The sequence below is a fragment of the Gadus chalcogrammus genome, chromosome 13 (assembly GCF_026213295.1).
Source record: "Gadus chalcogrammus isolate NIFS_2021 chromosome 13, NIFS_Gcha_1.0, whole genome shotgun sequence".
Lineage (NCBI taxonomy): Eukaryota > Metazoa > Chordata > Actinopteri > Gadiformes > Gadidae > Gadus > Gadus chalcogrammus.
Window position 1 is genome coordinate 11,363,093 of NC_079424.1, and position 69,944 is coordinate 11,433,036.

Sequence of the window (69,944 nt, forward strand, 5' to 3'; positions counted from 1 at the left end):
ATCTGATGTATACAACAAACAAGAAATAACAAACAAAAAGAACTCAGTCGCAGAACTTCACGCGCCACAAAGAGAAAAAGCTGCCACATGCAAGCCTCGGGGTGCAGGATTGTGGTGTGGACCCCTGCCCAGACAGCTGCATGGCCCAGCCCTCAGAGGAGGTCATGTTGGAGTGCATGTCCTACTATAGAGCTGGGGATTGGTTAGGCAGAGCTCTGATCCTACACACCTGGGGTTCAGGGCTCTCCTGACAACCTAGTAGAGCCAGCGTAGGAGAAACCCTGCCATGGTATACGTTCATCACATGGGCTTTACGGAGCGCAGTAGGCCTTCTTCTTGTTGGCCTCTTTACTAACTTTGATGTGCCGCTACACATGTGAACTGTAAATGGGTAGTAGGTTTGATTAGTAGACCACTACATCTGTCCATGAATCATCCATCCAGCTATTCACATCACAATCCACGTGAATATAGACGGAATTGTTTTCAGAGATCCTTCGAGATTATCTAGGCAAATGTTTCGTATTCAAAGGTATTAACACGTTGTGTAGCCTATCTGTATAAATAGTTGAATGTTTTTCAATACATTTCTCAATCAAATCTTACTTGTAGCATTCTAAGCCTTGCGAAAAAACATATTTGCCCTTTGTTGATAAGCATATAACATTTTGTTTCTAAGCAACAAATAATCCTGACTATCAATAAATATGACTTATTCCATGTGTTATTGCCTGTAGCCCAAAATAGGTTATATATTTGAATGGCTTAATCTTAAAGTTAAATTGAATATTCTTAAATTGAATACCTATAGGAGTGTTAAAAGATGGATAGGAATCATAGCTAATCCAATGCAAACATTTGATGACTGGCAGTAAATACAAAAACTATCACAAATAACAATATATATTCATAAATTATGTAAAACACTCAAATCTAATGGGATGTTAGGCTCATGTAATGTATGGAGCCCAAGAGATCCAATATAGTCCTATAGGGTTGTGTTCTTTTAAAATTGCAATAATACCAAATGAAAAAAACATTCTGTAAAGAAAACTATATTGTGCCTTGTTCATTCATAGATGAAAAGTACAAATTAATGTGTTTGGTTATCCAGATTAATTGCCCATTCATATAGAGCCAACACAGTTTACACAACCATATCTAAAGCCATTTCTATCCACGGTATCAGAGCTCAGGTGGTAATTTTGCAATGCATTCATATGTTGTACAATATACTGTATAATTCCTAGTGCATCTACAATCTACTCCGTAGCCTGTGATCTATGTGTGGGCTGTGTTTCAAAAGGGTTCTGGGTGTATGCAGAGCCTATGGTAGTCCTAAACACGGAGGATGTGGGTACCGGTACAACCTGGCGGGGGTCGTGGATGCGAGCGCGAGGCGGAGAGAACCGCAGGATTCTTTGAAAACAGGAGCTTTGAGGGGCGGCTACAGAGGCATTCTCCACACAGCGCTGTGTGGGCCTTGCAGTGCTGTTCTTTACAGTACTCTATAGTGTGATATGGCTAGTAGTAGAGTTAGTGTTAGTAACATGGTTTAGGTTAGTAGGAGGGTTAGTGTTTGGAACAGGGTTAGGGTTATTAGTAGTAGTAGAAGAGGGTTACTGTTAGTACGGTTAGGGCTAGTAGTTGGGTTAGTTGTAGTAGTGTTTTAGTAACAGAGTTAGTGTTAGTTGTAGGGTTGGAGGAGGGTTAATAGTAGTACGATTAGGGTTAGTATTAGTGTTAGCACAAGGGTAAGTGGTGGAAGTAGGTTTAGGGCTAGGTAAGTAGAGTGGTAAGTTAGTAGTAGGGTTAATGTTAGTAGTAGGGTAAGAGTTTGTGATAGTAGTAGGGTTAGGGCTAGTAAAGGGGATATGTTTGTGTTAGAAATTGTATAGGCCTATATATAATCTTCCAAATCTCGTGATTCCAATACACCAACATGATTTGTATAATAACCAACATTGGCTCACATTTCACATATTGTGTGACTTAGTTGAACTTCTCAGAGTAAAAAATAATAATTGAATTTTCCTACCGGCAACCTCATTTTAGTTGCATTGTTGATCATTGTTAAAAGTTAATGTCAATGTATTCATCTGATCTTTCTCCAAAAAGTAATGAATTCATTTAAGTGCTTGGGCTCTTTATTGAGGGACTTAATTCCAAACAGCTCGATTCCTGCAATGCGGGTTGAGGACTGAAAACCTTGCAAAGATCTTACCTAGCGGCATGCCAATGCAATTGGTGTGATGCTTAGACAAGCTAAGGCTAATCAAACATAGGAGGCAGTGCCAGAAAGGAATGAGTGATTTGTCCCCATCAATCATTTTGACTGATAGTACAAAGACCGAGACCTACCCGTTTCCTCACCGTTTGGGATTCATTAAGTAATTGGCACAAAACATCAACGTGTACAATTAAATTGCACTGAAAAGAAACCCTGAAGCATCTGTTCATGTTAAGTACTGTGTCCTAGTTGTCACCTTTGCAGCTGTCTGACCCCAAACGAACTGCAAACTGTGCACACGTACATGAGCTAAATGTAAGTGAAGCCTACCATCGTCAGAACTTTCGTTTTTATCTTCGTCTTTGTTAACAATCTTCATGCTTATTCAAGTAGTATATTCTGACAGCGTTAGTTATGCTGCTCTGCATAAATCATGGGTGAACAGTGCCAACTACAGGCTGCTAAAGGAACTACAATTTAGATTTCACAAAGACCCTGAATAATTGCAAATACTTATATTTGACATGATATTAATTACATACAACCAATAATATATTAGAAAATGCAAACGGATGAGTAGTACAGTGCAATCAACTATACTTAAACTAATATGATAAAGAAAAATAGCTTTATTGTGACAAGAAAAGAGGTGTATTAAAAAAACAGCAAAGGTTTTCCATTAATTAATACAAATTATAGAAATAACTAGCCAGCCAACTAGGATGCTTGGACAACACAAGGCTTTCTGGATCTTCTTACACAGTAGTAAATTAATAACTTTTTCATGAAATTTGTCAAATTGTTATTGTTGGGAGGGCTTGATAAAAAGTTAGAGTTGGGCGTCTAAAACAGGCCCATAGACTCATCCCACAGCTTCTCTTCCTCCGTCCGCTTGTCCTCCATCCCTCGTTGTTTCTTCTTCTCCTTCCTGGGTTTGGGTTTAAGGGGCACGGCCATTTGTGTCTCTGCTTGCTCAGGGGTATTCTGAGCCTCTGGGTGCGTCGCCACCAGTTCCTTCTGCATTTCTGAAGGATTCCTGGCCTTCACGTCTTTCACAGCCACCGCTTTCTCTTCTGCTCCTTCAGCCTCCACAGACTCCTCGTGACTCCTCTCCGGCCTTCGCCTCCGAACGGGATCTCGACGTCCCCTTCTGCTGCTCTCTGTGTGAGAGATCCCGCCTTCCTCTCCTCCTCCTCCTCTTCTCTCCTGGGAGGGGTTGCGCCTCACCCTCTTCCGTCGCTGCGCCCTCCAAACCTCCTCCTCAGAGTCCCGTTCTCGTAACCGCTTTTCCCTCCCGCTCCTGTGTCTCCTCCCCTTCCTCTTCTCCTCCTCACTGTCACTGCTGGAGGATGACGAGGAGGAGGACGACGATGAGGAGTAGGACGAGGAGCTCGACTGCTCGCTGTGCCTCTTCCGTGCCCCCGGTCGGTTAGGGTTCGGGGGGTAACGGGCGCCTGTGCTTGGGAAGAGCGCTGGGTGAGGGAAGGAGGGACCGGGCTGATATGGAGGAGGACCCCAGCCAGCAGCCGGGTAGCCCGGACCCAAGAGGGGCTTGGACGATGGGGGCTCAATGACTGGGGGACAGTTCAGTTCATATATTCTGTGATGTACACTGTCCCTTGGATCCCTTTCGGCGCTGTCGCCGTCCTTCTGTTTGCCTCCCTGGGGTGTCAGCTGACTGGCTGCCGGGGTGTTGATCCCACGAGCCTTCTGGACCTGAATGTAGTCGGCCAGTTCATCCGCAAAGGAGCTGTAGTCCTTTGGTTGAGACTTGCACAGGTCAATCACCTTCTTCTCCCTGGTCAACATATCAGGACTGGTTAATGGTGCCTTTTCATTCTTATTCTTAGTCCACAATCTTGTAGGTTCTAAACCACTCCAGTTTTCAACTGGAAAGGTGATTGTTGATGAGACTTTGATGACTTGGATTTGATGGTATTGAATGGAACTCACTTGACCTGGTGCTTGTTCCCCTTCATGTGGGCCTGATACATTTCCATGGAGGTGAACCGTGCATTGCACACCTGACAGATAAGACCTCTTGCTGCAGACAAAAGGAGCCACACAAATACAAAAGGCTTGAGCTTTTCGGGGATGGATGAAGCAACTGAACGGGATTCATCCACTAACAAACTGTTAAAGACTAGAGTACGTTCCCTCCAAAATGTTATGCAAAGACAGATGCTCTGGGCAGTACCTTGCTGGGCATCCTCTCCGAGGCCTTGCATCACCTTCGCCCTGGCCTTGTTCCTTTGGTGCTTGCGGCCGTTGTAGTGCTGCAGTGCCATCATGGGGTTGTTGAAAGGGGCAGAGCATAGTGCGCAGTAATTGGGGTCCTTCAGATCCTGCCCGGGGTTTGCTGCGGTGCAGACTGCGGCCTTCACGTTGTATGAAGCCTGCGTCTGGCCAGAATGAGTTGGTAGGCCCGGCTGATTCAACTCTAAGAGGTTGAAACAAGACTGAGTGTCAACAGCACTTCCTTTGTGAAACCCTTACAGAGACTTAGTTACAGACACTGGCCAATTACACGCATACAGATCCCCTTCTCTAGCAACACGAAAGATTGAAAACATATATGAAGTGAAAGAAATCACATAGATTGGAGCTTGTCTGCCATCAGACTTTAGACATGAATCTAAGGTCTGATTTGTGATACTAGCTTTGCTTAAAATATGTACTTAGTACAAACATGGCAACACTTAGTTTAGGAAGGAGTTTAAAAGTTTTGGTCTTGACATTATAAAACTTGCCTTTGGATTGTTCGAAGGGTTGCCTACGCAGGTTTTGCGCATGGACCTTGCCTTTGAAATGGGACATTGCCACCACCGGGGAGCAGAACATCATGTTGCATAACTTACAGAAGAGTTCTAAGTGTGTCGGCACATCTTTCTGAGGAAAACAGAGGCATAGAACTATTTTACCTTTTATCCTTTTCTTTACTTAAGTAAATTCATGACAATGAACTCAAATTCCCAGAATGCCCAGCATGGTAAATACAGCTGCTTATGAATATTATTTTCACTGGCTAACAGTGAACTTAAGATCGACTGGCGCTGCTCTAGGCCACAGCCAGACGTGTCCTCCGATATTTAATTGCTGAACCAATCACAGGTTATTTCTGATCAAATGTTGACTGCATATTAAGGATCACTCAATGATTGTATCATTCATTCAGCTGCATCAATTACCTTGAGTTCTCCTGAGTCTTTGCTCATGGTCCCCACTGCCCTCTGGCTCTCCAGGTACATCTTCACTTTCTGGTTGTGCTTCTCTCCCTTAGGGTTAGGAGAACACAGATGTGACCAAAGACTATTTATCATTCAAGGGAGGATTCTCACTAAATTTCATGCGGCAATGCCCACCTCATAATGTCTGTGAGGCTCAAATAAGAGCACAGTGTCACACACATGGCAGTAGTCATCAGAAAGAAGACCCTTCATTAGGTCCTGGTCACTCGGGTTACCTAACAGGTCAAAAACGGTTAAAGGTTAGTTTAAATAGTTTCCCCCAAAAAACACAGCTGAACCATAAATCATCATTTCAAAGTACAGATAAAGCCCACAGTTTTTCTGTATATGGCTATTCTTATGGTCTTGTCTGATATTTTATAAGTTTTACATTTTAAATTGGCAACAATTACAATAGCCATCATGTGACTTTTTTGGGAAATGTTTGATTCCTTGTCCCTAATAGGGACCATGCACATTGCTACTAAGAAATAACTTATGCCGTGTCCAGGTAAACAAACAAACTACAAACTGTGCACATTGCACACGTACATGAGCTAAATGTAAGTGAAGCCTACCATCGTCAGAACCGTCGTTTTTATCGTTGTTTTTGTTAACAATCTTCATGCTTATTCAAGTAGTATATTCTGACAGCGTTAGTTATGCTGCTCTGCATAAATCATGGGTGAACAGTGCCAACTACAGGCTGCTAAAGGAACTACAATTTAGATTTCACAAAGACCCTGAATAATTGCAAATACTTATATTTTACATGATATTAATTACATACAATCAATAATATATTAAAAAATGTAAACATATGAGTAGTACAGTGCAATCAACTATAATTAAACTAATATGATAAAGAAAAATAGCTTTATTGTGACAAGAAAAGAGGTGTATTAAAAAAACAGCAAAGGTTTTCCATTAATTAATACAAATTATAGAAATAATTAGCCAGCCAACTAGGATGCTTGGACAACACAAGGCTTTCTGGATCTTCTTAGACGGCAGTCAATTAATAACTTTTTCATGAAATTTGTCAAATTGTTATTGTTGGGAGGGCTTGATGAAAAGTTAGAGTTGGGCGTCTAAAACAGGCCCATAGACTCATCCCACAGCTTCTCTTCCTCCGTCCGCTTGTCCTCCATCCCTCGTTGTTTCTTCTTCTCCTTCCTGGGTTTTGGTTTAAGGGGCACGGCCATTTGTGTCTCTGCTTGCTCAGGGGTAATCTGAGCCTCTGGGTGCGTCGCCACCAGTTCCTTCTGCATTTCTGAAGGATTCCTGGCCTTCACGTCTTTCACAGCCACCGCTTTCTCTTCTGCTCCTTCAGCCTCCACAGACTCCTCGTGACTCCTCTCCGGCCTTCGCCTCCGAACGGGATCTCGACGTCCCCTTCTGCTGCTCTCTGTGTGAGAGATCCCGCCTTCCTCTCCTCCTCCTCCTCTTCTCTCCTGGGAGGGGTTGCGCCTCACCCTCTTCCGTCGCTGCGCCCTCCAAACCTCCTCCTCAGAGTCCCGTTCTCGTAACCGCTTCTCCCTCCCGCTCCTGTGTCTCCTCCCCTTCCTCTTCTCCTCCTCACTGTCACTGCTGGAGGAAGACGAGGAGGAGGACGACGATGAGGAGTAGGACGAGGAGCTCGACTGCTCGCTGTGCCTCTTCCGTGCCCCCGGTCGGTTAGGGTTCGGGGGGTAACGGGCGCCTGTGCTTGGGAAGAGCGCTGGGTGAGGGAAGGAGGGACCGGGCTGATATGGAGGAGGACCCCAGCCAGCAGCCGGGTAGCCCGGACCCAAGAGGGGCTTGGACGATGGGGGCTCAATGACTGGGGGACAGTTCAGTTCATATATTCTGTGATGTACACTGTCCCTTGGATCCCTTTCGGCGCTGTCGCCGTCCTTCTGTTTGCCTCCCTGGGGTGTCAGGTGACTGGCTGCCGGGGTGTTGATCCCACGAGCCTTCTGGACCTGAATGTAGTCGGCCAGTTCATCCGCAAAGGAGCTGTAGTCCTTTGGTTGAGACTTGCACAGGTCAATCACCTTCTTCTCCCTGGTCAACATATCAGGACTGGTTAATGGTGCCTTTTCATTCTTATTCTTAGTCCACAATCTTGTAGGTTCTAAACCACTCCAGTTTTCAACTGGAAAGGTGATTGTTGATGAGACTTTGATGACTTGGATTTGATGGTATTGAATGGAACTCACTTGACCTGGTGCTTGTTCCCCTTCATGTGGGCCTGATACATTTCCACGGAGGTGAACCGTGCATTGCACACCTGACAGATAAGACCTTTTGCTGCAGACAAAAGGAGCCACACAAATACAAAAGGCTTGAGCTTTTGGGGGATGGATGAAGCAACTGAACGGGATTCATCCACTAACAAACTGTTAAAGACTAGAGTACGTTCCCTCCAAAATGTTATGTAAAAACAGATGCTCTGGGCAGTACCTTGCTGGGCATCCTCTCCGAGGCCTTGCATCACCTTCGCCCTGGCTTTGTTCCTTTGGTGCTTGCGGCCGTTGTAGTGCTGCAGTGCCATCTTGGGGTTGTTGAAAGGGGCAGAGCATAGTGCGCAGTAATTGGGGTCCTTCAGATCCTGCCCGGGGTTTGCTGCGGTGCAGACTGCGGCCTTCACGTTGTATGAAGCCTGCGTCTGGCCAGAATGAGTTGGTAGGCCCGGCTGATTCAACTCTAAGAGGTTGAAACAAGACTGAGTGTCAACAGCACTTCCTTTGTGAAACCCTTACAGAGACTTAGTTACAGACACTGGCCAATTACACGCATACAGATCCCCTTCTCTAGCAACACGAAAGATTGAAAACATATATGAAGTGAAAGAAATCACATAGATTGGAGCTTGTCTGCCATCAGACTTTAGACATTAATCTAAGGTCTGATTTGTGATACTAGCTATGCTTAAAATATGTACTTAGTACAAACATGGCAACACTTAGTTTAGGAAGGAGTTTAAAAGTTTTGGTCTTGACATTATAAAACTTGCCTTTGGATTGTTCGAAGGGTTGCCTACGCAGGTTTTGCGCATGGACCTTGCCTTTGAAATGGGACATTGCCACCACCGGGGAGCAGAACATCATGTTGCATAACTTACAGAAGAGTTCTATGTGTGTCGGCACATCTTTCTGAGAAAAACAGAGGCATAGAACTATTTTACCTTTTATCCTTTTCTTTACTTAAGTAAATTCATGACAATGAACTCAAATTCTCAGAATGCCCAGCATGGTAAATACAGCTGCTTATGAATATTATTTTCACTGGCTAACAGTGAACTTAAGATCGACTGGCGCTGCTCTAGGCCACAGCCAGACGTGTCCTCTGATATTTAATTGCTGAACCAATCACAGGTTATTTCTGATCAAATGTTGACTGCATATTAAGGATCACTCAATGATTGTATCATTCATTCAGCTGCATCATTTACCTTGAGTTCTCCTGAGTCTTTGCTCATGGTCCCCACTGCCCTCTGGCTCTCCAGGTACATCTTCACTTTCTGGTTGTGCTTCTCTCCCTTAGGGTTAGGAGAACACAGATGTGACCAAAGACTATTTATCATTCACGGGAGGATTCTCACTAAACTTCATGCGGCAATGCCCACCTCATAATGTCTGTGAGGCTCAAATAAGAGCACAGTGTCACACACATGGCAGTAGTCATCAGAAAGAAGACCCTTCATTAAGTCCTGGTCACTCGGGTTTCCTACCAGGTCAAAAACGATTAAAGGTTAGTTTAAATAGTTTCCCCCAAAAAACACAGCTGAACCATAAATCATCATTTCAAAGTACAGATAAAGCCCACAGCTTTTCTGTATATGGCTATTCTTATGGTCTGGTCTGATATTTTATAAGTTTTACATTTTAAATTGGCAACAATAACAATAGCCAACATGTGACTTTTATGGGAAATGTTTGATTCCTTGTCCCTAATAGGCATCATGCACATTTCTAGTACTAGGAAATAACTTATGCCGTGTCCATATAAACATGCTCATTAATAATTTACCCCACATATGGTCTTATCTTGAGCTAATTTTCTACTTTGAGGGGCCACCGACATAATGCAGGTATCATGTACTCTTAAAATGTACTTATCATAGCCCATCTGCTTAAAGCAGGTTCACTTGCAGCCTACTACAGATCATTGTACACATTGTACTGTAATGTTGAATGAATAAAAACCAAATTTAAAAACATGCCAGAACATACTGTATTTTATCAATAATACATTACAGATGCACTTCTTAATATTACTTCCGGGATCATTACTAGAGTTGATTGTACCCCATTATTCATTATCCTTAATGGTACATATTCTGAAGACACCACGCAGCGCCAGGCTAGGGAATTACTTGCAATAGCGCCAAATAAGTATAGTTTTTTGACTTGTTAATAAGTGGACCCTTTCCAAAACAGTTGCATTATGCCAACCATTTTTTTTTTTTAAATAACAGTAAAAAACATACATGGAGGGCAAGATTGGAATTTCTACTAAAGAGTCAGCCTATTTATTTATTAATTAGCAATATCGATCTTTAAAAGTCCTCCGAGGAAAAAAACTTGAAAAAGTGTCGGATGCATGAATGTACGTGAGAAATGTTATCCAGCAACACCGCCGTGGCTCTTTGACACTCGTAAATAGTAATGGGGAGGGGTCTAAAACTGACACCTTAGATTGCCATTTAAAGCCCCAAATAACCGAAATATATCGTCCAGCTTTTAGCCCTTTACAAGGTCCTTCTATAAAATCCCCCATCCATATTCTGACGTTGGGGGTCCGGCCTAAAGTATAACTTGTTGGTGTGTTAGATATAAAGGGAAGACGTTTGCAGTAAGCTTTGTTAGCTGTCAACTACCTAGTTAGCCACCAGAAGGAACCCTTACACGGGTCGTTTTGTTGCTATTCTACTTTCTAATGGGCCTAACTTATATTGGTTGAGTTTTATTGGGAGATTATACTACAAGCGAGTCTCATACGCAAGAAAGGCAATAAATAACAACTCGAGTTAGCTAAGAGGCTAGCTAACCCACGTAAGGACGTTGCTAGCAAGTTAGCCAAGAGGCTGACGTTAGCATTCCACTTAGGACACCATGACTGGATTTTCGCTTTCTAGACAAACTCACCTTTAGTCTGGGCACTTTTTATTTTAGTGTTTATTAATTTGTCACCATCGTTTAAAGAGGCCGCGAAAGGGGTACTACTCAAAGTGTTATCATCTGACTCTGCGAGTTGCGTAGCACAGACGCGCCCCTCCATTTTTCCCTATATTGTGAAAAATGCGCACATCCGCAATTTGGTTTATGTGCCACAGTAGGCGGAGGAGAGGGTCATGCATTGTAGCGTTATCCGGTCTACCGGTACGCTATTTCCGGTGTCAATAGGCTGGGTACGCCCATTCACCTACGCCAATAGCCGGAGTGCAAAGAAGATATCATGACAAGAATGACAACGAAACATTTTAATATAAATGTTTTATTTTATTTTATATTATTCGACACGATGGCACCTGATTAATGATTCAACCAAAAAGCAAAATATACATGTTGATATTTTTATTTTAACCATTGTAAATGCAAGACGTTTATGCATGTTTTTCACCTCTTCCAACACAAATCACTTTGAAAGAAAGAAAAACCCAACATTAACAAAATATATCCTTTATTATAGGATATAAGGGCACACATACAAGGAAAGGATGCTTGAAACCTTTAATTGGCAATGTATTATAGACCACAGAGAGCCAAGAAAAAAAATTGAAAAAGAAAATGTATTTTATGAAGCCCATTTAGTCAATTAACTAATTTCCCCTATTTAGAAAAGAAGCGCAAACTGATGTCACTTTCTCTTCTGTAACTCTCTGGCCAGGACATCCATCTGTGGACAAAAATATGAAGCCTGATAAATATCTTAATTAATAAAAATAATGAACAAAAAACCAGCTACAAACAACAAAGCATTTGTGTTGAATTTTCAGATGAGTTATACTTTAATATGATTTAATTTGAATGCTGTTATAATTTCAATCAATGCATCATGTCAGATACAGTTTGAACCCAATGGGTCCTTTTGCATTTACTTACAAAGATGTTTCTCAAGGTGCCCCTGTGCTGGGGCCTCAGGTAGCTACACTCCCCCGCCTCACACAGCTTGATCTCGTCTGAAACCTGGAGGGGAGAAAGGGAGGGAAGCCATATATTTACGTACGAAAATAATCTGTGAAGGGTGACATAGGAGAAAAAACAAGCTGTAAAATAATCTAGTGTTGAGGGTACATGACTCAAAGCTAAAAGGTTCCAAGTTTGAACGCCGACCTATCCAGTCAGCTGCCTCACCCATACCTGCTCATGAATGACATGCATAAATCACCTTTAATGTAGTAAAAACTGAACAATGCGGCAGTTTGGATAAAGGCGTCGGATACAGGACCAAATAGGTAATTTCAAGTAAAGCAGACTGGTTCACTCGTCCATTCCTACCTCAGAGGTGGTGAATGCCTCCAGCTCTCTCTTTCCTCCAGGGTACCAGCCATGAGACCAGTGCTGGGCGGTGGAGAGCTGGACCCCCAGACACAGCAGGAGGCCCAGAAGCAGAACCAGCCGAGACACGTACATCATGGTCCTGGCACAAGGAGAGGTCACAACGATGGAATTTACAGTCATTTATACAAGGCTTATGGGGAAATGGGATGTATGATCTGATGCACTTAAATATCATTTTATATTTGACTTGCTGCTTCACAAAATAGCTTTGATTGTCATTTGCATGTTATTGCCATTAATACGAGCTAAACTTGATTTTAACGCTAAGTCGATAATGTCTCAAGAGGGAAAGGCTCAGTTTTCTTTTCTAAAATAGCAGAGTTCAGAATTATTTAATATTCAAGAACATGATTTTCTTCTTGCTGGGAGCAGTGATCAATGCATATAGAAAGGAAATGGATACATTAAAATTAAAAGTACCATATTTAATTAAAAGTTGAAACAGAATGATCAATTCGGTGCAAATATGCTGCCTAGATACAGTTAAACAGTGTGGCGCAAAGAAACATTCAAACTTACCTTATACTTCCTTCGTCGCAACAGGTATCCACCCAGTTTCCTTGAATCTCTCAGTGTAGTATATAGTCAAAGATGCGTGGATGTTCAGGTACAGCAGTCAGAACACGTGTATAGGCAGTGGTCCAGTGCGTCTGGTCCTCCTTGTTATAAGTACCAGTAGGGAGGGCTTTCCAGACCCCACGTCACTCTGTCCTGTGGTCCCTCTACCCCCACCCACCATGTTGACCCCTCTGCTCTCGACGCCACCAGGGGTCAAAGGATGGGTCTTGGGAGACGAGGGATGCGGACCACTGGTGCTGTTCCAATTATCAGGGGCAAACATTACTCAGGAGGGGGGCCCAGCCCTGCAAATACTCCTCCCTTAAACACCCAGAAGGTTCCACTATTAGCCTCACAAAATGCATTTGACTGATCACATAATCTCCCAAGACGAGGAGCATATGCTGGCCTCTTGGGAAGGCCGTTTAACATCTCCTTTCCCATCTGAAGCCTCACGACCACCAGGGCCTCATCCAGGCTTAGACTGTAACCAGACACCTATACAGGAAGTAACAGGTATTAGATGTACACCTATATAGGAAGTAACAGGTATTAGATGTACACCTATACAGGAAGTAACAGGTATTAGATGTACACCTATACAGGAAGTAACAGGTATTAGATGTACACCTATACAGGAAGTAACAGGTATTAGATGTACACCTATACAGGCAGCGGCTTTGTACTGTTGGATGTGTCTTTGTACATGAGGATGTCATCTAACGCTGGATAAGGAAAACGGTCGATAGCATGTTCTACTAACACCCAAGGGTCAGTAATACTGGGTCATCCAATGAGAAATAGAAGGCATTACTATTTAATAAGAAGGGGGTATTGGCTGATTGATTGAACACTGATTGATACTCTGGAGGAATGCTTGCACACAAGACAAATGGGCAATTATTTGAAACCCATTTGTCTCACTTTAGCCATAATGAGCACTGGATGTGGATGACATGAAACAGCCAATGACAACGCCATTTGCCTCATTGCAAATGGGAGCTGAACAACCATTTTTAATTTGTAATTATACAAAATAACGAGGCAGGAATGATAAAATCTCAAGCACTTTATTATGTTGAACATTATCTTGCTTAAAAAGGCCATTTGGTATTATATAATTATATATAATTTGTTAGCATATATATAATTATATATACATATATTAAAATGTTGAATAACAAAACCCTAGAGACAGACACAAATGAAAAAAAAAATGCTTAAGACATCAAATTAGAAATGGCCAAAAAAAGATAATCTCTAAAACGTTTTAGAAATGGTCCCAATACAGTTCAATATAGATCTATTAAAAAAAAAAAAAAAAGCAAGGCAAGAAGACAAGAAGGAAATATAAATAACCTTACATTATATACAAAGGGTGGTAGGTAGTGACCATTTTGAAAACCGGTAGAAGAGCAAGTCAAGTAAGGACATCAATCAGGGTTGGTTAATGAAAGGGGGACACCTGTTTCAGCAGGGGAGTGTAAACTTCTCAAACTGAAATAAACATGACATGGATGAACACTCTGAACCTCCACTTCCCAACCAGAGACCCTCTCCATCCATCGATACCTGTCTCTGCTAGAAGGGCGGTATAAAAAACATTTTTTTTTTTTTAGGGGGGGGGGGAGTTTAAGATAAAAGGTTCAGGAGCCTACTGTGTACTATTTATAATATACCAAACAATTAAGTGAATTAAAATGAATTGGCAGCGCATTTAGGAAGAATGGCATAAGTGAGTGCTGCTGGAACAATAGTAGACACTCAAAGATCTACTGTGAATTTATCTAAAACCCTATGGCTCCATCCATAGAATATGCTGACAGCGGCATTTCCTTTTACTCCTAGTTGGGGCGGGGCCACATAGATGGAGCTGCCACTAACATGGGGCTGCTAGCTGGGGTCTGTGGGAAATTCATTACCTTGCTAAAATTCATTTTTTGGGGTGGAACATTACTATGGAGGCACTTTTTGGAGATAACAAGCTACGTTCATTTGAAAAGTTGGCACAGTGTCATATTCTTGTGACGTAATCATCTTGAGCAAAATGTTTTAATTAAAACAGGACTAAATGGCCAAACACAGACAAGCCATAAGGGGAACAACACGACTCCTCCCTCTGCCACCTCAGCGGCTATAAGAGAAGTTGGAAACATAACAAAGAAGTAACTAAACACAGTGGCACCTAACTACTAATATGGGCACTTGTGACGCTTTGGAATGAGAGTTAACCTGAAATGGCAATGACGGTGCAGAGACAGCCAGCAGCCAAGGGAAAGGTCTCGACTGCTTCACAAAACAAGGACCCCATGCACTCCGTCACAACGTTGAGTCTTGACACTGCTACTTTGGATTTTTCTTCTCAAAAATTCTCTCCCTCCACAATTTCTGGTTGGGTTCTATTCATACAAGGGATTCAGTTTCTTTTTAGGGTGCAAATTGCACATTAGTATACGAGTCTTCAACCCAGTGATCACAGAATTGCATATTCTAACCTTTTAATCTTTTAAGCAACAAATTAATTCTGTGTGTTACACGCATGAAGGAGAATCTAATCATTGTAGTCAAAATGAGTTTGAAATTGGGACGTGCAAATTAAATATTAATTTATAAATAGTCTTTTTTTATAAGGTGAAAACAAACAAAAAAATTATCTGAAGAACACACCGTGGATAAGGGTGGGCAATTTATGCTCCGGTAATCTTCAGGTAGGAGTGAACCTTTTGAACTCTAGCCAACTGTGGAAATGGACCAGTGTTGAATTTGTAAATTGAAACAATCCTGTGCGCAGTCATTTCCTGAGTTGGCAGAGTTGAAATAGGACTGACCCCTGTCGATAACTGACATCATTCATCTTTCATTACAATCATAAAGGGAATGGCTTCAATGGTGGCCTCATTGGAAACACATGGCGTCGCAAACCCAAGTAGAATATAAGAATCCACTGCAAACATTTCAGAGCACTCATACATTTCATGAAAAGAAAGTTTCACTTTGGAAATTAATCGAAGCAACAGCTTTATAGTTTTACACAATAAAAAATAAACATTCTTCGGCATCAGTGACCGTGGTGAAATAATACAATCTTATACCAAAAAAAATGGTGACAAAACAGCATTGTGATGCAAGGCCAGTATACAACAAAGGGGAAGCAGTTCATTCATACAGAAAGGAAATACTCTTTGATTTTGAGTTCTCCCCATCAATACTGCTGAATGTCCGTAAGCAAACACATGAACTATAGAATTGGTATATCTCGATGATAAGATTCCAATGGTTTATCATGGTATTTAAATTGATTGTCATGTCTCACGCTTTAACAAATTTACTCGAAGGGCGGGGGATGGATCCAAAGTGTGGTGCATTACTCATCGATGCACCAGAAGTCTTGTCTTGTCTTGTCTGGTTTTTCCTGGACAGTTTGTTGAGGTGGTCTCCACGTTCAAAGCTCAGGTGAATCAGGGGCTTTGGCACTGTGGGAAGGATGCAGCTTAGGGCTCACTTTCTTTTTGCGTATCTGGACGCATGTGCATTTCTTCTGTGGGTTACGCCACATTGATGTCGCCCGCCTAGAGACTCTTGTTACTTCAACTCCAAAACTGGTGGATGATGATGTGTTAACACTCCTGTGTTGAACAGTTGTGTGGTCTTTGTGTGCACATGAAGGGGTGGGTGGGTAGGGATACCAAAACAGAAAATCTATCGAGGATAATTCTATAAATAAATCAACCTGTGTTCTGCCAACCACTGCAGTCAGGTAGAGCCACTGATTCAGGCCATAAGAAGACAAATCAAGTATCAGTTCCTATGTAGAAACAAAATAAAAAGTATAATAACCCAGCTACGTAGACCCTAACAATCTTCCCTTAACTGTGAACACCAGCCAATAAAGCGTTGGATTTGTATTCATATATAGTTATATTATTTATATATATATTCCAATAAAATATGTTACAAATGCCACCCTAAAACGTAGCCAACCTCAAAATGGTCTAAAAAAAACAAAATAAAAGAAGCCTCAGGATCGGTATATATACACTTTCTAAAGAGAGACGGAAAGCTAAAGGGACAAAAAGGGCTGTATTGACAAGACAAATATTACAAAATATTCATGAAAGCATTTCAGTTTGTCGTGTCTTTCTGTAGGAAAGCTCTGGGTTCTGTTTTCCTGTGCCGAGACTGTGGTTCCCTTTTTCCTCTGGGAAGGAGGAACCTCAAGAAGTCTGTCAGGTGAGCCAAACTGCGCGTGAACGTGGATGTGTTTACCGCGGTGAGTTTATATTGGTTTTAACGGTGTGTTTGAGTGTGGTCGTCCGTCTGCTACTTGAAATTGGCATAGTCGGAAAAGGCATCTATGTACTCTTGAACCACCTTGTAGCAGAACTCGTACTGCTCCTAAAGGGAGAGAGAGACAGAGAGAGAGAACTGTAAGGGACTCCATTGTAAAACCAAAAATGGAATATGAATAAATAATAAACAGTTTTTTGTTAAAGTCTGTACATTCAATATTGTTTGCAAAACCAACAGAATACTCAATTGGTTTTGTATAAACCGGATAATCCTCCAGGGAAATGAATGAATACAGACTTAAATATTAGGTTGACATTTCAGAAAAAACAGACACAATGGGTTCAACAGGAGCATGTCCGAAGTGTGTTGTTAAAACCAAAGCTAGCCCTCTTGAAAGGCGTTTAAGAACTTTATACATTCATGTAAAGTTACACAAAAACGTTCATTTTGTGAGACCCAAACGTAACTGTTTCTAAGTTGGTGAAAACAGGTGAAAGCCCCCCTGATCCAACCTAGAACTCATTGGGCTGAGCTCTGCTCACCAGTGTCTGCACCATGTGGGGCCTCTGAAGTCTCAGGCTCTTGACCGTCTGAAACACGTCCAAGATGCCCTCGGCCTTGACCCTCTCCAGGACCGTACTCAGCGCACAGAACGTCCCGGTCCGGCCGGCCCCCGCACTGCACACGCACACACACACACACACACACACAATTTAGGAGCCGTTTTTTATCTAAGGCAGCTTTAAAGTAAGGATGCTTACAGTATACAATCAACATTTTCAAGGGTAATTAAGTTCATATAGATGAATGTAGCATTGAGAGTAAATAATAAGGATGTTATGTCCAGAAATACACAGACACCCATAAACACTCAAGACACCCATGAACACAGTAACTGTGTGCAGGTTTTTGTTGCCTGCCAGCCCGTCAGAAGGAAGAGGAGAACAATCTAACCGAGCAGTGAGTTCCTGTGACATAAATAGACATTGTGTTTTACCCAATACATTAACTGTTCAACGCACACATACACGTGCACGACAGATATAAATAACAGATGCTCTCTACATCAAGTGCCTATGCATAGAATAGAGGTGGGGAGGGGAGGCTGCTTCTATGTACTGTGCATATGGGTTTGCACTTAGCTCTCCTGTATAGAGTGTGCATTTGCTTCATCCAATATTTATGTTTATAGGATGTATGGTCGATTATTTAAGAATTATTTAATTGTTGACAAAATTACAATTCAATTTCTTCATCTCACAACGAACGGGAAACCTTGTGAATATCAAAAAACGTGACTGAATGAAGTCAACAAAGGAGCCCACTAGGCAACGTAAAGGGGTTGTGCGTGTCTCTGACCTGCAGTGGACAGTGATCGGGTGGTTCCCAGACTGCTGCTGCTGTTTCGTCACCGCGGCGATAATGTTGATCATGCCTTTCCCGTCGGCGGGGATGCCCACCTCAGGCCAGCCGTGGAAGTGGAACTGACGCACCGCCCGTGCTTTGTTCTCCTGAGGGGAACCGGGGAGCGCCGGGAGAGTACAGGTCACCAGGATGGCAGCACATTGTGTTTATGGGTTATAAAGGGCATACTGGTGGAGGGGAGGGGATCTCCAATGTGTCTAAGGAATAGGTCATGAAGGTTTACTATTTCTATCTATCTAGCTTTCAATATCTAGAGGAGAATATCTAGAATATCGAGAGGAGGCACAGAGTGATGGCGATAGAGAGACATACAGAGAGCCCTTACCCGGTTGTTGGTGACCAGGAGCTCTCTCACTGTGTAGCTTTCACTCTCATCCTCCCTCTTGATCTCGATGGAGACGTCCCCATAGGCCACCGCCCCGTCGCTGGGCCAGTACTGGGCACACTTCTCCTGTAATGGACGCCCACGACACAGGGCAGACGAGCAAAGGAGCAGGTACACGAGGTTAATCATCCCGTATTGTGTGCTCCACCGTAGCCACGTTCACATGCAGAGACGCGCTCCATGAATGAGTAAGCCTACGTAAAATTGCCTTCTTATTCTGAACTATGGCACAATGTCGGAAATGGATGGGGATTATAAGTAAAAAAAAAAAGAGTTCAAGGTCAACACGTCATCTAGGCTGCGGGGGGGCTATTGTGGCCGTTCGGTTCCTGGTACAATACATGTGATTGAATGAAAGTTATTTCTGTGCTCCTGGATGTTCTGTGAAGGAGTAGCATGATGAAGGTCATGGCTGGGCTCTGGTCGCCTGCGTGCAGCAGGACCTCTGCTTCTGTTGTATTATTGAGTAGCTTCTCCATTAACAGCCGTCTATTTTAGCCCCTTATTGGCCTGATACCCAACACCGCCGCACGCACACACATGCGTATTCACACATCTCTCTGGAGACTACCGGAGAAGGGGAGCTGCCCGGCCCCTTTTGTGTACGAGTCTGCTATCCCTAACCTTTTACTCCCAGTATATACGAACCGGGTTGCATCCCCAAGGTCTCACAACCTAAGGAGCAGCCTTAGGTTAGGCACCCTTCCCGATATTAAATGAGCTGTAACCAAATTCACTTGGGAGTATTTCGGATCCATTAACCTCCTGAATGAGTTCTGAGCATTGTAATATTGTTCCCAGCAGCTACCTGGCCTCTCTCCTCCAGCTCCGTCAGCATGACGATGGAGCAGCTTCTCCACTCCCAGATCATCCTCCAGAAGTCCTCCAGCGTGTGCTGGAGAGGGCCCTGGCTGGCGATGTACGAGTCCTTCTGGCGGTAGCCCTGAGGAGGCAGATGAGAGGGGAGGGGAAATGGGAAACAACAGTTGGTGAGACAATGGGTGAGAGAGAATGCATGCAAGTAGACGAGTAGTGATTTTGAATGTTAGCATTCATTTTGTATTGTAATGCATCTACTGATTATTACACATGACATCACTTGTTAAAGAGGGATAACAGAAAATGAAATACTGGATGGTGCATTTGCGTTCAAACATAAAAACAAAAGAATGCTTTTTCAGACTGACATCAATGAAGGATGCGTTCACATAATCCGTGTCCTCTTCTCCCCGTTTCACTGGAATGATGACTCTGTTAAACTCATCTGAAACAGACAGAGGGACACATTGGTGGGAGACTGATACAAAGGGTGGGGATAGACAATGGTCGCAAAGCCGTTTAGAAACCCTAACCCCTTCCTCGTCTTCGGGAGAATAAAAAGCATAATTACTGTTATGCCTTAATCCCTTTTAAGCTTGAGTTTATGTGTAATGGTCCCTTCCTGCAAGTAGAATGATATTGCATGCAAAGGCACGTCCATAAAAACCCAGGAGTAGACCTACATGGGATAATCTGTAGGACTCGGTTCTTCTTCATGTTGGCCGGCAGGTTGCCCGTTCTCATCTTATCGTTCTGGATCTTTATAGACGTCAGCTTCTACGAGGAGAGAAAAGAGAAAAGAGAAGAGAAAAAGAAAGGATACATTTTCTGGACTGTCGAACATAAACATCCGGCAACATAAAAGTAAGACGGAAAATACCACATGCGCACAAAGACTCCCAGCCCTGACTACCTTGAATTCGGTCTCCAGGCCCCCGCAGCCGGCTCCCGGGGACGGGGCGTAGAGCTTGGCCAGGTGGGACTCCAGGGAGGAGACTTCCAGCTCAGTGTCTCCGTACAGGTAGTGCTCCAGCAGGGCCTGGAAGATGAACACGTACTGCATCTGGGGAAGGAGAGAAAGGAGAGAGATTGTAGAGGACTCGTGATGCTCCGCCAACTTCAGGATCGACCATATACCTTTCTAGGAAATACCTTTCTAGGAAACAACCAGCTATTATGGGAGACAACTATTTTTGAAATTGGTCCAGTATTGAGCGAGAGCGCCCTGTCAAGGCACGTATAAAAAAAAGACAGGCCCTGATATTATACGTGTCTGACAACATTATTGAAAGGATCCCTACAGAGATATACAAAACTCTTTTCTTTACCTTAATTTGGTCTGTTTGCTATTGTGTCTACAAGAGTCTCGCTCAAGGACAATTTTCACTCTATAAGAGCACGAGAGAGATCGTTGCAGGAAATTTCCAGGTTGTCGTTACAATCTCAACTCTCCTTCACCCAAATATTTCCAAGGCATTGGGTTTTATGTAGTCCAACACAATACACTCTTGCCTGCACTCCGCTCTCACCTGTCCACTGTTCTCTTCCTGCAACAACTCAACTATCGTGCTCTTTCACAGGCGAGACTAATTAAATACTGGACCAAGTTCAAACATTGTGGTCTGCATTAGTCCCTTAAACCATATATAAATACCGAGACCTACTTTTAAAAAGGGAGTTGCTGATATGTATATGACAGTTGCAATTTCAGGTCTAACACTTTAAATCACTTGTGTTGAACATTTTTGCATTAAATGACTCTTTTAAATTAATGTTTAATAGTAAATAAAAAAGTAATGAGTTTGAGGAAGAACATAGTGAGGCAGGATTTTCCGAGAATGCATTTTCATTCTGGTAAATAGCTCAAATGAGCAGCAGTGATTCAGCTGGTCATGTGCGTTTGCGTTGGCCTTCCCTGTTGTTTCGTTGGTCTGCCTGTCACCTTTAAAGCCGTACCCCCACTGTGAGCACCAGTTCCTCCATCTGGTGTTTACCCCAGAGACCTGACCGTCCTGTTTTGGCTTCTTTAATTCATTACAAAGCACAATCAAGCTCATGACAATGGCTTTGTTTTAGCTGTTTATGCGTGTGTGAGCAACCAGTCAGGACCAGGCAGTGATGCATTTGTCAAAATATTTATTTTTAACCTCCACTGGGAATTAAACTCCTAAAGCTTTATATATACTTGCCGCGTTTGAAACCAAAATAGAGTAACGATGACGGCCCTCACACACAGTACATGCGCCAATTCGTCCTCGGAAAATTTGAAATGTACAAACTGCCGTCCAGATCACAGTGAGGGGCAAAACGCAGACTACAAATGCCTTGGTGACACGTGCTCACATGTCTTAACATTCTATATAAATCGCATCACAGCGAAGGGGCAGGACAGGACCCACCAGATATGAACCCTGATCACAACGCTGCTAAGCAAGTAGCAAACACATACCGGCTCTCTCATCGTTTCAATCCTCTGCGAGTATGCAAGTGTGTTTTTGTGCGTGTGTATCCAGCCGTCTGTCTGTCTGTCTTTGTTCGTGTCTTTATGCGTGTGTGTCTGTTTGAATGAGTGCGTCTATGTGTCTGTTTGTCTGGCTGTCTGTCCATGTGTGTGTGCATTTCCCCCAGAAGCAGCGCGTCGGGGGTCCGACCAACTCACGTCCGTCTGCACCATCTGACAGCGCTGCGCTCGGATGCGCGTGACGAAGCCGAACACGTCCACCTTCCGCTCCGAGGTCATCATGTCCAGCATGGCGTCGATCACGATGAAGGTGCCGGTGCGGCCCACGCCGGCGCTGCAGTGCACCACGATGGCACCGGCGTACTGCGGGTTGCAGTTCTTCACCTTCTTCAGGAACTTGAGCATGCCGATGGGCGTGAAGGGCACGCCGAAGTCGGGCCAGCTGGTGAAGTGGAACTGGGTGACCAGCCGCTGGGGCTTCTTGCCCGACAGGTCGCCCACCTAGATGGACGGACAGACAGACAGAGAGAAAGATGTCAAGAGAAGAAGAGCCCTTCGAGCCGGGGTTCAGGGGTCATGTGTTTGGTTGAAGACACCGAAGGTAAACATGAACGAACAAGGAGAAAATTACGACAAAACAAAAATAAGATAAAAGAGTAATAAGTAATGATAGTAATTAATGTGCATTAGTGCTATTTTTATTCCACTAAATGAGTGACTTTGTTCACATTTATTTTTATATTCATGCGAGAGTAGAACAACTGTAGCCATCGTGTTTTAACAAAAAAACACATGTGCCCTTCCTGTTGAGACCCAGTGGAACGGTACCTGTTGGATGCAGAACTTCCGGATGGTGTAATCCACGAGGACCATCACGTCTTCCACAGAGACGCGGATGTTCCCGTATGTCCAACAGCCCTGGTCCGGCCAGTACTGGGCGCATTTACACTGAGGAAAGAGAGAAAAGGGCAGTGCTGTGAATACACACTCACTGAGACCCCTCAGCTCTGATCTACCAATCACCTGGCACTCTACCAGCTGATCAGGTGACACCCAAACACATACATAAGAATATCATCTTATGGCACAATGAGGACACAGAATTAAAAAGCCTATTTCCCAAATTCATCAATAAAGCTAATGGGCAAGATGATGTCATACAAAACGTGCAACAAAGGGGTACCTGAAACCTAACGTGTCATTCCCAATATTGCCTACCTCTTTCCTCTCCTTGAGATTTGTAACCATGACGATGGTGGCTGTGTTCTGCTCCCAGATCATTCTCCAGAAGTCGTTCAACGTTTCTTCCTTTGGCCCTGATAGGACAGAAAAATAAATGCACAGAAACATGAATTAAACCTACAGATTTAAAACTATGGACCTACTTTTATCTTGTTTTAAAAAATGCACCTTGGGCTCCAATAAACTTGTTCTTCTCTTGGTAACCCTATAAAAAACAAATAAAACAGAATAAAGAATATATATTAATACAGATTTGAGACGAAAGGTCTGTTCTAACTCAAAACAAACAAAATAGCAACGAAAAAATGAATCTTCATACTAACGTTTACAAAAGAGGCGTTGATAAAGTCAGAATCGGGGACTCCCTCCAAAGATGAGAGGTGGACCCTTGAATGGTCATCTGAAATGGCACGGACACAAATCAAGGAAAATAAGTAAAAAAAAAGCAAATAGGATTTACAATGTGGACCATTGAATGGTCATCAGAAATGGCAGGGACACACATTAAGGAAGATAAGTAAAATTAAAAAGCAAATACATATACATTTTGAAAGTCAGGAATACCATGCAAGACATGCTAGAATAAACAATACCATCAAGGACGAAGGTGTGATGCTTATTATTGTTTATGTTGGGCTTCTGGATCTATTTCCATTAAATGATTGGAGTGCAGTTTAGTTTTAGAGCTAATAAATCAGTTTCATCTAAGAAGAATCTCTGCAGGGTATATAGGCATTGTACATAGTTTATTTGCATAACTAGGTAGAAAAGCATTTAGCTTTGTGTGGTCGTACTGGGGGTCACTCACATGGCAGGATGTTGACGTATCTATTCTTCTCCTTATTCTCTTCCTTGGAGGCAGCGTCACACGACGGCTGGATAGGGCACACTGGTAGCGACTGAACGAGAAAAACAAACATTTCAAATTCCATTCCCCAACACATCATTCTGAGCTTCTTGTACGCTCCTTGTGGAGTTCACCCTGGTTAAGTACTACTGTGATGACCGCACGATTGTGTTGATTGTATCCCGCGGCCCAGTATGATATCAGACACACAACAACCTTCCCCCCCAGTCTCTCCCTTATCGGTATCTCATAAGTGATGTTTCGAGACTTGCGGTTCCATTCTATAAAAAATATGTGTAAAAATGTTTAAAATAGTGGTTGTTATTTCTAAACGTAGATAGTTTAATGTCCCCCTTGGAGGGATTTAGTCAGTTACTGATGGCATCCCATAATTTTGTGCTCTAGCTACGCTGATCTTCGGTTGGCTCATTTCATTATTGTCTGATTGCATTCTAACAGTCTCAGTCTGTCAGCAGAGGGTTGGGAAGCCAGACAATGAGATCCTAGGTGCAGGTGCGGTGTGGTAGGGCGTTGGAAAGCTATGACAACTCATTTCTCATCAAAGGATTATGTGAGATATTTACCAGCACATTGCTTAATACGTCTGCTTCCTAGACTGTGGGGATACAGGTTTGACATCTATTTTGTCTGAGACTGATGTATATTGTGTGTGACTGAGTCATACATTAAATTCCTCCCTGAAGAGCTTGTTGTCGTCAGCCATTCGCCGGTTCATCTCTTCCTCCAGCTTATCAATAGGAAGGGGCGGGTACTTCCTGTTTGTACTGGGCGAGCGGGCCAATAGTGGCACACTCTGGAGCTCTGGAGGAAAAGAGAAAGATAGAAAAGGAGGGGAGATCAGGAAGGAGAGGAGAGGAGCATAGGAACAAAAAGGAACATAAAAAAGAGAAAGTAGTTAGAGCGAGAGAGGGAGAATTTGAGAGCACAACTTTTCAACTATTCACTATTCAACTGTTCAAACAGGCCACCAGAGGTCAGTGTTGTGCAACACTGCCATAGGAATGGGCTAACCTAAGAGTTAGGTAATCCCATTGAACAAAAGCCTCTGCCATCGGCCAGCCAGTGAAACAGATATTAGCAACGGGAGCGTGATCAATCCAGTCTTATCTGAATCAACTCAATGCGGCACGTTGGAACAGGCCGACTGATGTACAACAGCACAAACTCGTTGATATGACCCAAAATAAACAGAAACGAATGCCTGATTACACGGTCCGATGTGCCGAGACACACACACACACAAAGATCAATCACTGAAAGCACACGCAACCACATCCGCGTACACACGCAGAAAGACGGATACCCACACTTATTGACTTACCCGTATCATCTGATCTACCATTGGTCAGTCTGAAGGAGTTGGAATGACTTCCTGCCTGCTTGTACTTCTTAAACCTGTCAATGACGAGACAAGCGTTTCAGCACACATCTACATCTGACACACACACACACACACACACACACACACACACACACACACACACACACACACACACACACACACACACACACACACACACACACACACACACACACACACACACACACACACACACACACACACACTCGCCCCAGATACACTGCAGAATGTCAGTTGGTTGTTGCCATAGTAACAGCTGCAACTTGGGGCCTCTCCACAGGCTTCTTGGCTCCATAAAAAACCTAACAAGTGTTCCTTGGCTTCCCTGCTTTTTATGTTATTTTGCCCATGATCAGAAATGTTACATTCACTCAATGCAGTCCAGGCCACTTTGTTAAAAAAAGTCGCATCCAACATGTTGTTGTCTGACCTGAGCATGTAGAGGATGATGATGATGAAGATGATGACCAGCAAGGAGGACACGGCCACCATGACGGCCATGATAGGCATCTCGTCCGCCTGGTCGTCTTCTTGGGCGAGGGACAACAGAAAAGACACAAAAAGTTTGTTCTGCATGTACAGCACAGCGGGAAGAGGGAGAGAAAAACAGACTAAGCAGCAAGAGACAGTTCCACAGTAGGAGTTAACCTGTACGCTTCTGTACGAAGAGACAGATATACGTGCCCACTAAATGCTAACCCTTTAGCAGGATCTAATACATATGGTCAAAATCCATGTTCCAGCCATGCATTCTTATGCATGTGCGTTTTTATGCATTCATTATAATTATTGACGTTAAAGCAGCATTCCCCAAACTAACGACAGTGCAGTCTTGTTTATTTAACAACAACCCGTTGTGATGTGGAGGGAGGGATTGAGCTTTGAGCTTTTTTTGCCCCATCCAACCCTGCATCCTTCATGTCAAGTGTTCAAGCATAAGGCAGAGCCAAGGTCTGGTGTAAATATTTCATTGGCCTTCGGAGGAGGACGTCTCGGCCTGGCTGGAGAGAGTGAGAGCTGTGGAAAGCTCATCCACAGTCGGCGTAAACCTTCACTTCAGAATGTGCAGTTACATCACTAGAGAGCTGTAGGGTCAACCTACAGCTCAAGTCTGGTTTTAACCTGGTAAGCGTCCACAGATGTAGACTGGACTGGGTTGTGGTGAGAGTATGGGTTAATCAAAGTAGGGCTGAGGTTTGGGGTTATTTCCATTGTCGGTGGAAAAACTTTGTTATAAAATGTCGGAGATAATGACAAATGGGCACTTCAAAATAGCATCGCCCAATGATGCGCCTTTCATATGACAAACTGTAGCTCTGTAGCAAGGGAAAACAACGTTTTATAAAGTTTTGAAATAAATATTTCCTTTTCTGAAACTATAAGGACTCTATTAAATAATAAATGATATAATAAATAACATTAAATATTTATGTGGATTTACTCATCTGTGAATTGACTAATTTCATCAGCACTTGTTTGGAGAACAACAAAAAATAAACTAAAGCTAAAAGCAGAAAAAAGAGCTGAAAAACGCTTCAGTATTCAGTAATAGGGTATGTCATTAATGCCAGATATTTGTTTTTGCATGGTCAGGTTACTACTGCTATCAAAACATGTATTATTGATGAATAAAAAGTATATAATGTTTCTGATTTGAAACATACTGGTTGCCCAGAGAAGGAATCATCTGACCACATGTTCCACCATTAATTTCCACTATGCTGTGAATGTTGATGCATCATTCCCATAGTTATTCTGGCACTTTCCTGCAGACAATGAATACATTTAGGAGTGCATCATCACAATAGCCTATGCATGGACATCATGTGAGTGCAACATGCCTACGATTGCGCAAATTCCAGCTACAAGTTCTCGCAGGTTGGACTAGAGACCACATATAGATTATCAGGAGGGAGGGGAGGGGGGGGGGTAAAGCAGAACAAAAAAATACAATACAAAATAATTATCATCAAAATACACAAATTCAAGTTATACAGCCAAAATATGGCCCTGCAGTTACATCTGCCACCCTTTCCAACTGGCAAAGTGGATTAAGGCCTGTTTGTCACCAGACCCCTTTCATTCATCAAATCCCCTTTAAACTCCAATCAAATAGCAGGAAACAGTGGGGGTCGGCGGTGTATTAAATGGGGTGTAAAAGTAGGTTTCAAGTGAAGCCACGCTTAAGCAAATAGTGATACTGCTTAGTGAGGGGGATTTTTCCAGTAAACCATGAAGCCATGCTTTTTGGGTCCAAAAAATAAAATCGCGGCAATATGGATCACTGTTTGGATTATGTATCAGCATGATCATCATGTATATGATTTTAATCAATCAGTACATGTTCTTGAAGGTATGCCATCAGATAACTATAGTTTTCCACCGTCTCCCCTGTTCAAGCCTCCAATATTATGGAAAAAAAAAGGAGAAAAGGGCAGGCATGCCTATTCAAATTATTAAGACACCACCACTCAAGAACCATAACCCACTGAATCATGCCCAGACACCAAAAACATGGAAGCTGTCTCACCTGGATCCTGGCCATCTGTAGAAGGACACAAGATGGTGTTTACTTATGGTGCATCTAACAGCAACTACCGCATCCCCCACTGTCAGGTTGTGGACAACAAGCGGCTGACTCGGTCACACGGACAAACTCACCTGGCGGTACCACGCGGAACTCCCCCCCCCCGCTCGCCGCCGTGGCCGTGGCCGTCGCCATGGGGTCGTCGGTGACGTCGCCCGAGAACGTCTGCGGAGGAGTGACGTCCGGCGTCCCCGTCACTGCGGTCCCGTTGTCCCGTCCTCCGTCTTCTACTGGCTCCGTGCCGTTGGGCGCCAGCGGGGGCTGGGTGGCTGGAGGTCCGCTGGGGCCGTCTGTTGGGGCCTGAGGTTGTGGCAGGGGAGGGGCCGGTTGGGGCTCCGCTGAGGGCGCGGCCTGACCCCCGTCATCTTGGGCCGCCGCGGTCGTCGTAGGCGTCGTCTCCGGGGCAACGATAGGGGGGAGGACAGTGGGCGGGTCTGTCAGGGCAGGGGTGGGCGGAGCTGTGGTGTTGAGTAAGGGGGCGACGGGGGGCGCAGTGGCCGGGGCAGTGATGACACCCACAAGGCCTGGAGAGAGGAGGGAAGGATGGGGGTGGTAGAGCTGCTGCCACGGCGACTACAACGTTGTGATAACGAGAATCAGATTCCATTAAGCATCAGAAAATGATGTTCAATCCACGCGTTTTAAACGTTGAGGAAGTGCAAACAACACAAACAACGCAAGGGGGGGATTCAGACCACACCCCTTTAATGCTGAGTCTTTCCACGACTGAGTTCATTAGCTGACTTTGAGATTCATATTCATTTACTATTTGAGGGTAAGATACATTCTGTTATGCTATGGTTATTGTAAGTTGATTCATATGACACCGCTCAAGCGTAAAAGTACAGAACATGGAAAAGGGTGAGTCATTCTGGTACCTGTGGTGAGGGGGGGGTCCTGCGCTGAGGCCCCTAGGGCCAGGCCGAGCAGAAGGAGCAGGGGACACACACCCATTCTGCCCTGCACACACACACACACACACACACACACACACACACACACACACACACACACACACACACACACACACACACACACACACACACACACACACACACACACACACACACACACACACACACACACACACACGACCATGAGTCAAAGAGAACATCCCATCACAATGACATCTTAACCAGAGCCTTGTGACCTGAAAACTAAACTGAACCACTGTTGGGACAGGAGGAGCCACTGGCCCCTCTGACCCCGGAGCAGAATCCAACATGCTCATCATGTCAAGAGATGTGTCTAAATCTTGTTTTGAAACCACAACGGAGTACTCACACACTAATGGGTGTGTTCACAAAGAGATCCCCTTACCTTGAGGAGCGGAGTTGGCATCAATTACTCATTCGCACAGCATGGTCCTGAATCAGGAGGAATGGACAATGAATATACACACACAGCATATGGAACGACAACAATGCAGACTTTATCATGCACATCATGACAGGAGCATAGGCTTAGATTTCAACGGGGATTAAAGGGATACGTCCCCCTCAATATTATAACATGTGCATTCATCCATCCTCACCCACAAAAAGATTTTATTGAGAAATAACACCATAACGCTAATAGACACGGCAATGTCTCTGACAGAGGCAGATCTTTATTTACTCCCAAACACACGCAAATACCTGAAAGCAGTACAGAATACCGGAAAGCTTTACTGCATCCACACACGTAGAAATAGTACGTCGGTAGAATATAGACTTAAGCAGCACAATGAAGGGTATCCTGCATGGTCAATACAGCTATGAGTAGTTCAATACAGCCCAAAGCATAGATTCTGTGTCAAAAAGGCAGAGGCCTATGTGTGAAACTTCTGCAACCGATTGCTGATCGTAATAACACCGTGGCCAGCCTTCCCTAAATCACCACCGAGGCCTAACAGAACCAGTCCCCCCCCGACCGCAGGACTTGAATGGTTCCTCTGCTGAGTGCTGCCTATTCATGCAGAAGTGACTAGGCCCACTGTGAACCGCGACCAGAAGGAGGGAATGGAGTTGGGCAGTCTGTATCTGCCAGACTGACCGTTTTCTGCTCCACTCACAGAAGCCCTAAAAAGTTGTTGTCTCACTGAGTGAGCTGTGATAATCTCTGTGGCTAATCCAACGCTCTTGACCCAGCAATAATCCTGCATGTCTGGCCCTAAGGAAAAGGAGATGCATTAGGGGGGGGGGGCACGGGCACACACACACACACACACACACACACACACACACACACACACACACACACACACACACACACACACACACACACACACACACACACACACACACACACACACACACACACACACACACACACACACACACACGGATTACTACATCAGGGCCCTGCACAAATTGGGCGCTAAAGTCAATAGCGTTGCCAGTTCCTCTGTCTAGGCAAACTAAAAATCTGTGGACAAGCAGAGTTTTCACCAGAGCCTGTCCATTCCAGCACTTACATTCAAGCTGCACAATACCGTTTTCTATCTGGCCCTGATTGGAGCCTAAAACAGCGAATGAATGCTGAGTAATGCAGTCGTGCGTTATCCGCCCACTAAACAAAACGCTTGTCCTCCTTGGCTCCAACCAAACCTACAGCATTCACAATCACGGCATCTTTTGAGCTGAATATTTACTGTCATCAAACTGCTCTTCCCTCTTCATTTGGATCCTATTCAACTTCAAGTAGGGCGTCGCTAATGATCTGCAATAGGCTAAATAAAGTGTGGCTTCTAAACTAGCCCGTGTGACCTTGCATAACAAAACATACCTGTTTTAGTCCACATGGCAATCTAATTAACCATGAACGTAACTGGACTGAAACAATCCATCTTGGCACACTGCACACATTCTGTTATATGTATAAACGAGACCAAATAAAAATAACACTGGCTTGATTGCGTTTTATCTTGATTCAATCCAGATTGCTTCCATAAGATTAACAACTATGGACAAAAAACACAATACGAGTTCAAAAATTGGGCAACATAATACATTGGGTGACCAAACAGCTTTCTTCACACTGAGTAAAGCGATATGGAGTCGGACAGCTCCAAACACGACAGGGATCCGTCGTTAGCGGCACATCCCTCGCTCATCGACCTCCCACCTTATTAGAGGGAGTGACTCAGCTGGAACGCGCTCGGGGGCCACAGGTAGCGACTGAAAGGGGCACCTGCCTTCTGCCCGTGGTAAATATAGCACCATATATAGCTCGCATGTCAACAGCATCTAATCACTGTCAAGCTTTTATTAATGAGCTTTTTTCCTGAATGGAATGTGAATAATTGTCAGTGTAATATGGGGGGGGGGGGGGGGAAAGAGAGAAAGAGAGAAAGAGAGAAAGAGAGAAAGAGAGAGAGAGAGAGAGAGAGAGAGAGAGAGAGAGAGAGAGAGAGAGATTAACCTTCCTTCGTTAATAGGAAGGTTTGAAGCTTTTAGTGCCAAAGACGCTAGAGAACCCCACTGAATAAAGTGGTGCTGAAACCCCCTCCTATGGTCTCCGAGTCCGACCATGTTTTTGCGATATATTGGGAAGCGGTTATTATTAATTTACTACTCAAAAGGCTAGTGGGTTAACATCTGCCCTCTTAAGCGTGCTTCAAATAAATCAAAGCATTCACTTGGTAGCATTTTCCTCCAAAATCTCCATCATGCTACCGCTACCATCTAACAATGGTCATTCAAGCATTTCTGCATGTTCCAAATTTGTCATTATATTTAAATCTATACAAAGCATACTGTTATCATAATAGAATAACCAACTTTTAAATCAAATTAAATATTCACAGCTTTGTGATGGCCATTCATGAAACGTTATTTATACATCTGAAAAACCTTATAAGGCTCCATTAGAAGTTACTTTTATACTAAACATGCCTTTCGTAAACCCCGACACATATTTCAGCATCTTTTGCCTTTTTCAGCATCTACCCTTTTCAGAAGAGAACAGAGTATAAAAGTTCCTTTCATGTGCCTCATTGATTTTATCTCACAACCTGCACCATCGGTTTCAAATCCTAATGCATAATTATAGTCGTACTATGCAATACATATTTCCATGTATCATACTCTTCCCTTCTGTTTTGTCACGGAGCTGAATAAACATCCTCACTGGCATCAACATTATCCTATCCCCTTTGGAGGAAACATACTTGTAGCATGTTAGCTCCAATTTTCCTTAGCATCTTGAAGCACTAAAACTAAAAGAAAGTTGAGCCCGACTGGCCTGCAGTGGGAGTTGTGCTGTGCACCCATGTGAAGACATAGTGATTCACAGTGAATCACCTAGGCAGGTCCTTTAGGGCAGCCAGGCAGCTTCAGGAATTCTATGGCAGAAGTGTAATGCCGAAACAATTAACTGACTGATTAACTGCTGAATTATTAGAAGCAAAACCATGATTACAAACAAAATAACAAACTCCAAATAAAAAAGTGGTTAAAAGGGGGTAAAAAAAAGCTAACATTTTAAACAGATAATTCTAAAACATTGTACATAAGTACACATTAACTTGTTGTAACCTTTTCTTAAGCTATCCATTATGCAACATATTTGGCCCTAGAAATTGGAGATGCCACCATCAACAAAGTTATATAGAAGTGTATGCGTCTACGAAACAAATGCATTGAGTTGCTACATTACAATTCTACCATGTAAATCTGGTAGTAAGGAACAGTGTAGTTGGAGATCCAGCGAAACCCCCTTGAATAGGAAAAACACTCCCAAGGAAGGCCAGAAATGCATGTGAAGAGAAAAGAAACAACTTAGTGCTTTTGCAGCCACCCATATTTATAATCACAGCACTTCCCAAATTCTCACTCCTGCTATAATTCTTACAATGTTGCCAGACTTTAAAATCTCTGAGGCCTACCCAGGCCTAATAATTATAATTTCTAACTCAATACCTGAACCTTAGGGTCTATAAACGAATATCTAAACAAAACCACAATCCCTCTAGAAATGGCCACCCATTGACAATCTTTCATAGCCTCCAGGGATTCAGCTGGATCCAGGGAAGAGTCTGGGGTCATATTACAATAGATAACCCATATTATATGTTGTGATGCCGCAAACGCAGCATTGCCTTTCATCATGAATGCAGATTACCTTAATAATACAAGTAGGATCCAATACAGGCAATATATTTACAATATAGACCTATGCATTAAAAAATACAGAGCAAAGCTGTAAATAAACCGTAGAAGACAGTAATAATAATAATAATAATAATAATAATAATAATAATAATAATAGAAATAAGAATAATTATGTGATTCGATAACTCAAATGTTGTCATTTAAACCATTTACTTTGACAATCAAATATTCACCCTCCATTTCTCTCAATACTTAAAGCGTTTGTTAAACTTCATACTGTAATCACTGTTGCATCCGTAGATCCGCTCTTGCCGTTTCATTCTTAAACATAACAAAGGATTCTCCTGTGAAATGAATGTTATTTATATGATGCTATGGCCCAAAACACACACACAGACCTGGCTCATTTTGAAACCACAGACAAATTGTCTGCAAGCACACACCACAGGGTTTAACTTCATAATCACCGCAGTTCCCCTGTTTGGTTGCACTACGCGAGTGCCCCCTGACACCTACTAGGATGAGCACAGAGCAGAACCAGCATGACCTCAAACCGAACAGAAGTGGTATAATATTGGTGATTGAGCAAGGATAGTTGTGTGTTTGGGGGGTTTTCTTGAGCGCACCTTGCTGCGGTGGATAATAGGAGTCTGTCCTTATCCGTGGCACATTAATACAGTTCCTATGTCTCTGTGGGGAGGGGCCCGTCGGTCCAGGGGAGACAGCATTACAGTGAATGCTTCTCTTCATCGCGAGGCTGGTGTAGGCCTAACCCAGAGCCGCCAGGGCTCTATGCTCTGACACAGACCGCAGATTATATGTCCCCAACGCCACACGGGGCAGCCACAAGCCTCTGGACTTCCCTTTCTAACAGCCCGCTACACTCTGCTGGTGTGGTTTGTCTTCCTGCTGGTTTTCATTTATGGGCTGTTGGGTTGATGCAAAGACTTGCAGCACATGCTGGGAATTAGCATTGTGGCTAATCGTACGGGCACGGCCGACCGCGCTGTCCGTTCACCATACTGGTGGTGGTAGGGTTCAATCAGAGAGGTGTTGAACTCTGCCCACTCTTGGCAGGGAGACTCTCTCTCTCTTGGTGTGTGTGTCTGTGTCTGTGTCTGTCTGTGTGTGTGTGTGTGTGTGTCCGTCCGTCCCACTGAGTAACCCAGAGGACGACCAGGGCTGGGGCCACATCAGATGGAGAGAGGATGTGGAGCCGCTTGTAGTGGCCTCTCCACACAAGCCTCTCTCTCTCCACCCTCCATGCAGGGTGCAAGGCCGCCAATGCGACAGCATTGTATGCTTTGCTTTCCCACATAGTACGTTTTCCCTTGCAGCACCACGTAAGGCTCCCTAATAAAAATGCCAATTTGAACTAGCAAATGTCACTAGCACATTAAACATAAGAGAAACTATTTTTGACTGTAGCGCCACACTATTAATGTGTGGTTAATGATGCTTGGTTCTTCCAATTGAGATGAAAACTGAGCTTTTAAATAAGTGATTGACCTCAACTCCTTTTTGAGAACGATAAAGCCTTTCAAATATAATATTGAACAGATTCCATTCACCTAGACATCATGCAGGTTTTTTTCTCATGTCTTTGATTTAAATTGATGTCATCATAAAAGGATAAACAAGGTCTGCAATTATCTTCCCTTTACATATTCATGTAAATATGACAGCCTTATCTCAGATGATTATTCATGTGTATAATAGGTATATTAAAGCTGGCTGATTAATATTACACTCCCAATTTAGGGTGGTCATTATAGCAAATGTTGTGAATTAATCTTACAAACAAATTAGTTTGCATCCTGGTCAGTCATTGGTAATGTTTACAAACACTAAATGTACATTCCTCTTTTACTCAAAGCTGCCTACCTTCACAGGGTACGGTCCATTATAAATGGTTCACGCCTTGCAACTGTATTTTTCCATATGCAGTTTCCTCCTTTTATTTAAAACTGAGGTTCACCTCATACGGCATAACCATTGAATAAGCATGTAACAATTGAAGCATAACCACAAATAAGCATGTAACAATTAAATATTTATAAGATAAAGATAAAACATTGCCGTACAGTATCTGATTGGTTTAAAGTCCACCATTGCTAAAAGAAAGTGAAATATAGCTAAGAATTTGCTTACCATCCTGGGGAATTCACCACTGTAACTGAGGACATAAATAGGCCAACACCTTTAGGCAATTCTGCATAACCTCATAATATTAACATGTTCACCCTAATAGACATTGAATCAGTGTTCATTTTTTCTAAAATATGTATACCTAGGTAGAAACGAAAATAGATATACTGCCCTGAAATATCCCCCAGTAGGAGTTATTTTAGACTCCAATATTGCAAAGATTTCCAGAAAGGCATTAGAAGCTCTGATTATTTGAAAAGGTAAAACAATTTCTAAATGCAGAACACAAGAACATCAAATCAACTTTAGAACGGCCATCCATAAATAGTTCCTAGATCCAAAAATAGGTTGGAATACAACGTTCTGAGTAAGATAAGACGATTAGGCCTGCTGCCTTTTTGACTGATATTGCAATAGCAATGTTTTGGAGTCAATCTGCTTAACTAAGTCGATTTGCATTTTGCTCAGCGATTCCCAGCTAACATTAATATGGGTGGAGGACATACAACTTTTGAGGGGAGGTAACGTGTGCAGACCTGACCGCCGAAGGTAGGCCTGCTGGCAGGATTTGACAGGATGACTAAACACCCCCACGTAACAAGGTTGAGCTTTGCACGTGGAGGATCTTGACTCCTAACATGAGGACCTCACGGAAAATGAATCCCAGATCGAGACAGAGATGCGGTAAGTAGGCCTACTTGCCAACCGCTTGAGGCTAACGATAGGCTAGGATTGAAGCAGCACTTGATCCCTGATGTGACACGCTGCATCCTGGTTCTGGAATGACATCATGACATCAAACTGCTGCAATCGATCCAGCTCACCTTTAGTTTGAATCATGTGATGAATCATCAGCCATTAATATCTTCTGCCCTTCAGCAAAGAACATCATTATCAAAAAATCGGGGTACCAATTAAAGCAAACGACCAAATAAGCCAGGCTAGTCTACACAACTACTGTGCCAGGTTCTCTGACAGCAAGAAGAGTCTCAACACTCACGAGATAGTGTGCTTGGTTACATTCTCAGTGACATTTTGGTAGTATAAAGGCAGGTTGTGGATAAGAAGTGTCTTTGTATAGAGGAGTAGATAGGCTACTTTGTTTCAAGGATCACAATTAAGAAAACTCTTAACCTGCTGGGATTTGGTCGGAAGATGTTAGCGATCCCGTATTCCTGGCCTGGTTCTCATGAAGCCCCCAGTTACTCCACCCACCCCGGGTTGCTCCACACCCTCTCAAAACATGCAACAACAAAGCATCGGCTGATAAAAGTGCATTTCCCAGGGTGACCGAAACCACAAGACTTTCATTCGTTCAACGGAAAATGGGGTGTATAATGGGATATAGTTGGAAAAAACGCAGGATGCTCAGTTGACATATTCCCGACTTAAATGTTCTAATATATCTCATCTATCCCCCTGTACTGGAGAATCCCCTTCGCCAAAATGTCCCTCCCTGCCTCCCAGCCACTTCTACAATGTTCATGTTGTTCCAATCAGGGTAGAGTTCCCCCGTGATTTACCATTCACAAAGTTGACTGGCTCTCGGGAGATCCGACCCATCCTATAACCTCATTAAACCGTAAAAAGAAGCACTTTGTAAACGGAAACGAGATACCGTAGTGGGACAGAAGACCGTCTAATGGGCACAATCATGATCTCAGATTAATGACGCTGGATTCGGCCCGCAGAAGTAACACGGTATGAAAACTTGACTTGACTTCCAGGTCTCCTCTAGAACTGACTGCACTGGAAACACAGTCAGTTCTACATAGAGCTATAGGGCCAAAGTACTGGGATCCGATGTTTCCCCATAACCAAACATGCCGTAGTCCCCATGTAATGTAATGTGTGAAAAGCGTGCGCAACAAAAACAAACTCACCCCAACTTCAGTACAGGCCAAGGGGAAATGTTGGAGATGAGGTGATGCGTTGAAATAGTATATTTTGTATTTCCACGTTTTCAACCCCGGCCCCCAGTCTCCACACCCCAGGATCAGAGTGTGTGAGCGGGGTGGGTAGGGGGGGGCGACCTGTGATATAGGAATGATCTGGTGCTCGTACTTCCAATCCGAGGAGCCACTATTCGGTTTATTTTAACATGCTAGGGCGGCCCCCTGAAATTCCCAACTCGATCCCAAAGGCGTACAACAGATGGTAGTTTCTTCGTCTTCCGTATTATACGAGGAAAAATATGGAACAACAGCGTTTATCCTCAGTATCCGGGCGCGTCAGACGATCATTCTAGTCCGCCATGTTGTATGTCTGCATTGGAAGAATGGGAAGCAAGCAGCACATTCCCTGGCCAGGCCCCAGCTCCAAGTTTTTGTTCCGTAGTATGGTGCGACGTCTGCTGGCCATTGGCGAGAGTGCCAGATAAGTTTAGTCAATGTGCCAGTGTTTACTGCAATGGTCTGTGCTATGAATGGGTCCGTTTTCTGCTTTCTTGTCCGGTAAGAAAATAGACTATATACCTAAACACAAAGCAGTTGAACAACATAGATTATTGGGAGAGTCCGTGTTTTTTCCTGAGGTGATACCCATCTCTAATAAATACAACACAGTATTCTTGACAATAGAAAGGGAAGTGATTTATTTGTCTGTTTTATATTGTAGAACTATATTTAGGACGTATAAATCTTATTTTCCTTTAGCTCTCAAAAGAAGCAAACAGATCGTGTTTAAAATGTTTAATGAATAAATAATACATGACACATTATGCATATTTCTTGATATTTGACCCAAGCATCAAAGCCTTATATTGCATTTACAAAGAGCTATAACATAACAGAACCCATGTTACATAGGCTATACATTTCATTTAGCTGGATGTCTTGAATGCAGATACCAACATCACCATAGTCATTGCTTAATATTTGAGCTGTACTCTATTAAAGTAAGTCATTGTTTTGGGATATACCTCTACTTAAGTTTCATGGTCCACAAATAAACGTGTGTGCGTGTTTTCGGCGGAAAGTCTTCTTCTGTATTCAGAATACTCAGACGGCCATGTTAGCGATGACGGCCCGGGTGAACTCGTCACTGGAAGCGTAGCCTCCGAGGTCGCCTGTGCGCACCTGTTGTAAAACACAAGAACCATGTGTTACAAACACACACATGCACAGTAACAGCTGCGCAACACTTGTCCTCACATTCTAAAATACTCCCTTTAATATGGCTGCACAATTAAAGCAGTTCATCAGTGCTGAAGACAGATGCGCGTGTATGTATATCCATTGCAAATAGACAGTGTTCTATAAAGACATTCCCGTGCAGTGTCGCCAAGACAGTTTGCTGCATAGCAGCAGATCTAAGGTCAGTTGAACCGTTGCGACCATTATACAGTGATTAATGGTCAGTAAAGCAGACATCATTCACTATAACAGTAAAAAACAACAGTAGCCGCGTTTACATGGCACATCTGATCCGCGTAGATTTCTATGCGGCATAGATCTGTCCCTAAAATGTGTTCCGAATGTACTGTATACATGGCAGTAACAAAAGTGTCCGTTCTGTCTCTCGCGCACACCTGACACATCTCTGGACCGGCGGCGACATAATGGATGTCTTATCACTATCGGGGATTTTAAATTTGATTTTAATGGAAGCACAGCAGGAGAGAGCTTTTCTCTGCCTGCTCCTTCAATTAAGAAGGAGGACGACAGCGCAGCAACGTCAATTTCTCGTCAGATCTTTATATTTACCCTATGCTCCGCCGCAAACAAGAGGAATTTGGATGCGAGTCCGCAGCCAAGACTGGTGGGAGAGAGTGGTCTTACGGGAATTTAGTGACCAGGAATCCTCGAAGGTGAACTACTGCAGCTGCCATCTCTCTAAGTTAAGAAGTATTTTAACGTTCAGCCTGCAAAAGTACTAGTAGTAGCCTACTCATTTACAGTTATCTCGGACGAGCGCGGACACTACGATACGCGAACACGTCATTAATAAACACCCATGTGTCCCGTCGCTTAGCAACCGGACACGCTTACCGGACTACTTTTACGGAGTGATAACAAAGACGTGAATCAGGCAATAAATCCACTTTCCTTGACAGCGGTGAAGTTCGGTGTGCTTAAAAGTACCGACGGAGCTCAGTGGACCAATTGCGAACTACTGCGGCTGCACTAAGTTAAACCCCAATCTATGCGGAATAAGTGTATACATGGCGATTTAAAACGGACTACACCACCTCTTCTATTCGGCATAGAATCTATGCCGAACAGATAATTGTATTCCGAATGAGGCGTATACATGACCATTTTCTATGCCGCATAGAAATCTATGCGGCATAGATGTGTCCATGTAAACGCGGCTAATGTAGCTATTAGTCAAGCAGTTTGTTCCAGTCTGGTTTATTATTGCATGGAAACAGTCAGTTTTATTTTGGGCCACGTACCACAGTCTAAAACCCAACTATAATGTTCTTAGCTTTGAACCCGAACAGATTCTTCAAGCCAATCCCGACATTCTTCTATGAAACATGTACGACATCTCTACGACAATGTATGCAATCAGAGTAGGAATGAATGTTGAATTAGTATGTTAATTTGTAAAACTAAAATTTTGCAGCCAACATTGGATTATTTTCAAAATTGGGTAGGTACACATGTACATCGATAACATATATGCCAATAATTATAACTAGGATCGTTAAAGGTTCAGTGTTATTCACTTTACCAGGAATGTATTTTGGCTAAATTAAATAAATACTTTGTATTTGTTAATTCTGTTATCTTTTTCCCACTTTGATTTTCCAGGTTACACCTAAAGATTAAACAAGTGATTCTTAATACTTTCCATCGGAAGCATTGTGAAAGGTTTCACTGAACCAAATAATTTTTTTTTTGGGATAATCACTCATGGTCAAAGATAAATGTCCTTATTTCCACCATGGATTTGTTACTTCTCAAGTTCAACCCCATATTTCAAAGAAATCAAACGTGCTGTGGCATACTTAGAATAAACATTTGACAGCTAAAGTCAAATGAGATCCCAGAATGCATTGCTGCGAGTTTAATCTGCTTTGGAAAAAGACCTGGGCCCAGTTTTTTTTAATTTTAATTTGGATAAAATTGATCCGGATTTGGAAATCCAATGTTTTGCTATCCTACTTTGTACTTTTATGCCAGTTTTTAAATTAACATTGGATCGGATCACTGTGATCCAAATACCAAATTTAAGGATAACCAACTGAATCCAACCTTCGGATGGGATCAGGATAATACTGTTTTTTAGGATCAAATTGATCCCAAACCGAGTTCAAAGTTTTGAAAAACCCAAAGGCCAGGTTTGACCAGATCAAATACAAGATCGGATTACATGATCAGATCTTCGTTCTGAATCCCACTTTTGCTTTGAAAAAAACATTTGTTGATCCAATCCATGATCCTAAATCCCACTGGATTACTTTTGAAAAACTGGGCCAAAGATAAAGAGAAAATAATATTAAACCTGTATACAAATAACACCTTGAAGGAATATTCCAACAATGAAGCAACAAATGAGGACAGAAAAACATTTACATCAAATTATAAAAATAAAATAAAAAGTCAAAAGTAACAAATCATTTGCAATCAATCTTTTGTGACACAGTAGAGCACTAGATTTCATCCGGGAGAAAGCTAATGAAATCGAAATGTAAATGAGTGTTAGACCACACACAAGCAGCAGATGTTTTTAGTAATCCAATAACAAACCATTAAACAGGGAGTTGGAGTTATTTGTTTTACAGTTAATGTTTTACCGTCATACACGTTTTAACATTATGGTAGAACGTTCACTCAAACATTTAACATAAAAAGGGGGGGAGAGCACATCGGGTGTGAAGCTTCTCAGTGGCGAGGGCGGAAACGCAGGTTATCCACTACGGCATGCACAAAGTCCCCAGTGGTGCAATAACCGCCAAGGTCCCTCGTCCTCACCTGAGACAGCAGCACACACACACACACACACGCACACAGGTTCGAGGAAGGGAGAGTAAAGGAGAGGGGAAAAGGTAGGGCACTTCAAACAACTTCCAGGCAGAATCTCTCTCTTGCTCCTAATCTATTTTAACAGTCCATTGGGCAAATTTTACCTCAATATGAATGGGTATTTTATTTATATTGGAATAACGGCATTTTAAACTTTAATGCTGAGGCTGACTGGAGTGATTCTAAATGTGATAATTGCTGATTTACATTTAACTTAAGCCCTTTAGTTGTGGGTCCACACCCATCATGTCCTATCCAGATGAACAAAAGGGACTCAAGGCCTGACTTAGGGCCTGATACTGATTTTAGTCACTTCCGTTATTGAAAAAATGTCTCCCATGTCTAGAGATAAGCTTACTTCCCCGCTCAATACATAAATGTCTCATGCAAAGCCTTTTCATTATATTTTGCTGTGGGACCAGCCTCCAGGCTATTGCAAAAAGGAAATGTCCAATTTTTGTTTTGTTTAGTATTTGACAGTTGGTTAATGGATTAGGTATTGACAGGTGAACGGAGCATACAAAAACAAACAGCCGGGTTCCGAGACAATGGCCATTCACATCAGCATGCGAGAGACATGCATGTTGCAGATGTATTATGATATTTTATCCATATTGCCTAGGTCTACATGCATCCCACCTTCACTTAAGTTATGAAGATAAAAACAGTAAAAAAAAAAAAAAGTTGATTAGATTTTATGTTTTATGTTTTAATGTTAGTAGTGACTGAAGATACTGAAAAAGAGTTTAGTTTGATAAGGAAAAACGCAGTTTAGGTAAAGACTTAAAAAAAAAGTTTTTAAAGGGACACTGTAAACATTACTCCCATCTAGTTGTACAATTGTATATTGCATTCAAACTAATAGTGCTCGCTTCGTCAAAACTACTGTGGGCAGTATGTGCCAAGAAGCTGTGTCATGACATCCAATACTACCTCATCGAGTCATTCGAGAACATGGAAGCCTTCATGAAGCTTACCCGTCCTATGTAACTACATATTAATTATTCTTCGCTCAGGAGGATAAGTGAGATTTTTGGCAGAGATAATTTTACACCAATGAGGGCTTATTTATGAATGAATACGTTGATTTGAGGTAATAAATGACTTAAAATATTACAGTGTCCCTTTATGGAAACAAAAACGTATTTGAAGGCGGCATTAGAGATGCGGGGACACAAGTGAAGTCTTCTGTGGTTCAGCAGTAAAATAAGTTATACAAGCCTGCCGTTAGTTAGGTTAAATCCAAACGGGATTCTTGTGTCTGGGACTATTGGTGTAAATATGATCAAAACTAATGGATCTATCAAAACATTTGTTCATCGGATTACTTTCAAACCAATGACCCATTTATATAGAAGACGAGGAAGAAGATGACGAGGCAGGAGAAGAAGAGGAGGAAGAAAGGTTTCCAAAGTCAGCTGTCGTGCTGCTGACAATTTCTAAAATCCAATGTGCCAACCATACCAAAGCAGGAGGCAGACACTGTTCCTAGAGGTCATGCTGGTAGGGTTAGTTCATCAAGACATTGGCTCCGGCGCCAGAATGATCCGGCATAGATTAAAAGCCCACAAAGTCTTACCTTGCCCTGCTTGATGACCTTCTTCACAGCGTCCGACACCATCTGGGAGTGATATTCCAGACTGCAAGAAAAGGCAGTCCGTTAAGATTAAGCCATCTCGTACCCGTGGCTAATAAAGGGCACACTTAAAAAGGTGGGCATGTTCAATGCCTGGATAGCCCCAGTGGGTAGGTCCTATGCTATGCGAGTGCTGTTTTGACCGTTTAAGTACAAAAAATGACTTACTTCAGGTGCTTGAGCATGTTGGCAGCGCTAAGCAGCATGGCGGTGGGGTTGGCGATGTTCCTGCCTACCGCCTGGGCGAAAGGGTGACGGGCACCCTGGCACAAAGACGAAGGAGGAGGATATGAGACAAGGACAGTCAACCAAACAATTGCGGGAGCTATAGCCAGCTCAGACTATTCATTGCTTGGGGTTCTCATATTGTTAATATGGAAATCATTGACCTTTAATAATAATACCTTTTGGATAAATATTCAAAGATATTAGATATCCCAATATCTTACTGACACAATATAATATGACACTGTCGGCAAATGAAAGCATGACTATTCTGCTGAAAAGGCAACAACCAAAATTGTAACAAACAAAATAAGCAAAAACAAAGGGTGTTGGAAGCGAATAGACAATCGATTTGCTTTACCATCCAAGCTACATGGAGAAGACTAAATCCTGGGCAAAGCCATTATGTAATATGAGCTCTTGAAAGTACCTTACAACAAAGCTAAATAACATTAAATTAAAAATGTCCAAAAACCTACGGTCTCAAAGACGGCATACTCTGCGCTGTAGCTCTCGCCGGGTACCACACCAGCCCCTCCTACCAGGCCTGCTGCCAGGTTGTCAATGATGTTACCATACAGGTTGGGCATCACCAGCACATCAAACTGGTAGGGGTTCTGCACAAGCTGCAAAACAAAACATCAACCCCCCCCAAATGTCACAATATGACTAGACAAATCCTTACTTCATCTATAAAAGGATGCATCATCAATTGTATATCATAGAAAATGTAGTGTTGTTATAGTTACATCTTGTAAGCAGATGTAGTGCTGAACATACCTGCATGCAAGCGTTGTCAATGATGATAGTCTCATATTTGATTTTAGGATACAGTTCTGCAATTTCAGCACAGCACTGCAGAAAGAGGCCATCAGCTAATTTCCTGAAATGAAATGATGTATGCACAACTTTAAAAGTGCTCCAACTTTGTTCAAAGGTGACCTCATGGAAATGAGAATTCAATTAAAATATACTTGCATGATGTTGGCCTTGTGCACAGCCGTAACCTTGCTCCTTCCCTTCTTGGTGGCGTAGTCAAACGCAAACTTAGCGATCCGCCGAGACTTCACTCTGGTGATGATCTTCAGACACTCGATAACACCAGGGACACTCTAAATAGTCAAAACAGGCAATTAAAAAAAAAAAAAAAAAATCCCCCCTGGTTAAGGATTGATGAATGGAATCACATTTGCAGAGATAAATGCATGATATCTTCTATCGGTCAGCTCTTCTACCTCGTGTTCCAGGGAGCTGTACTCCCCCTCCGTCTGCTCACGGATGATAACCAGGTCCAGGTTGTTGTGGCGCGTGTTGTAGCCTGGCAGGCTGTTCACATGCACGACGTTGGCGAATAGGTCCAATTTACGACTGGACGTGGACAGAGGGGAGAGTTACCGGAACAGAACAGACCAACCAAAGACAGCCAGACGGCATGAACATAATCCCTCGCATCCACAACATAAGGCTACAATTACCGTAGTCTCATCTCATAGGAAGCAAGTTCTCCTTTGTACTCCATTGGTGTGTGAATTTTGCCTAGGAATACACAGAAAGGACAAGTGAACATTTCATTAAAAGGCCATTTAACCAGGGTCTTTGACAAGGTGACACTAAATACTAACGGTGCACCGTCGCGCGGCAACCGCCCTGATAACCGCCTCGCTGCCGGAGGGTTCAGCGCGACGGTGTGAAGGGCAAGGTGTTTTCAAAAGCGGCGGGGTGGCTGCCACCGAAAGTTTAAACACGGGGGAAGCTGAGGGGTAGGGCAAAAATCTGTGCACGTTCACGTGGGCGGCAACCGCTTCCTGGTCCAACAGCCGCTTTTGTAACCGCCTCCCCTCTGCCGCCCTTCCCTCATTTAAATAAATGGAGGCGGCGAGTTGACGCGCGGCGGTGTGAAACCTGCTTAAAGTCTAGTACAGAGATCTACTCTTTTGTTGACAATAGCTTGAGGGAATTATAGGAATGAAATAGAAACCCAATGAGAGTACAATTGATTAATACTTTTTAAACATGATGGTAAGTGGAGGGCAGAAAACAACAAGGTACCTTTCATGGCCACCTTGTTGGTCTTCATGGAGGTCAGCACTTGCTCAAGCTTCTCCTCGCTGGCCATGTTCTGTACTTCACTCAGATGGAACTCCTCAAATTCCACTGGAACATCTCCTGCCTGAGGATTGAGATATGGTCAATTTTATTACAGTAACTTAAAATTCGTTTTAAGTTATGATACCAAATTTAAACTTGGGTGAAAATGATACCTTGAACACATCTTTGACGGCGGTCATCAGCTCAGGTCCCACACCGTCACCTGGCACCATGGTGACCTTGAAGGTGGCATCAGCCCGAGCGGGGGATGTTTCGGGGGCACAAAGACCTGCGGATACACTGAGAGGTCTCAGGGGCATCTGCTGCCACCTGGGGCCAGCCAGACCCTGATGACAAGAAACAGGAGGACCGATTCAGTGTCAGACAAACCTTGGTATTTTGCATCCATCGGGTGTATAATACATATATTTAAGTGTATGTTCAATTTCCTGTGTGTGTGTGTGTGTGTGTGTGTGTGTGTGTGTGTGTGTGTGTGTGTGTGTGTGTGTGTGTGTGTGTGTGTGTGTGTGTGTGTGTGTGTGTGTGTGTGTGTGTGTAATCACAGCAGATGTAAAGCATCTCGATTTTGCAGCCATTAATGCCACCATTAAATCACCGTGGCTGTCACAAAAAACAGTATCTGTTTAAAACCATTAGACATATCAAAATCAGGGTGATTAATTCGGATAAACATAGATGAGGATAACATGATAGTTCAATCATTTAGCCAATCTGCTTCTACTGACTCGAACAAGACGCGAACTAGACAATAAGCCAATTAATAGCTGTTATATCATGTTATATCAAACAAATACAATTCCGTGGAAAAAAGGTTAATTTGTTTGCTGTCATCTGCGTCACTTTTGACATGCTGTTAATTTCTCCCTCTTCAATAAGCAATTGTATGCTAGGGGCTCAGGAGTTAAACACTCGTGTATCCTGTCTTTTTCTTCTATATTTACCAGTATCGTCCTCCTACAATGGTAATCACAGTAAGATAATCAATTCAGATGTCTTTACAACATAGATCATGCGTGTAAGCATCATGAAACACTCACCTTGACCAATGTTAACAAATTCCCTCTCAAGGCGGCGGCCATCGTTACGGATAAATGCAGCAAGTGAAGGTGACGTGAGGAAGAATCTTCTTCGTTGGTGTATTACTCGAAATATCACAGTGAACATCCTACTATATCATCAGCGGCACATAGTGGAATGCATTGGTGTTGCACTTTTTTTTTAAACGGTAGTGTTTAGTGTGAGATTACTATATGCACAGAGCAACCCACGATTTTGCTAAACACGGCAATCCTTCAGCAAAAAAGATCCATAAAGTACTATTGAAATTAAAAATTAAAAATCCAGCAAGTTTACATATTGTTCCTAATTGATTAGTACAAATGTACAAAATGCATTGGATGTGTGGTTTTCGTAACATTGGTAAATAAGTATAGTGGTGGCCTAAAAGGGATTCATTCAAATATATTTTAAGCTAATATTAATGGCTGTGTGTCTAGGGTTGGTGATATTATTGATGTCCATTCCCGAAATAACCATTGTAAAAATTCCAAGTTGTAATGAGATCTGCACACATGCGCTCTCCCTCATTTATGGATTCAATGATTAATTTCCTTGATTCAGTTCGCGTCGGTCAGTTCGCCAAGAAAAGTCGTTCAGGTTCGGTCGTTCATTCGTTCGTTTGTTCGTTCGTTCAGTCTAGTTTCCGGTAGCGGTGAATCGAATCATGGAATGCACGGTTCTCAGGTGAGTCAGTCAGACAGCTCCTCCCTCGTTCTCATTCTTAAACGATCATGGAAGTCGGTCATCAATCAACGCAACATTACAACTTTAACCAAACGCAGCAGGATTGGGGGTATAGTTGATAAAACTTGATTTAGCAATGATGGTGGGGGTCAGGGTTCGGTTATGATTCCATCTCTGTGGGGGTCTCTAAAAAAACAAGTAAATATGTAAGGGATAATGTATAACGCTGTGATCACGGCTGTGTGTGCATATGAACGCTGTCAAGAAAAGTGGACTTTTTGCAACTGATTCACGTCTTTCGTATCCAGTGACGGACTGGGAACCAAAAAAGGCCCTGGCATTTGCACTCTGCAGCCAAAATCAAAAGATCATCAGAGCCAGCCGCTCCATAATAAAAACATGTGTAACCGTCATGCATTTAACAAAGTACAAAGGAGCTTGCTCTTCTCCGCAACCCTGTCATCCGAATCCAAGTTCATAAGGACCTCTGTGATGGCGACAGAGTATAGCTTCCAACTTCCAACAACCCCAAACACGCAGACGCGGTCTAGCCTACTCGATTCGGTCTTGAAATTCCCAGAAGCAAACAAATAATCAAAAAAGAAAATACAGGTAGATTTGTTTTATTTCAAACCATGCACATTTAACATCTGAATAAGAAATTTGGCTACAAAACAATGTAGACCGATGTAAAAGTTAACTATGACTGCGATATAGAGACCCATATCTCTGGTATAAATACTGATATTTTCTCTCTGATCCGCCGGCCGGCTTAAACGGCCTACGAGAGCCCGCGGCCCCCCCGGCACCCGCCAGAACGCAAGACCGCCCAGTCCGCCCCCGTATCGGCATTCGGCTAGTAGTCCGGCTACTCATCAACCCCAGCGTATTAATTTGCTAAGCGACGTCAACGTCATTGGCGAACTATTTCTCCTCTGATCAAGACTACCAATGGTAACAAATAAATTGTAAAAAGACACACCTTGTGAATTTATTTTTTCGTTTTGGCAAGTAGCCGTGTAATAAGCGGGATAATGCTTCAGGTCGCTCGCTCACTAAGCCTCTCCCTCTTCACCACTCACAGTCAGGGAACGAACAGCGAGTCAGCGACTAGCGGGTCTGGAATGAGTCGAGTCTGAGAACGAACGAGACGAACGAGAGAGAAGTATCAGTTCGGTTCGTTCTTGTTCATTCGAACTGATTCGGTTCGAATTTTAAAGATCTCCTATTATACTAATTTTCTGGTCTTAATTTCTTATTAACGACTCCCATAGAGCAACCTGACACAAATCAAAGCACAAAAAACGATGTCAATTTTCGGGAAACTCGTCCTCTCATCTGGGCGCTTTCAGCATTCTCTGTCAACACTCGGCTTCGTCCTTCTCCGCCCCCTCGCTCTCCTCCTGCCAACCCCACTCCTTTGTGGTTGGTGGAACAAGTTGCAGCATTACATGCATAGAAAATCCGGATTGTTCTACGTAGATAAATCCCGGAAATTTGAACAAGTGAATCGTGACCGGCGTCCCTAGTGCTCTGCACAGCCACCCCAGACGGTCAGCAGGGAATACGTCTAAATGCATGTACGTCATTATTTGACACTTTAGTATGGTTAAACATGACTATAAATCATTATAACAACGTTTATAGGTCATAAAAGTCGAAAAAGCTTTAAGTGCAATATTTAATATGTCAAAGTTAGAACAAACTAATAGTGCATATTTCATTTTAGACCGTTTCTGTTCAGGATATTATATTATTTTTTGGCCCCCATGTGGCTACGCCCCTGCCCTTACAATTATTGCACCGGGCCTTTAATGACCTACTTACGCCACTACCACTACCACCATATCTTAGGACGAAAGGCAATTGACGAATTAGAAGTAGGAGGTGTGGATTGAGAGCGTAAGAAATGGGTAATTTGCGTGAGTATCAAGCTCAATGGGTGAAACATTATTCTGTTCTTATCAGAGTAGGCCACACAATGATACGAGGCCCAGATGACTCGTTTTAGTATCAGAGTTGATCGTGTAAAATAAGTTTGAAATAGCCTATATCAATGCAGGGAAAACGAAAGTCACCCAGACCCTAGAACTGTTCGTGTTGTTTATCACATGATTAGCATATATGGTTGTGTACCAAATATGATCAACTATGATTTAACGACAAAAATACAAAGCGTCTGAATTTAAGGACGATAAGGGACATCGTCGTCGATTTAATAATTTCTTATTATGGCCCAATGGCCCATACGAGGCAAGGGGACACCTAACACATTCAAGTCCTTCTCCATAACAGAAGAATGCGGCTAGATAGCACTTTGAGGTCATTGAGTTGATGCCAAGTGCGTTATAAATAAAATGTATTATTTTTATTATTATTATTATTATTATTATTATTATTATTATTATTATAATAATTATTATTACTAATAAATCACACTGGGCTCATCAGGGATTTCCCCACATCCATCCTATTCCTAGGCAGGCTGACGGTGATGTGTATCGTATGTCCATGTTTGACTATTATGCACAGTTGGACATCACCGTGGTTAAAATAGAGACATATGAGAGAAACAACTCGTTCTGATGATGATCTGATCAGGAACTATTTACCATATCCTGTATATTTAATTCACGCAGTCATCCCCTCACCAGCAGGCAGCTGACAGCTGCCGCGTAGGAGCCGAGATGACTATATATGGTCATAGACAGGCATTCCGCGAGCTGCCCTCGCTTCCGTGTTTGTATGATCAGAGAGTCTGTCTGTAGCCGGGGTGTGTGCACTGGTTCATTCATCTGGAGGCCTAAACAAAAAAGCAATCGCGAAAATGTCATATGAGTCGAGTAAGTATTTATTATTTGTGATCTTACAGAATGTATATTGAAAGAAAGCACTGTTGTTATACTTTGAGAATGGGGGACAATGAGCTTTCTAGGCAGCTAGCGGTTTTGCAGCTAACGTAACTAACCTCGCCCAATTGACTATTTGGGCATTTCGTGCAATAGAATGAAATCGGCCCTCCAAGATAGATAGTCGTTTCGTGTTTTGCAGATGTACGATTAAATATACCATTGCTGAATAGCAGAATCCCGCAGGATTTGGGCATTACCAATACCTAGCAATGGTATGTTATAAATCTGCCCCTGTTTTCTTGGAGGCTACGTCCGCATTGTTATGACATGTCCATACCCATGTCCACGCCGTGGCTTTAGTGGCTTGGTCGTGATTTTGTTTTCCAGGTTAGCAGCTGGGAAAAAAAAGCCAATACAAGCCTTTACATTACTTTCGAAATGGTTCAATATACTATGTTTTATGTCTATTGCCATTACTTATGTCTAAACGTGTCATTCTCTTTACCACGACCTTTTAGAACACACGTTTGCCAGTCTCCCGCAGATGGAGAGGGGAGTGTCCAAAGTACTTGGCAGAGATCCCAAAGGGAACAACTTTCTCTATGCCAATGGAAAGACTGTTATCATCAGGAACATTGATGTAATTCAATAGTTTATATTATCTGACCAACCAACTTCTGTTATCTTTCCACACCTACTGATGTGTAATGTATTTAATCTTCTACAGAATCCATCTATAGCAGACATCTACACAGAGCATGCCCAGCAAGTAACTGTCGCCTGCTATGCACCCAGTGGCTTTTACATCGCCTCTGGAGGTAATCTACCACCTAGCCGTTCACCTCACTCACCAATGTCAACAAATCCTATCATCAGAACTTTGCTCAGTAATTCTAGAACATTCTAAATCCGGGCAGATGTGTCGGGAAAGATCCGTATCTGGGACACCACCCAGAAGGAGCACCTGCTGAAGTACGAGTACCAACCGTTTTCCGGCAAGATCCGAGATATTGCCTGGACTGAGGACAGCAAGAGAATGGCTGTGGTTGGCGAGGGACGTGAGAAGTGAGTCAGTCAAGTGATTTGGGTTTTACTCAGACATGCGCGTGCAACCAAATGGGATGTGGTTGCCTTTTTCCGTGATGTAATATTACAGCAAATGTGTAGCATGAACATTTAAACAACACCAAAGAAATAAGGCTGATCAAATGAGGGAGATTTGCTGATGGGGTATCTAACCTAACCCTAGCCCAAAGGGGTTAATTAGCTTTTGATTGTGTATGAATTGCTGGACATGACTGAACCAACAGAGCATTGGATAAGCAACTGTCCCGGAGTCAAGCCTAAGTACATTTTTGGGGTGTGTGAGAGAAACAATTCACTGTAGGACGCTTTGGACTGACCGTACAACTAAATTGTAATAGCACAGTGTATTTACATGGTTGGAGTGACATGTATTCCATTGAGGTTTTTGTACCGTTCTTCCTCTCAGGTTTGGAGCGGTGTTCCTGTGGGACTCTGGGTCGTCAGTGGGTGAGCTGGCGGGACACAGTAAAGCCATCAACTCTGTGGACCTCAAACCCTCTCGCCCCTACCGCCTCATCTCTGGCAGTGACGACATGACTGTGGCTTTCTCTGAGGGGCCTCCATTCAAGTTCAAGTTCACATTAAAGGTATTGACTCATATCTTTAGGGCGGGGAATGGTGTGTGCCAGTATAAACAAACTCCTGCTGAACAATCATAGGGAAATCGTGGATTACCTCCCTAGCTTTGGTGGTTTCTCTTGAGCCTCATCGTTACACATCTTTGTTTAGGTTTATTTTATATGGCAAGTTCAGCTGTTCTTTTTGATTGATTTATAGTCTTCTCTGTTGTGTTGTGCTGTATTTTGTTTTGCATGAGGCATCCTGTTCTCCTGCAAAGGAGTGCACAGTAGAGGAAATATAAATGCAGAGTAAATCTGTCTCTAGTGGCCTGATAGTCTAAAATGTTTAGCTTCAAGTGAAGAAGTTGGATTTTAAACATGGGAGCTCTCTTACATTGTAATGGGAGGGGAAATGGAAATGCCGACTCGCATGTTTTGCACCTTCAAAATATTTATTTTATTTTTTCCCCTGTATCAGGACCACACCCGGTTTGTCAATTGTGTGCGATTCTCCCCTGATGGGAACCGTTTTGCCGCTGCTGGAGCTGATGGGCTGGTAAGTACCCTGCTGCACTGATGTGCTGATGATGGTCTGCCCTACGCTTAACACTAGAAGTGCCATGGGGGAGTATTGCCCTTTCATGACTTTTTCTAAATATGTGTGCTTTTAGATTACAAGCAGTTTAGTGACTTATAGGCGGAAGTTGACCCTTTCTCCAGCAGGAGTCACAAAAGTGCAGGTTTACCAAAAGACTAATTATTATATCTCGGGCAGACTAAACTATTATTAATTTGCAGTAATTACACTGGGATCCAAACATTTTTTATTATGAACTATGTTTTGAGGAATATTTGTTTTCATTTACTTACTTATAGTGATGCACATTCATCTCTAACCACAATTACCCTTTCCAGACTTCAAATCCACAAATAATTTGCATAGATATACAGGCTATGAATGAAGCAACATTACTCATTGATAAATAAATCACACAAAGTTGTTTCTATCAGATTACAATTCATTACAAAAATATTGGGGATAGATCTTTAGCTGGGTCGTTTGCTCTTTTGAAGCTTTCCAAGGCAACGCCAATTACTACTGGCAACAGAGATGCGATATAATATATTTTTCATGTCTAATACAAAATGTGACGTATCCAAATGTCAACTGTGGTTTGTGTCCTCACAGATCATCATATGTGATGGTAAGACCGGCGAGAAAATCTCTGCACTTGGGGGAGAGAAAGCCCACAATGGAGGAGTTTACGCCGTAAGTGTCTTTTCAATTCATTCTGCCAAAATACAATCTTCTCACTAGGGGTGGGAATCTCTTAGGAATCTCACGATTCGATTCGGATAATGAGATCTTCGATTCTAAAAAATGAATCGCAATCGTGTCAAGACAAATCAGATTGACATATACACACACTGAAGATAAATTAAATAATTTTAAAATTATCCTTCTCTGGCGAAGAGAATGTTGCAGCAGGCAAACAAAAAACTAAATCTTTTATTTTTATTCCGATTATTAATTTATCTGAATCGAGGCGGAATTGTTCTAGAGAGAATCGCGAAGCATCGATTATTTTTCCCACCCCTACTTCTCACCTGAAACTCAGACAGATTTGGCAACAAAATGGCAAAATGCAAGGCAGGTTGAGCCTATGTTGCGCCAACATCCCTTTTGATGCCAAACTCTCACCTCCTTTTCCCAAACCCCTGCTAATAAACATAAACGTTGTGCAAGGCTTGGGGTTGGTTCTTCTAGCTGCCGGCAGCCTGCACCATGTTATTTGTCGCGTAGTGACATGTCTGTTAACCTCAACGCCAGGTGTCCTGGAGCCCCGACAGCTCCCAGCTGATCTCCGCCTCGGGGGACAAGACGGTGAAGCTATGGGACGTCAGCACGGGTACGGCCGTCATCACCTTCAACATGGGCAATGATGTCATGGACCAGCAGCTGGGATGCCTGTGGCAGAAGGACCACCTCATCAGTGTCTCCCTGTCGGGGAACATCAACTACCTGGACAAGAACAACCCAGACAAGCCCCTCCGCGTCATCAAGGTGTGTGTGTGTGTGTGTGTGTGTGTGTGTGTGTGTGTGTGTGTGTGTGTGTGTGTGTGTGTGTGTGTGTGTGTGTGTGTGTGTGTGTGTGTGTGTGTGTGTGATCTTGAAGCCTATGATGCTCAAAGGACCATATTTGCTCACATTACTAAAAGCTCTTGATTTAGTTTCTGTTGTAAATCTACTAAAGAATAGAAGTCATCGTAATGTATTGTCAACTTATTTGTCCTGCAGGGTCACAGTAAGTCCGTCCATTGTGTGACGGTTCACAAGATTGACGGGAAGTCAATCATCTTCTCTGCAAGTCACGATGGACACATCAATATCCTTTCATTTGTTCTCACTCATCTTCAGGGGCTGCCAAATGTTGGATCAATGTTGCTACATGGAAGTGGGGTATCTCTCTGTATTCTATCGGCATAACTGATTGTACCTGACGCTATATTAGTGTTAGCCTCTTGAGACCATCCTGATATACACTTTTGCCATTGGTGCAGAAAAAGCAGATTTGTTAATTAAACATCTTCTCAGTATATTTTGGATAAAATAACTGTTGATTGCTCGGTAGAGTGCTTTCATTGGGCGCTGCGTCATCATTTATGTTCTTTAACACTTTGCACATTATTGGGATGCGGAAACTGGAGAGAATGACTGCCTTCAGGGGAAGGGCCACACCAACCAGGTGAACAAGATGGTGGTGGACCAGGCCGGCCAGCTGGTTAGCTGCGGCATGGACGACACCGTGCGCTTCACCGACACCCAAACCAAGGAATACAGGTACTATCGACACACTAACTTCTGCTCACGTTGTTCTTGGGTTCGTCATTGTACCAATGGCTTTACCAGAATATTGGCAAATAATGTATTTTATTTTTCAAGTGCCTCTGATGTGGTGAAGATGGACGCCCAGCCTAAGTGTGTGTCCATAGCACCAGGGGGCTTAACGCTGGTAGTTTGCATTGACCTGGTAAGCCCAGTTCAGTCAGTGACTTTAAATTCACCTCCCTCGGTTCTCAAATCAACTTCCATAATGCTAGCACATCCATACTTTTCATTTTTTAAACCTATTATTAAAAGGTCAGTCTCATTGTTGCTGGTATTTATTGTAATGTTTTGGTTTCGAAATTGAAATGTGGCCCATCTCCACTGCGAACAGGTCGTCTTGCTGAAGGACAAAAAGAAAGTTTTCACTCTGGAAAAGCTGGACTACGAGCCAGAGACCGGAGCGATGCATCCCGGGGGCACTACTGCAGCCGTCGGGGGCGCCGTAAGTGTAGACTTTGGGGGTGGTGAAGTTTGACCCTGCAGTAACCACAATGCGAATACCAATCCCTGTGTGTCTACTTGCTCTGCCCAGGACGGCAAGGTGCGTCTGTACTCCGTCCAGGGCAACAGTCTGAAGGAAGAGGGCCGCACCCTGGAGGCCACGGGGCGGGTCACAGCCATGGCCTTCTCCCACGACGGAGCTCACCTGGCCGTCACCGACGAGAAGAAGGTCCTCCGCATCTTCACGGTGGCAGACGACTACGCGGTAAGCTAGCTCTTTGACGACTTGCATGTCTAAATTATTTCTGTTTTATGCATGCTACAATGGCCGTGAAACGCCATAAGGTGTTGGCGTACATTGGATGGAGAAAATTAAATGTTTTCTTTAGGCTCTGTTTAAATGTAATTTAGTTTTTCGGACAATCCAGAAATTGAATGGATTAGCGTTTCAGTTAGATGGGCATTCAAACTTTTCTTTCTTTCTTTTACCTCCGGCTCAATACTGTGTCATCTGGAATGCTTTCTGCTATGACAATGGTCTTGTCATCCAAACTGCAAAGCAAGTGTGATTTAGTTTTGATTCCTGAGTTTTGTCAATTTCTTGAAGCTTTCCTGTTTCTTTTCCCCAGATCAAGGATGACTTCTATGGTCACCATGCTAAAATAGTCTCTGTGGCCTGGGCCCCTGACAACGAGCACTTAGCCACCAGCGGCATGGACATGATGGTTTACATCTGGACAATCTCTGATTCTGATAAGAGGCTTAAGATCCCAGGTGGGTGGGGCTTTGTGTGTGTGTGTGTGTGTGTGTGTGTGTGTGTGTGTGTGTGTGTGTGTGTGTGTGTCTTGTAAAGTTAATGGCTAGCTTAGACTGCATCTATACTCTCTATAAAAACACCCTTATTTTAAATGGCTTCTGGTGTAGCCGCAGTAGTAAGGGAAGTTACCAGGCAGGAACTTCTGCTACATCCCTTGGGACGGGGCAAAAATGTTCTAATGAGGTGGAAGGAAGTGAGACTTATCTTTTGGAGGATAAGCAAACCTACTGCAAGTACTCCCAGTAGAATGAGAAGAAAGAGTGTGTTGAATTGTTGCCTTTATCAACCCTCCCCCTGGTCACCAATGCGTTTCTCTCTTGATGCCCACAGATGCCCACCGGTTGCATCACGTCACCAGCCTGGCCTGGGTGGACGACCACACCCTGGTGACCTCCTCATACGACGCCTGTGTCAAGCAGTGGACTATCATGTACTGAGCGAGACACACACACGCACTCTCTCAGATCCCTTTTTAGAACTCACAACTTTCTGTCTAATACAATATTTTTTCAGTATCGATATGATGATTCGTCTCTGTCTGTGAACACCTCCTGAATGGCCATTATTGTAGGAGTGTGTGGGGGGGGGGGGTGATGAGCTCCCATTAATGAAAAAAATGATAAGCTCCCATCAATGAAATGGCCAAGTTATGACCTGTACAACACAAGAGTAAACATTGAGTGAGGGGTAAGCACTTTGGGAATAAAGCTCTTTCTGTGGCCTAACAGAACAGGGGAACGCGTACGCACAACATTCCGTAGGCCAGCCCTTATTAGTTCAAGCTAAAATGAATATGCCTGTATTGGGCACAGAGCAGTTGAGAGATACGAGTTTTTAGGGTTAAATCTAGTTTGAGAACATTTTGGTGACATTCCTGAAATGTACAGAACGGTGGCCCTTACTGTGTTGCCTGTCAATTACTCATACCTGCAGGTGTAGTGGGTGTTAATGGGGGGAGGGGTGGGGTCTTATTCTGCCTATGTTTTCCATTTTCTTCTTTGGCGCAATACTGTCTCTCTCATCTGGCGTGCTTTCCGAAAGACTAGGGTGCAATAATAGGAATAAATAAACATGAAACAATTATGTCTAAAATTGAAATGCTGTCTATTTAATGGATCTCTTGAATTGTTGCTTACCTTTTTTTAATTCTATTTGTTTGGGCCCAATATTTTCATCTTGCTTTGATGATGTATCATCTTCCGTAGGTGTAAATGGTTCATAATAAAAAAAATAATTTTGATGCATTCTCTTCCATCTACATCTGCAGTTTTTACTTTTCATCAATACGCATGATGATGTATTTAATGAAAGGGAGTATATTCATCAAATCGAATAATGAATTGAAGTATGCTAGGGATAGACTACATTATCAGACTAAACGTTCAGATACCCCTACTGCTCAATAGGTGACAGTCGAGAATTGTGTTTGAATGGACTGATGTCTATATATGCAGCATGTCTATGTGTGTTTATCAGGGACGTGCCTTTCATCACTGGGGCAGATGCGAAAGGCATCTCGATGCATTGCGGGTGGGTTGGCTTCCCGGACACCTATAGTATAATGCTGTAATGTGTGGATGGTGGTGAAGACACTGAGGGGCGGGTGTGTGTGTGTGTGTGTGTGCAGAGTTTAGAAGGGTGACAGCCGCAGGGGCGAGGGGGAGGGCTGGAGGCACCGGCAGTGGTCACCTCCCTCCCACCATGCCGCCGCTTCAGGTGAGTATTTCAGTTAGTCGTGCAGTGCTGCCTGTGTACTTTATAGCGCCACGACATATTTGGCAAATTGCCTGCGTCTGGATCGTGTAGCTTATCCTCCTCCATAGACCTCTGAAGAATAAGTCCCGCCTCCGAGGCTCTTGGTTCCATGGAAAATAACATGGGGGTTTTGAATGATCTTACATGACAAACTGTAGGTGGCGAAGAAGTAAAAGCTGCTCAGGTTTTGAACTACACACTTTTTTTCCATCTAGATTCTACTTTGGTTTTGGATTGTCGGGGCGGTTAAAGTAGTTAACTATTATTAATGCTAACCGGGAGCTAGTTCTGATCTGCGCAGACTTCATACGTTATACTTGTTAGGGAGGCGGGAGTTGCTCGCAACCATTCACAACCTAGCATGATTGTCATTTCACGCGTGAATGGACGAGCAGCGTTGGTGCCACCTCCTCCGTAGGCGGGCTCTGGTTCCATTTCGGTGAAGACAAACTGAAACATTGCCGTTGCTATGCAACATTGCCTGGGAAAGTCGTGACGTCCTAAGTCTGTACCACCACCTCGCGGCGGTGGTGCCCCATGGTGGTGGTGCCTCGCATCAGCGGGCAGCTGTCGTGGTTCATGAACTTCAGTACTTCGCGCGTCTGAGCTTTGTTTTTTCAACGGCAGAGCAGGATAGCTGGTGCACGTTTTACACCTAACGGCATTTCTAGCTACTGGGGGACCATAGGCAGACTACGGGAACTCATATTAATGTTAGAAAACCTCATAAATGTTCATGCCATGGGACCTTTAAGACTACATCGGGTCTGCTTTACAGTGCATTAACTACCGCACTCCCTCAGGGTCATTTAGGGTAGGTCCCACCTCTTCAGTTTGAGTTCCCTGAACTCTTAAAAAGAGTCCCCAGCGCTGTTTGACCCCTGGACTTCTGTAGATGAGCGGTAGGGGAGATAACTGGGCACTTGGACACTTGGACCAGGGCACTTGGAGATGGACGGTACCGCTGGAGGCATGATCAAGTTCTTAAGACCATCGCTGAAGTCGTAAGCGAAGGACTTGTGTGGGCGAAGCGGTTCCGACCCTCCAAGAAAACCATCGCCTTTGTCAGAGCTGGGGAGCAGTTAACCCCTGCCGGAAGAACATGTGCAGGAATCCTAACCTCTGCAAAAGAGTGGAAGCTGTTGGTGGATCTTGAACATCAGTTGAAGTCCCCCTGCCACATTGCAGTCACCACCCTGCGACCAGACATTGTCCTTGTTTCTGAGTCCAGCAAGCAAGTAGTGCTGCTGGAGCTGACCGTCCCATGGGAAGACCACCTGGAAGAAGCCTTTGAGAGGAAGCTCTCCTAGTACGCGGGACTGGTCAGTGTCTGTCAGCAGGCTGGTTGGAGAGCAAGGTGTCTCCCGGTGGAGGTTGGATGCAGGGGTTTTGCAGCCCGTTCCCTGACCAGTGCCTTCAGCAGTTTGGGCATCGAGGGAGAGAGAAGAAGGAGAGCCAGCCGCAGTACCACCGATGTGCCAGAGAGGGCCTCGAGATGGCTGTGGCTCAAAAGAGGAGAGCCATTGAGTCATGGTAGCTAGCTAGCCATCTGGACACAAGCTGGGGTCTGATCAGCCCCGGCTGGGTCACTGATGATGTGTCCAGAGGCATCAGTAGATGTATGTACACAGCATGTTTAGGATGGTAGGATGGTACTGTTAAACTTACTTTCATATATACTTTGTTCACAGAAATTTGGCTCAGATCTTAGCCCCTGGGCCTTGGAAGACCATCTGACTCATCCTGCTACTAAAACATGTGTACTCTCCACACACTACAGGGTGCACCAAGGCAAGGTTTTTCCAACAAATGTGGGGTGTTTGTGTTTATGGTAAGAAAATGGCTATCCTGTATATTATGAGTGTGTCGTAAGCGATTTGATCGCTCCTATCGCTTTTTCGCGCATGTCTAATATAAAGTGAATGGGCGTTTATCACTCAAAAAACATTATAGCTTTTGGTGTGTACGTACAGTTAGATTGTGTTAAAGGTGTCCTTTACATTTCTGAAATAATTTGTTTCACTGTAACAAACCTGCCAGAGTTTATTCAAATATTGGAAATATGTAATCTATGCCATTTACTCACCAAGGTCTGCAGAGGAGCTTTCAGAAAGCAGGAAGAGACGACGTGAGGAAAAAAAGCTACAGGTACGTGTCATATAATGTGTGTGATGTTGTCTTAGAGCAATTGTGAAAGTCTATACGCCCAGGTAAACACCATTGCACCCAAGTTCAGCGTTCAACACAGGTGAAACCCTGTTTATCTGTGTGTAACTTCTCCTAAGGTGGTACCGGGTGGTTGGAGCTACACAATCAGCCCAACCAGTGCGTGGCAGATATGCTCACCAGTCTGCCCATGGCTCTCTCCCTCTCCAGACATCAGTTGACTTTTGTTAAACCACTATTTTTGGTTACCTTTTGCTTATCAATAAATTATGATTACTTTTGCATTTAAACCTTGGTGTGTCTGTCTTCCTACTTGTTATGGCCAAGAGCCGGGCCGTGACAGATAGGGAGACACACCACGTCACAGTATTGTATTTGTCTTGTGCTATTTATGGACCTGAGTTTGAAATAAAGTTTTCATATCATACCATTATAGTCTTACCTCCCTTTCTAATAGGTCCATGTTGCTAAGCATATAATGACCGCTGTCAAGGAAAGTGGATTTTTTGCCGTCTTTCGTAGAACTCTGCAACTAGTCTGGTAATTTATCAACCCCAGCGTACTCTGTTGCTAAGCGACGTCAACGTCTTTGGCGGACTATTTCTCTGATAATCAACACTACGAATAATAATAATATACATTTAATTTAGAGGCGCCTTTCAAGACACCCAAGGTCAAAATCAATGCTAGTAACAAATAAATTGTGAAAGGACACACCGTGTGAAGTTATTTTTTCGTTTTGGCGAGTAGCCGTGTAATAAAGCGGGATAATGTATAGAGCGACGCAGGTCATTATCGAAAATAAGCCCCTTCACTTCAGGCCGAAGGAACGAAGACACCTCCGCTGCGCGTCGGTTCCAGTCGGTTCGCCCTGTCGGGGCTTATTTTTCCCGATAATGACCGGCGACGGCGTTCTATACATTATCCCTTACGTATATGCTTGCCTTATATGCTAGGCCAGGGCATACTGTAATAATAAATAATAATAATACATTTAATTTAGAGGCGCCTTTCAAAACACCCAAGGTCACCTAAGTAATGAGACTTTCTGTTCTCCAAGCCTTCCATTATTATTGCCCAGCGATAGGAAAGAATGTATATCATATATTATGTATTTTTTAAGAACTTTAAGAACTCTTCAAACAATTATAAGTAGGCCTTTTACTTTGAGTACGGACAGTCTCTCACCTGGCGAGAACAAGCCCGGTGTTTCTATGGTGAATCGTTTCTGTTATTGTTATAAATGAGCTTGAGTCGCTCAGCAAAATGACGCCCCTCGGCCGGCCCCCATGCACTGTTTTATTATGTCCGTCTCCACTCCTCATGTGATAATACATGACTTTAGGCTTGCTATTAGTGTGGTTTGCCGACAAAGCCTGCAAAACATTCTGGAATGTGACAGTCTCGAGCGAGAGTTTGGTAAGTTGAATTCAACAGTAGCTTTTTTATTAATATTTTTTTATTACAATAGGCCTAGTTGTACGAAGGTTTATGTTTTTCTAAAAGTTTAATTTATAGTTCTGAATCAATGTCCAAGTTAATGTTTAACGCAGCTGATAGAGACAGCCTGCTTATACTTGAAGGAAGCATTTCCAAGTCACTAAAGCTAAAGCAATGGACATGCTGTGTCTGTGGTGAGAGAGAATCTCTTTGAGATACTCATTGATTTTTTTGCCAAGTTACAATGTATTTCCAGGTAACGGTTACTCAGTAACTATAGCGCTCACCCCGCAGGTGGTTCCCGATACTGAAACGTTGTTCTTGTGCCAACATTAGTTTTGCCTCTCAACAACTTTATTGTAGGCCTAATAATTGTAATTATTACCCCCCCCCCTTCCTGTTTGTTCCCTCCCATGCCTATCTCACCGGTCCAACTAACCCTGGAAATGCATTGCTGTTTATCGGATAACGGTGAAAATAAGCCAGCCTCCTCTGGCGTGGGTCAGATTACCCACGTGGCTTTCATAACCGGAACATACACGCTGTATGTTTGTCCAGGAGAATCCGGATCCCGAGACCCGCTGAGAAGATGTCCTCTCCACCAGGGGACCACATGCCTCGCCGACCCATGCACTCCCGCACAGACTCAAGGTATGACAGCGAAACCACGACCTTCCTTCTTTTTTTTTTTTGAAGTAAATGGGTTCTTTTTTAATGTGCTTTTTTCTAAAGCTTGCCTCAAATGCCCATACATGTGGCACATGTCCTCAGTGTGGATAGCTGCCGAGCAGTAATTGAAACGATATGATCCCTCTAATAAGTTGACTTGAATAATGCAGTCTTTGATCGGAAAGCAAGCTTACCCTCCACTTTTGCCCCAGACAATCATACAAGAATTCATACAAGAAACCAGAAACCTATTCTAGGATATTCCTTTATTACCAAGGCTATTAAATATGCAGTACATCGTAGTAGGCCTAAAGTGCGATAACCTTTGTTGCATTTGGGAACAGTATTGCTTTGTCGGAGTATAATTCTGCTTTGAATCTTTCTGGACCTGCGCATGTGTGCTGCTGTTGTGGGGGTAGGTTTTATGCATACCGGTTGTCAAGAGTAACTGGACACTGTCGTGGTTACTGGATGGTACTAACTGGGGAATTCCTAAGTAGTGTAGCAGTTTGGCAAATGGAAAAGAGAAATGTTCATAATTTCTTTGTACCTTTTTGACACTCTAAGGGGATGCACAACGTTTAGATAACATGTTATCCTAGATGGGAAATAAGAAATTATAAAAACTAATTATTATAAAGTCCTGGCAGTTCACTTTTTTCACAAAATATATTGTGTTTATTTTGGATCATACAGGTGCACGATTTACAGTTTTACAGTATTGATGACATGGTTTCCCTACTGCCCTCAGAGAGAGGGAGAAGGGGTATGGCAATATTTTTAAACTCTCCCATGGTAATTTCCCCCCTGTTATTTCAGCTAAGGTATAGAATGACCTTTTCCCCAAGCCCTTGCCTCATTATTATTTTAGCAGGGATGAGTAAAAACACAAGCAACGTCTGTGTAGCGTGGCACAGAGTGAAAACCCACAGGCTCAGTTTTATTGCTACACATTTATTATTGGGTTTCTGCAAAATGCAAGCAAATGGACCGCAAGTCAACAATGGCCACACAGCACTCCTCGGTTGCAATCCTATACTGGGAAACTCACCGTGTGACGTAACCAAAATTAAAACAAATATGAAACATGTTGAAAATGTATACAACGCTTACATTGAATTAAAGAAATCGTCACGACTCAGAACGGGAATCAATTGCAGATCAAAAGGATTTATTCCTAAACAGTCCCGCGGGCAAATCAGATTCCAGGTACAGGCAGGGTTCGTAAACAGGCAGGCAGGCAGACAGATACAGACGGACAGGTACAGGCAAGAGATCCAAAACCGAAAGGCAGAAGACGTAGTCCAAAACAGGCAGGGTTCAAAACCGGGAAGAACAGTAAACTATAGCTTCTCTTTAAAGAGGTTCACGCTAGTCGCACTGACGTGGCAGTCAGGTAGGAAACAGTATATACCGTGATGATCTGACAAAGTCAACAGAAAGGGCAGTGTTTAAATACTCCAATCAATACCAAATGAGGGACAGGTGAACAGAGAAAATGGAGGGAAACAAAAGGCAGGAAGTTGCCCAAATAAGGACATGGGTGTTACTCCGGGCACATGACCAACACATGGCTACAAACATGAACAAAGTCCAGAATTATCACACTCCAACAGGTAGGGGGAGACAAAAAACAACAGTCCATACGAAAATCCTGACAGTACCCCCTCCTCTAGGAGCAGGGTGCTGACGGTGAAAGTCTTTGATGAGCGAGGGGTCAACAATGTTCTGGGCAGGGACCCAGCTCCTCTCTTCAGGGCCGTAACCCTCCCAGTCCACCAGGTACTGGTGGCCCCGACCCCGACGGTGGATGTCGAGCAGGCAGCGAACTGTGTAAACCTCAGACCCATCAACGAGTCTGGGGGGTGTTGGGGGTTTAGGGTTAGGGTTGGGACCCTAGGGTTGGATGCCTACACCGGAAGGGCTTGACATGGGACACATGGAAGGTGGGGTGGATGCGGCGGAGGGCAGGAGGGAGGTTCAAGCGAACCGCAGAGGGATGGACCACCTTGGAGATGGTGTAGGGGCCGATGAAGCGTAGATTCAATTTTGGGGAAGTCACCTCCAGAGGAAGGTCACGCGTGGAAAGCCACACCTGCTGCCCCTGGGTGTAGTGGGGAGCCCTGATGCGGCGACGGTCTGCCTGACTCTTCATTCTGGGTCCGCCTCCACGTTCTGCGACAGCGTCGGATGAATGTCTGTGCTGAGGGAACCCCAACCTCCTCCTCCTGGGCCGGGAACAATGGAGGCTGGTAGCTGAGGCAGCACTGGAACGGTGACAGACCAGTTGAAGCAGATGGCAAGGAGTTCATGGAGTACTCCACCCATGGCAGCTGAAGGCTCCAGGCTGTAGGGTCCTGTGACGTCAGGCACCGCAACGCTGTCTCCATCTGCTGGTTGGCTCGCTCCGACTTGCCATTTGACTGGGGATGAAAACCTGTGCTAAAGACTGACTTTAGCACCGAGAAGGTTGCAAAAAGCACGCCAAAAATTAGAGGTGAACTGGGGACCTCTGTCTGAGACCACATCCACTGGGAGCCCGTGTAGCCTGAAGACATGCTGCACGAGTAAATCCGCTGTCTCTTTGGCAGAGGGTAACTTGGGTAAGGGGACCAAGTGCACGGATTTGGAAAAGCGATCAACAATAGTGAGGATTGTTGTGTTACCATGAGAAGTTGGCAAACCAGTGACAAAGTCCAGGGCAATGTGGGACCAGGGTCTCCTGGGTACTGGTAGGGGTTGCAGTAAGACGGCAGGTGGTTGGTTTGATGGTTTATTCCGGGCACATACAGAACAGGCTTCCACAAACTCACGCACACTCCCCTCCATAGCAGGCCACCATAATCGTTGCTTGATTAACGCAGTGGTACGTCTGACACCCGGGTGACAGGCCACCTTGGATGAGTGACCCCATTGCAGGACCTGGGGGCGGACGGATTGTGGTACAAAAAGACAGTTAGGAGGGCAAGCACTGGGGCCGGACTCACCAGACAGGGCTGTGCGGACAATGGCCTCAATATCCCATCTTGCAGCTCCTATGAGGCACTGTGGAGACAGGACGGTGCTAGGTGCAGGAACCGAATCTGAGAACTGACGAGACAGGGCATCCGGTTTACCATTCTTGGACCCTGGTCCGTAGGACAGACAAAAGTTAAAACCGGAGAAAAACAGAGACCAGAGACCAGAGAGCCAGTTAAACGCGTTATTAACGGCGTTAACGCAAACCAATTTTAACGGCGTTAATTTTTTTATCGCGCGATTAACGCAATTTATTTATTTATAACAAAAAATGGCTCCTTAGCTCCCTCCAGCCAATGACGCCACTCCTCTAGGGCAAATTTTACTGCCAATAGCTCTGTCCCCAATGTCGTAATTGCGCTCAGTGGGAGTGAGTTTGTGGGAGTAGAATGCACAGGGATGGATCTTCTGATCTGCCCCATTTTTCTGAGAAAGAATAGCACCCACCCCAACATCTGAGGCATCCACCTCAACGATGGTCAGGGTCGGGTTGGCTCAAGGTCGGGGCCGATGTGAAACGACTCTTGAGGTTGTTGAACACTGCTTCGGCAGCTGGTGTCCAAGAGAATTTCACCCTTGAGGAGGTTAGAGCGGTTAGGGGAGCAGCCACTGAACCATAGTTGCGGATGAACCGCCGGTAGAAGTTAGCAAATCCCAGGAATCTTTGTAGCTCCCGCCTAGACGTTGGACGCTCCCAGTCGGTGACTGCTTTTACTTTCGGACCATCCATCTGGACCCTTCCTGCTGTGATGACATACCCCAGGAAGGAAACAGTTTCTTTGTGAAATTCACATTTCTCCGCTTTAGCGAACAGTGGGTTCTCCGAATGGCGCTGCAAGACACTACTGACATGCTGGGAGTGCTGGGAAACCGACGGAGAAAAAATTAAAATGACATCTAGGTAAACAAAAACAAACTTGTTAAGCATATCCCTCAGGACATCTAGGTAAACAAAAACAAACTTGTTAAGCATATCCCTCAGGACATCATTAATCAGACCCTGGAACACAGCTGGGCAGTTGGTGACACCAAATGGCATGACTAAATACTCATAGTGACCTGAAGGAGTATTAAAGGCAGTCCTCCATTCATCCCCCTCCTTTACTCGGACCAGATGGTAAGCAATGCGGAGATCCAACTTGCTAAAAATCTTGGCCCCCTGCAACAGCTCAAAAGCTGAGGACATCAAAGGCAGAGGGTAGCGGTTCTTCACCGTGATGTTGTTTAGGCCCCTATAGTCTATACAAGGACGCAGGGCGCTGTCCTTCTTCCCTACGAAGAAAAACCCGGCACCAGCAGGATTCACCGATGTATTTGTTGATAGCTGCGGTTTCGGGAGGAGACAAGGAATAGAGACGGCTCCTAGGAGATGACGTACTAGGTAGAAGATCGATGGCCAGGTCATAGGGTCGTGTGGTGGGAGGGAGGTTGCACGGGCTTTACTGAACACGGCCTTGAGATCCAGGTACTCAGGTGGTACCAGACAGATCCATGGAATCATCTGCGGCTGGTGAGACTGCAGGCAGGGGGGTAAGAGCATTCTTAAGACAGTTATTCAGACAGAATGTGCTCCAGCCTAGGATGGTGTTACTAGCCCAATCAATATGTGGATTGTGCTTTACCAGCCAGGGCCGGCCGAGGACGATGGGAGCAGTCGGTGAGTCTAACATATGGAACACTAGGTTCTCTTGATGATTGCCAGAAATGAGTAGACTCACCGGGGGAGTGACATGGGTTATCTGGGAGAACCTTACTCCGGTTAGTGCTCTTGCCTCCAGGGGTGTCTTCAGCTGGGCTGGGACGAGGTGTAGCTCAGAGGCCAGAGAGGTGTCCATGAAATTGCCATCCGCACCCAAGTCAATAAGTGCAGACACGAGGTGGGTATGAGCTCCTGTAATGAGCGCAGCAGGGACAAGGGTACGGACGGTAGAAGAGGGATGAAGAGGAGTGACGCTCACCAGTAATCCCCCTTCTACGGGTGAGCGTTGCCTTTTCCTGGGCATTGGGCGGAGTAATGGCCCGGTTTACCACCATACATGCAAGAATTGGTGTCCCTTCTTCTCTGTCTCTCGGCTGGGGACAGATGGGTACGGTCCACTTGCATGGGCTCTGGTACGCTGGGGTCCGCTGGCACACAGGCAGTTTGTCCACTCGGATGGCAAGCTCAACAAGGTCATCAAAGGTGGAAGGTAGTTCACGGGCGGCGATCTCATCCTTGATGGCCTCAGAGAGTCCGTAGAAGAAGGCGTCATACTGGGCATCTGGATTCCAGCCACTGGTGGTGGCGAGGGTGCGGAAGTCTATAGCATAGTCATAAGCAGACCTCTTGCCTTGACGGATCTGCAACATCACTCGGGCGGCCTCTCTCCCATGCACCGAGCGATCGAAGACCTTCTTCATCTCACCTATGAATGCCTGATAGCTGAGACAGACTTGGGAGTTGGAGTCCCAAACTGCAGTTCCCCACTCTCTTGCACGGCCCGTCAAGAGGGTTATGACATATGCAACCCGGGACTGATCCGACGGAAAGGTGGCGGGCTGCAGCTGGAACACCAGCGAACATTGCGAAAGGAAAGATCTGCAGGTTCCTGGTTCCCTGGCATAAAGTGCAGGAGCTGTCAGTCGGGGCTCTCGGATCGGGTTACCAGATGGGCCGGGTGGGTCAGGCGGTGTTGGCAGTTGAGGCTGGGGTGGCCCCACCAGGGCCAGTTGGACCTATTATGGCTGGGCAGCCAAGTCTGTGATGTTGGTTGTGATGGCCTCCAGAGACCTTTCAACTGTCTCAAACTGGGCTTGATGTCGACCGAGAAGCGCTCCTTGCCTCTCCAGCACCTGACAAATCTTCACCTGATTCAGATCTGCTGATTCCATCTTGATCGTACTGTCACGACTCAGAACGGGATTAAATTGCAGATCAAAAGGATTTATTCCCAAACAGTCCAGCGGGCAATCAGATTCCAGGTACAGGCAGGGTTCGTAAACAGGCAGGCAGGCAGACAGATACAGACGGACAGGTACAGGCAAGAGATCCAAAACCGATAGGCAGAAGACTTAGTCCAAAACAGGCAGGGTTCAAAACCGGGAAGAACAGTAAACTATAGCTTCTCTTTAAAGAGCTTCACGCTAGTCGGGTAGCAAACAGAACATACCGTGACGATCTGACAAAGTGAACAGCAAGGGCAGTGTTTAAAAACTCCACCAATCAATACCAAATGAGAGACAGGTGAACAGACAAAAATGGAGGGAAACAAACAAAAGGCAGGAAGTTGACCAAATAAGGACATGGGTGTTACTCCGGGCACATGACCAACACATGGCTACAAACATAAACAACCTCCAGAATTATCACACTCCAACAGGTAGGGGGAGACAAAAACAACAGCCCATACGAGAATCCTGACAGAAATACTCAGTTCAATGAGCGTAAACAGACCCATTGACATCTGTCACAATTTCATGCAGTTGATTTGTTCTACATTGAACATATATTTTCACACCAGTGATCTCACGGTTAAATGTTAAAATAGGGCTTTTATTATGGAAATACATCTTGAGACGATCTATGGCCTATGCTTCTTTTCGGTTCCGTAAGAAAGCTTATGTCTTCTAAAATTATTCATAAGGGATGTGTAGGCTTATTGGACACAACCAACCATTGGTAATATGTCTTATATGAGCTTAAACATAAAGTTTTTTAACTTCCTAAAAATACTGTCATTTAGAGAAAATAGGTGTAAAACCTTCGTTTTATGTGTCTCCGCCAACCAGTTTGTGAATGTTTTACTCTGCTCTGAACTCAAGTTGTGTTCTTCGATACTTGACGACGTAATGAAGGGACACCGGTGGCGAGATGTGTACGGATGTGTTGAACTCCATCTGGGCACCAGTTGATGATGATGGCAGAGGGAGGTTTTCATTTCCCAGACACATGACACAGAGACGCAATTTACCATACACAATATTATCATAATTCTCCAATCCATTATATGCATAACAACAAGCTTAATAGAAGAGAGACACATTCTCTGTCAAATTGGAGGGAATAATTATCAATGAATTATGAAAAGGAGGTCAACCTCCTTATTTGGTTTCAGTGAGGTTTCAATTGAGTGGACACAGGTCTGAAAAGCGCTACATAAATTCAGTCCATTTACCATGGACTGAATTTGACCTCATCGAGATTGTCATGGTTGCATAACATTAATTTCCATTTAATTTAAGGCAATACCTCATCGAGGTTGTCATGGTTGCTTAACATTAATTTATTGATCTGCTTGGATGTACTAAGGATGCACACGTGATGTAAGAGAGAACCTTGTACCTAGACTGTGTGCATATCAAATTAGTCTTCATGCAGTTCCAGTACTCATTTCGGTAGCTGTTGGATGTAAAGGATTTTCTGTGGGTGAGTTGGATTGCACTGTTTTTTAGGGAAATATGTAAGGACTTAAACATTTGTTTAAGTCGGTTTTCTTCTTCTTTCAAATGCAAAAACATGTCAAGGGTATTTTAAACTGTAGCATTTGTGGACTGTCCATATAAAAGTCCTCCCAAAAAATGTTCACGCATTGTCATAGCTTTAGAAGTGCACATTGCATTTGTTTAACCACACTACTTGAGTCTGTAAATACTCTGGAATACTGCAATGCTGTTGTGAAATAACAACTTGGTTTGAGACTGCAGTGCCATATTAAGTTGGCACTTTTGTCACTTGCTTCTAGTTTCTTTATTCACTTCCAACGACAATATGGGTTCATGTGATCATTGTTTTCATATGCATAACAACAGTGGGATTACATAGTTGGACCAATTTGGGTTGTTACCTCTGAAAGTATACTCAAAATGAACCCCACAGCCATAGTATTACAATGCTATACAAATTTAAAATGATTTGTACAATGCAAACCATAGTGTAACGAACGATTACAATGGTACTATTCAGGAAAATGCAAGTGCAATATTATGTTTATTTATTTATTTTTTCCACAATGTCTTGTTTTTTTTAAACGATTTATGATGACTATATGCTCTGTAAGGTGACCTTGGGTGTCTTGAAAGGCGCCTCTAAATTAAATGTATTATTATTATTATTAAGTGCAATTGCCCTTTCCCCTCACTTTCCATAATAAACAACAGTTACCAAATATTTAAACTTCATACTCAGTGTTATCCCATTTACGACCCTCGCCAACTTTATGATACTTTTTTAAAAGCCTTGTTGTGTAATTTAGGACCCTTATAATAAGCAATGTAGTTTATGAAATCTGCCACACGCCGTAGCGTTAAATTATAGGTGTTTGAAAATCCCAACCTTCTCGCGGACA

General features: G+C 43.7%; 7 protein-coding genes across 12 annotated transcripts in view; 2 read left to right on the forward strand and 5 right to left on the reverse strand.

Moving 5' to 3' along the window:
- Positions 1–2,648, reverse strand: part of cd8b (cd8 beta) — a 7,338-nt gene extending 4,690 nt beyond the window's left edge. Inside the window, exon 1 of the mRNA XM_056606020.1 lies at positions 2,561–2,648. Within this exon, the coding sequence (XP_056461995.1) occupies positions 2,561–2,609 (49 nt within the window). The 5' untranslated portion in view covers positions 2,610–2,648. The remainder of the gene's footprint in view (positions 1–2,560) is intronic.
- Positions 2,649–2,736: 88 nt separating this feature from the next.
- zmat1 (zinc finger matrin-type 1) lies at positions 2,737–10,784 on the reverse strand. The gene is made up of 11 exons (XM_056606019.1): positions 10,590–10,784; positions 9,068–9,168; positions 8,894–8,980; positions 8,456–8,594; positions 7,903–8,145; positions 5,593–5,693; positions 5,419–5,505; positions 4,981–5,119; positions 4,428–4,670; positions 4,184–4,274; positions 2,737–4,028 (listed from the first exon to the last, which is right to left on the reverse strand). The coding sequence occupies exons 1-11, from the start codon at positions 10,720–10,722 to the stop codon at positions 3,074–3,076; spliced, it is 2,319 nt and encodes a 772-aa protein (XP_056461994.1). The 5' UTR covers positions 10,723–10,784; the 3' UTR covers positions 2,737–3,073.
- A 489-nt stretch (positions 10,785–11,273) lies between these two features.
- On the reverse strand, positions 11,274–12,080 carry gnrh2 (gonadotropin-releasing hormone 2). Its single transcript, XM_056606177.1, has 3 exons — positions 11,943–12,080; positions 11,547–11,630; positions 11,274–11,340 (listed from the first exon to the last, which is right to left on the reverse strand). The coding sequence occupies exons 1-3, from the start codon at positions 12,078–12,080 to the stop codon at positions 11,302–11,304; spliced, it is 261 nt and encodes an 86-aa protein (XP_056462152.1). The 3' UTR covers positions 11,274–11,301.
- A 1,619-nt stretch (positions 12,081–13,699) lies between these two features.
- ptpra (protein tyrosine phosphatase receptor type A) lies at positions 13,700–37,590 on the reverse strand. 4 transcript variants are annotated; one of them, XM_056605173.1, is made up of 22 exons: positions 37,125–37,590; positions 29,321–29,367; positions 28,879–28,960; positions 28,075–28,524; positions 27,944–27,958; positions 25,844–25,940; positions 25,375–25,448; positions 24,718–24,854; positions 23,994–24,084; positions 23,509–23,585; positions 23,354–23,390; positions 23,162–23,259; positions 22,772–22,891; positions 22,142–22,444; positions 20,396–20,545; positions 20,166–20,259; positions 19,851–19,927; positions 19,472–19,606; positions 18,604–18,729; positions 18,213–18,364; positions 17,396–17,531; positions 13,700–16,958 (listed from the first exon to the last, which is right to left on the reverse strand). In XM_056605173.1, the coding sequence occupies exons 2-22, from the start codon at positions 29,339–29,341 to the stop codon at positions 16,884–16,886; spliced, it is 2,547 nt and encodes an 848-aa protein (XP_056461148.1). In that variant the 5' UTR covers positions 29,342–29,367; positions 37,125–37,590; the 3' UTR covers positions 13,700–16,883. The 4 variants fall into 4 exon arrangements, with proteins under 4 accessions (XP_056461148.1, XP_056461147.1, XP_056461149.1 ...); XM_056605172.1 differs by having other exon boundaries at positions 25,844–25,943; XM_056605174.1 differs by lacking the exon at positions 27,944–27,958 and having other exon boundaries at positions 25,844–25,943.
- A 326-nt stretch (positions 37,591–37,916) lies between these two features.
- idh3b (isocitrate dehydrogenase (NAD(+)) 3 non-catalytic subunit beta) lies at positions 37,917–46,330 on the reverse strand. Of its 2 annotated transcripts, none has more exons than XM_056605178.1 (11): positions 46,221–46,330; positions 45,336–45,509; positions 45,124–45,244; positions 44,550–44,610; positions 44,310–44,442; positions 44,053–44,186; positions 43,855–43,957; positions 43,554–43,700; positions 43,018–43,112; positions 42,793–42,853; positions 37,917–38,318 (listed from the first exon to the last, which is right to left on the reverse strand). In XM_056605178.1, the coding sequence occupies exons 1-11, from the start codon at positions 46,260–46,262 to the stop codon at positions 38,241–38,243; spliced, it is 1,149 nt and encodes a 382-aa protein (XP_056461153.1). In that variant the 5' UTR covers positions 46,263–46,330; the 3' UTR covers positions 37,917–38,240. The 2 variants fall into 2 exon arrangements, with proteins under 2 accessions (XP_056461153.1, XP_056461152.1); XM_056605177.1 differs by lacking the exon at positions 37,917–38,318 and adding an exon at positions 39,551–41,162.
- Positions 46,331–49,637: 3,307 nt separating this feature from the next.
- On the forward strand, positions 49,638–56,842 carry wdr1 (WD repeat domain 1). Its single transcript, XM_056606361.1, has 15 exons — positions 49,638–49,769; positions 50,297–50,418; positions 50,506–50,596; positions 50,696–50,843; positions 51,271–51,451; positions 51,903–51,980; positions 52,614–52,694; positions 53,256–53,489; positions 53,724–53,811; positions 54,110–54,266; positions 54,369–54,456; positions 54,646–54,756; positions 54,847–55,020; positions 55,385–55,529; positions 55,903–56,842. The coding sequence occupies exons 1-15, from the start codon at positions 49,754–49,756 to the stop codon at positions 56,007–56,009; spliced, it is 1,821 nt and encodes a 606-aa protein (XP_056462336.1). The 5' UTR covers positions 49,638–49,753; the 3' UTR covers positions 56,010–56,842.
- A 3,971-nt stretch (positions 56,843–60,813) lies between these two features.
- slc2a9l2 (solute carrier family 2 member 9, like 2) overlaps positions 60,814–69,944 on the forward strand; it is a 71,527-nt gene continuing 62,396 nt past the window's right edge. The window contains exons 1-2 of one of the 2 annotated variants that reach the window (XM_056605341.1): positions 60,814–60,912; positions 61,492–61,584. In XM_056605341.1, coding sequence (XP_056461316.1) covers positions 61,523–61,584 — 62 coding nt within the window. In that variant the 5' untranslated portion in view covers positions 60,814–60,912; positions 61,492–61,522. Of the gene's footprint in view, positions 60,913–61,491; positions 61,585–68,349; positions 69,026–69,944 lie in introns of those variants that run through there. The other variant, XM_056605342.1, reaches the window with a different exon arrangement.

Coding starts and splice junctions, on each gene's coding strand:
- zmat1 (XM_056606019.1), bottom strand. CDS start 10,722: ATGGAGGGGCGCGTCTGTGCTACGCAACTCGCAGAGTCAGATGATAAC. Junction 9,169..10,589: donor AAAAAGTGCCCAGACTAAAG/GTGAGTTTGTCT, acceptor TTGACCTGGTAG/GAAACCCGAGTGACCAGGAC. Junction 8,146..8,455: donor ACCCTTCGAACAATCCAAAG/GCAAGTTTTATA, acceptor TCAACCTCTTAG/AGTTGAATCAGCCGGGCCTA.
- gnrh2 (XM_056606177.1), bottom strand. CDS start 12,080: ATGATGTACGTGTCTCGGCTGGTTCTGCTTCTGGGCCTCCTGCTGTGT. Junction 11,631..11,942: donor AGGCATTCACCACCTCTGAG/GTAGGAATGGAC, acceptor TCTCCCCTCCAG/GTTTCAGACGAGATCAAGCT. Junction 11,341..11,546: donor GCACCTTGAGAAACATCTTT/GTAAGTAAATGC, acceptor TTTTGTCCACAG/ATGGATGTCCTGGCCAGAGA.
- ptpra (XM_056605172.1), bottom strand. CDS start 29,341: ATGCCAACTCCGCTCCTCAAG. Junction 20,260..20,395: donor GCCTGGAGACCGAATTCAAG/GTAGTCAGGGCT, acceptor CTCTCCTCGTAG/AAGCTGACGTCTATAAAGAT. Junction 17,532..18,212: donor CCGATCACTGTCCACTGCAG/GTCAGAGACACG, acceptor GTGCGTGTGCAG/TGCGGGGGCCGGCCGGACCG.
- idh3b (XM_056605177.1), bottom strand. CDS start 46,262: ATGGCCGCCGCCTTGAGAGGGAATTTGTTAACATTGGTCAAG. Junction 44,187..44,309: donor ACAGCTCCCTGGAACACGAG/GTAGAAGAGCTG, acceptor TTGACTATTTAG/AGTGTCCCTGGTGTTATCGA. Junction 42,854..43,017: donor AACATGCTCAAGCACCTGAA/GTAAGTCATTTT, acceptor CTTTTCTTGCAG/TCTGGAATATCACTCCCAGA.
- wdr1 (XM_056606361.1), top strand. Junction 50,419..50,505: donor TTATCATCAGGAACATTGAT/GTAATTCAATAG, acceptor AATCTTCTACAG/AATCCATCTATAGCAGACAT. Junction 53,812..54,109: donor AAGTCACGATGGACACATCA/ATATCCTTTCAT, acceptor AACACTTTGCAC/ATTATTGGGATGCGGAAACT.